General features: G+C 36.3%; 2 protein-coding genes and 1 pseudogene across 2 annotated transcripts; all 3 read left to right on the plus strand.

The window, feature by feature from the left end:
- The first annotated feature begins 12,346 nt into the window (after window positions 1-12,346).
- On the plus strand, window positions 12,347-13,294 carry LOC101682030 (olfactory receptor 6C2). Its single transcript, XM_004781547.1, has one exon. It carries the CDS (start codon window positions 12,347-12,349, stop codon window positions 13,292-13,294), a length of 948 nt encoding a protein of 315 aa, XP_004781604.1.
- Window positions 13,295-42,430: 29,136 nt separating this feature from the next.
- LOC101681728 lies at window positions 42,431-44,056 on the plus strand (annotated as a pseudogene).
- Window positions 44,057-63,972: 19,916 nt separating this feature from the next.
- On the plus strand, window positions 63,973-64,938 carry LOC101677880 (olfactory receptor 6C70). The gene has a single exon (XM_004781539.2). The coding sequence runs from the start codon at window positions 64,000-64,002 to the stop codon at window positions 64,936-64,938; it is 939 nt and encodes a 312-aa protein (XP_004781596.1). The 5' UTR covers window positions 63,973-63,999.
- The last annotated feature ends 7,151 nt before the right edge of the window (window positions 64,939-72,089 follow it).

Genomic DNA, 72,089 nt, shown 5'->3' on the forward strand with positions numbered 1-72,089 from the left:
GCTCACTCTCTCTGACAAAAAAAAAAAAAAAAAAAAAAAAAAAAGTGAAAACATATGATAATTGATTCTCTCTGCTTGACTTATTTCACTCAGCATAATCTCTTCCAGTCCAGTCTATGTTGCTACAAAAGTTGGGTACTCATCCAAACCAGGAAGAAATCGACAACCTGAATAGACTGATATCTAGTAATGACATTGAAGCAGTGATCAAAAACCTCCCAAAATACAAGAGCACAGGACCTGATGGATTCCTTAATTCTACCAAACTTTCAAAGAAGAAATAACACCTATTCTCCTGAAGCTGTTTCAAAAATTTGAAGCAGAAGGAAAACTTCCAGACCCTTTCTATGAAGCCAGCATTACCCTGATCCCCAAACCAGGCAAAGACCCTACCAAAAAGGAGAATTTCAGACCAAATCACTGATGAATCTGGATGCTAAGATTCTCAACAAGATCCTAGCAAACAGGATCCAACAGCACATTAAAAAGATTATCCACCATGACCAGGTTGGATTCATCCCTGGGCTAGAAGTATTGTTCAACATTCGCAAATCAATCAATGTGATAGAACAAATTAATATGAGAAGAGAGAAGAACCATATGGTCCTCTCAATTGATGCAGAAAAAGCATTTGACAAAATCCAGCTTCTGTTCCTGATTAAAATGCTTCAAAGTATAGGGATAGAGGGAACATTCCTGAACATCATCAAATCTATCTATGAAAGACCCACATCAAATATCATCCTCAATGGGAAAAAGCTTGCAACTTTCCCATTGAGATCAGGAACAAGACAAGGATGCCCACTTTCACCACTCTTGTTCAACATAGTATTAGAAGTCCTGGCAACAGCAATCAGACAACAAAGAGAAAGAAAAGTTATCCAAATTGGCAATGAAGAAGTCAAACTCTCTCTCTTTGCAGATGACATGATTCTTTATATGGAAAACCCACAGACTCCACCCCTAAACTACTAGAACTCATACAGCAATTCAGCAACATGGCAGGATACAAAGTCAATGTGCAGAAATCAGTGGCTTTCTTATACACTAACAATGAAAATACAGAAAGGGAAATTAGAGAATTGATTCCATTTACTATAGCACCAAGAACCATAAGATACCTGGGAATCAACCTAACCAAAGAGGTAAAGGATCTGTACTTGAGGAACTACAGAACACTCATGAAAGAAATCAAAGAAGACACAAAAAGATGGAAGACCATTCCATGTTCTTGGATCAGAAGAATTAACATTGTTAAAATGTCTATACTGCCTAGAGCAATCTATACTTTTAATGCCATTCCGATCAAAATTCCACTGGTATTCTTCAAAGAGCTGGAGCAAATAATCCTAAAATTTGTGTGGAATCAGAAGAGACCCAGAATCGCTAAGGAATGTTGAAAAACAAAAATAAAGCTGGGGGCATCATGTTACCTGATTTCAAACTATATTACAAAGCTGTGATCACCAAGACAGCATGGTACTGGCATAAAAACAGACACATAGACAAGTGGAACAGAGTAGAGAGCCCAGATATGGACGCTCAACTCTATAGTCAATTAATCTTTGACAAAACAGGAAAAAATATACAGTGGAAAAAAGACAGTCTCTTCAATAAATGGTGTTGGGAAAACTGGGCAGCTATATGTAGAAGAATGAAACTTGACCATTCTCTGACACTGCACACAAAGATAAACTCAAAATAGATAAAAGACCGCAATGTGAGACAGGAATCCATCAGAATCCTAGAGAACATAGGCAGTAATCTCTTCGATATCAGCCATAGCAACTTCTTTCAAGATATGTTTCCAAAGGCAAAGGAAACAAAAGCGAAAGTATTCATTATTTTTGCACCACACCCAGTGCTCCATGCAATCTGTGCCCTCTATAATACCCACCACCTGGGACCCTGACCTCCCACCCCCGTCCCTTCAACACCCTCAGATTGTTTTTCAGAGTCCATAGTCTCTCAATGTTCACCTCCCCTTCCAATTTCCCCCAACTCCCCTCTCCTCTCTAACTCCCCATGTCCTCCATGCTATTTGTTATGCTCCACAAATAAGTGAAACCATATGATAATTGACTCTCTCTGCTTGACCTATTTCACTCAGCATAATCTCTTTGTTTTTATTTTGTCATTATGCTTAAGCATTAGTTGGTGGAATATTTTTTATTTGTTTTGTGCTTTTTCACACCCATATGATTTACTTCACAGCCAAATGATTTCTTCTGTTAATGGAAAACTATTCAATAAAAACTGAAAATTCAAAGGGCATTATATTACTGAACTTAACTGCTATTATCCTTTATCTTACTTTGTTCTTCCTTCAGGATTCTGAAAAACATACCATTTCTCCATTCAGTACCATACCATTTGTCATAAGCATGTTATGCATGTGAATTTAAGAAGACACTGATGCTTTTTCACCCGGGGAAGGATAAGAAAGTCAACTAATAGATAGGTTAAGAATGTGGCATCTAATTATGCTGGAAATTTAGCTTTCTCTATGAATAAAGTCAAGAAAAATTTGAATTAAATAAATACGTATTCCATTTCTGACAGTGCTGGACTAAGTGCTTTATTATCAACATGTATACTCTGAATTAAAAGAAAGATAGAAAAAATGTATTTTAAAGTATGGTTAAATAATTGGAACACTATCAGTATTGTTCCTCACATTAAAATTGTCATCATTTGGGGCACCTGGGTGGCTCAGTGGGTTAAGCCTCTGCCTTCAGCTTAGGTCACGATCCCAGGGTCCTGGGATCGAGCCCCACATCGGGCTCTCTGCTCAGCGGGGAACCTGCTTCCCCCTCTCTCTCTGCCTGCCTCTCTGCCTACTTGTGATCTCTGTCTGTCAAATAAATAAATAAAATATTAAAAAAAAAAAGACTGTCATCATCTAAGGCTAGTTTTCCATTGGGACATCTGCTGAGACTCCAATTCAACAATAAGAAAACGTGCAACTCAATTAAACAATGGACAAAGATGTGAACAGACACTTCACCAAAAGTGATACACAGATGGCATATAAGCACACCAAAAAATATTCAATATCATATGTCACTAAGGAATTAGAAATTAAAACAACAATGGGGTGCTGCTTAAAGCCTCCTAAAAAGGTTAAAATCCAAATACTGACAATACCAAATGCTTGTAAGGATGAGTATCAACAGAAAATCTCATTTATTGCTGGTACAAATGCAAAATGATGTTGTCCCTTTGGGAAAAAAGCTTGGCAATTTCTTAAAACAGAACTTATTCTTTCCCATACAGTCCAGCAATTGTACTTCTTAATATTTACCTAAATGACTGAAAACTTACATTCACACAAAACTCTACACAGTTTATAGCAGCTTTATTCATAATTGCCAAAAAAATGAAGGCAACTAAGATATCTCTCAGTAGGTGAATTATAAAGCATGGTACAGTAGACAGTGGAATATTTATCACCACTAAAAAAGAAATGCGTTATCATGGAGAAACCTTAAACACATATTATTAAGTGAAAGAGGACAATCTGAAAAGGCTACATACTGTTGGATTCCAACTCTCTAACATTCTGGAAATGGCAAACTATGGATATAGCAAAAAGATCAGAGGTTACCAGGAGCTAGGAGAGATAGAAAGGAAGCAATGAATTGGTTAAGCATAGTGGATTTTTATGCCAGAGAAATTATTCTGTATGATACTGTAGTACTACATACATGACATTATACATTTGTCACAACTCATAGAATGTACAACATAAATATGAACTCTGGAGTCTGCTGTTTAATAAAGGTAATAATCTATATTCCCCCAACTAAGCATATATAATCTTGAACAGCTTTTTTTTCAAAGCATTATATTTCCTTACAAGGGATGCATCTAAGATATAAGGATAGATAACAAGTAAAAGTATGGAAGATATACATAATACAAACAATGAAAAAAAGAAAGCTTGTATGCATATGTTAATAATAAGGGCATGTATCCTACAAGATCAAATTTAAAAAACACTAGAGGACAAATATTTCATAATGACAAAATTTCCACAGTTAATGTAATTGTAAATTCATATGTCTTTAATGACATAGACTCAAAATATACACAGCAAAATAATTAGAACGTTCAAGAGAAATAGACAAATTCACAATATTTTAACAAACTACTCTCAGTAACTGATAAAGATAGTAGACAATAGTAAATGTGTAAAAAATATATAACATATATAACCCTCAGGATAAATCCTGAACAGAATTGTATTAAAAAAGAAAAAACTATTGAAAAATCACTATACATTTGGAAATTATGAAATAGCATCTAAGTATGACTGTGGTCAAAGAATAAATCACAACAAATATTAGAAGGAACATTTTATGTCATACAAAGATATGAAGTAACTATCTTGTGGGGTAAATATAAAGTGGTGATTAGCAGCATATTTAGATCCAAATGCATTAGAAAATAAATGACAAAAACTTGAAATCAATGATCTAAGCATTAATTCAAAGAAGTTTAAAAAGGGCATGACATTATACCTAACTAAACTGGAAAGAAGAAAGTAATAAATATTAAAGGAGTTATTATCAAAATAGAAAAAAGCAAATAGAAAATGAGCAATTTTTTTTTTAAAAACCTGGAATGCCAAAAGAGGACTATCTAAATGGACTAATGAGATCATTAAATCTCTCCCAAGGGTAACCAAAAAATAAAGAATAAATAAGAGAGGAAGTCAACCATTATATTAGGAAATATAGTGCACATAACTACAAAAAAATGCAGTCATAAAACCAAAATAATTACAATTCTGCCAATAAACTCGTAAATAGTGTTGAAATTTCTACAAAAAAATACAACTTATCACAACTGGTTCAAAAAAATTATATTAAAAAAAATGAGAATAGCATAATCTTGATACAATAGTTGATGATGATATTATAAGGCGTCCTCAATGGCTGAACTGAAAATCAAATCCACAGAAAAAGGAGCTCCTGCATGCAGTGCATTCTGGTCAGCCTTCTCAGACAAAGGGCAGGATGAAGAGTACAAACAAAAACTAGAAGTGTCCTTGAATTCATCTATTAGGAATAAAGAGGAATGTGATCGGAGATGGACAAACAGGAGGTTTCTAAGATACAGGTTATGTTCTGTTCCTTAACCTAGCTTGTGGATACCTAGAGGTATCCACAATAGACAAATTCACAATATTTTAACAAACTACTCTCAGTAACTGATAAAGATAGTAGACAATAGTAAATGTGTAAAAAATATATAACATATATAACCCTCAGAATAAATTCTGAACAGAATTGTATTAAAAAAGAAAAAACTATTGAAAAATCACTATACATTTGGAAATTATGAAATAGCATCTAAGTATGACTGTAGTCAAAGAATAAATCACAACAAATATTAGAAGGAACATTTTATGTCACACAAAGATATGAAGTAACAATTTTGTGGGGTAAATATAAAGTGGTGATTAGCACAGTAATGATACACTGTCTTGTATGCATGGTAGAATATTTTTAAAAAATAAACCTTATTTAAAAATTGTTCAACAGTACAACTCTATGGTATTGTAAATCTCATTGATGAATCCCCGGAAAAATTATTATAATATACTCATAATATGATTATATGCTTGCAAAATCTAAGAGAATCATCTGTGGGAAAAAATATGACTTGCTATAAGATATATTTATTAAGATCAAGGCCTTTCTAGATGCAGAAATATTAATTAGATATATTACATATATAATGTCTTACATACATTAGTAAAAAAAAAAGATAAGATAAAGGGATGAAAAGAAAATTTAAAAATATCTAGGATTAAACTTTTTTGAAGTTGCACAATATTACATGCATAATATGATTCATTCTTACTATTTACAATCCAACATGTAAAATCATAGTTCTATAAATCTTAAATTTACTGTTTATCCTCTTTCTATTCCCCACACCAAAAATTTAAATACTTATTGGCATGGTAAGAACCTATTCCAGGGTACCTGGGTGGCTAAGTGTCTGCCTTTCGCTCTGGTCATGGTCCCAGGGTCTTGGGATTGAACTCTGAGTCTGGCACCCACCTCAGTGGGGAGTCTCCTTCTCCCTCTGGCCCTTCCCCACACTCATGTGCAGGTTCACATGTGCTCTCTCTCTCTCCCACATAAATAAATAAAATCTTAAAAAAAGAACCTACTCATATAATATATTGTCTCCCATAATAAAAATCCTAATAACAAATAAAACTTTATTGTGTGAAAAATTATTAAGAAGAAGGACTTAAATAACAAATATCTGCCTTAATTAAAATATAAAATGAAAACTAGGGAAAGAATCAGAGAGGGAGACAAACCATGAAAGACTCTGGACTCTGAGAAACAAACTGAGGGTTTCAGAGGGAAAGGTGTTAGGGGGATGGAGTACCCAGGTGATGGGTATTAAGGAGGGCATGTGTTGTGATAAGCACAGGGTGTTATATGCAACTATTGAATCATTGAACACTACATCAGAAACTAATGGTGTACTATATGGTGTACTATGGAGCATAATTAAGAAAAAGAAAAAAGAAAAAAAAGGAAGAGAAAAAAGAAAATTAGGGAAAGAAAGGCATAGAAGTAATGCTGGTATAATAAAAAAGTAATAATAAAGAGAGATTAGCATAATTTATTTAAGCATTTTGCAAAAAGGGCATTTTCTTCTTCCTTTAATGTAGCAGCTTTCTTTCTTAATCATGACAAATGTATTCATCATGAGCCCTAATCTACCATCATCAAACTATAACTCCTAAAGTAACTAATATGTAACCATACAAGGTTTTTCCAGATTTCTAAAAGTCATCTCCAAACTACTGTAATTTCTATTACCCTTTTATAATGGATCACAAGCAGCATTCTTAACCAGTCCTTCAAACCTTAGTTTATGTCTTAAAATATTTTCAGATAGGTCTCTTTTAATACATATTGCAAATTCTTGGGGGCAGATATTTCACAGCAGAAATTATTAGAGCCATGGTTTTTATGTGAGTGAAATGTTTTTGAGTCATCCATGTAACCATTGTCTTATCAAGCATCCTCTGTAGGCAGAATAAAAAATATGTCAGCCATATTCATTTTTCCCCTGTTTTTCAAATGTAGGTAAATACTCCTGTGATTAAAAAAAAAATTCAGTCTGCAATATCATTGTACATATTAATTTTTTCAATACACATTTTCATATTAAATATTTACAAACAAAAAATGATTTGGGAGATTATGGAAGGCAAAATATTTTGATTATTAAAGTCTCTTATACCATATCTTTAGAAAGTGTAAAAGAGAATTTAATCAGGCTTGCACATTTTTCTCATTAATGTGATGGGCACCTGGCCTCTCTGTCCCATGCTGTTGTTCTATCTTACTGTCTCAAAGGACAACATCCCTGCTGCTGTCTATTTTAGTTGTTTGCCAAAGTTCATTAAGCAAAAGATTCCTTAGTGACATTAGACCCCAGGTCACTAAGGATCCATTACTTTATTCATACACGTGATCCCAGTGCACCCCAGAAGATAGAGCAGAGGAATATAAATACTATTATTTTTAGAGGAGAAAAGCCAAATCCTGGCTCAGAACAATCAGAGCTATTCCAAAACCCAGATAAAATGTGTTTGTTCTCCTCCCCTACATGAAGTTTTCTTCCCTTCATGACAGAGACCAAAGAAAATGCTTCCAAGGTTTAAAATAAGAGTCTCTAATGAGAGTGAAAATAGGAAACTTAAAGAACTCAAGTTCCTTCAGAAAATAGCTGAAGAGTGACTGTGACTTGATGCAATTGGACTTGAGGCACATCTCTTTCCCCAAAACACAGAGAAACAGTAAAAGGCTGCCAGCTAAAAGCACGAATAATTACCTAAAGAGTAAGTACTGTAGGTAGACATGAGAATTATTTTCTCTTTTAAGAGATAATAAAGAGTAATATTTGTTGGCATTTTCCTCTGTAATACAGTTACTTAAGCTTGTTTCAACTTTTAATGTGGAAAATTGTAGTAGGCATGTTGTGAACTATTCAGTATCCCTTCATAAATAGCCAGAGCTATACTTTGCATCCATAAGTAATCATTCACACAGTGTAGTTTCAAAAACATACAGAAATATTCTGGGATTTGTACCCAGAAAGCATATTACATTGCTTAAAATGCTAACATTTTCTTTTTTTTAATTTTTTATTTTTTATAAACATATATTTTTATCCCCAGGGGTACAGGTCTGTGAATCACCAGGTTTACACACTTCACAGCACTCACCAAAGCACACACCCTCCCAATGTCCATAATCACACCCCCTACATTTTCTAATTTGTAAATATTCTTTTATGATGAAAAATTTAAACAGAACTAATTCAATCCTTCCTAAACATCTATTACTTAAACAGAAATGTTCTCTTAAAATCTAATTCTTCAATAAAAATAATTTGAATAATTTGATGAGTGAAGAGAGAGAGGCCATTTTTATTGTTCATGGAGCTCTGTTCAGGATAGCAAGGTGAGAAGTGTATTTCCACCAGGACAACTTCTGCTTGCTGTATATCCAGAGGGAAGTATGAAAAAGGAGATGAGAGCAGGATGTCAACTTTTAGTTACTTTGTAGTTAGTTCTACTTATTGCTGTTTTGGAGCCCTGAAGTTTTAAAAGCGAATCAGTTCTTAGATAAACCAAATCAAAAGACAAGGCAAAGAATAGGCCATAGTAAATTATTAGTACACTATTTCACTTCCATGAAAAAAAATTAATAAATTGAACTTTCTAATATAAGCAAAAATAGAATTTCCCAAAGAAAGAAGATTGAGAGGAAATGAAAAATCTCAGAAAGTTTGAAAACAAAGAGCTCTGTTTTTCTTTCCTGTATAAGCCACTGATTGGTATGAGAGGCTCACAAAGATATCACTCTTCAGCAGTCGAAGAGTCATCAAAGAAACAGTTTCGTTGATTTGAAAAACCTTGAGAGTTTAAGGATGATGGAAATGCATGTGACGGGCTGTTCTTACATAAGGTTGGCTAGTAGCTTTTTTTTTTAAGATTTTATTTATTTATTTGAGAGACTACATGATTGGGTCAGGGGGCAGGGGTGGGATTGGCAGGAGAGAATCAGACTGCCTACCGGCAAGGAGCTCAACTGAGAGCTCAGTCCCAGGACCCTAGCACCATGACCTGAGTCAAAGACAAACACATAACTGACTGGGCCCCCCAGGTGCTCTTAATGTTGGCAGCTAGTTGTGCTAGTGTCTTCACTTTAGTTGTATCAGGTCCACATTATTTCCTTTACCAGAGTTTTTAATTAGAGTCCCTTCAGGAGTGTCCATTTTCCTGTGATAGTTCCTTTAAAATGAAGCTTGCCTTGCCTTGTATACCTCATAAGCCTTTAGAAGGCACATGTCCATAGGAAGAGAGAATTAATATTGCCACACTCAGAGGGCTCTTTCATTTGCAGGTATTATTTTAAAACCAATCTAGTGAAAAATTATTCATATAGCAAACTAATTGATGTCTCCTGGGAAGATACCATGTCCTTTAGTAATGGAGCAATAGCAGAAACCCTAGAGACTGTGTTTTCATATAAGACATATTCTCATAGTTACCATTATAAACAATTAATGCTAATTGAGGACTCGGAGTGGTTACAGCTCCACAAACAGAAATAGAGTCCTTTCCTGTTGTTGAATAATATACATAATGGTCACACATAATATCAACAGAAAGAGACTCATGATATAAGAAAAGGCAGCCAGTTAATATTTTACTTATCTTTCATGTGTATCTCCAATTATAATGTAAATATATAAATAAGGTGACTGTACATTTTATAACAGCACTGATTGGAACGGAGGTGAGGATATGAGTGATGAGGCTGGGCAACAAACTTCCTTAATTGTCTGGGTGGAGTCAGACATTAACATCATATGAAATTCTTGATCACCATAAAGAAAAATAAGAATGCTGAGCCACCTGACCAAACTAGGCATTAAAGAAGATATCTTAGTCTAAGTATATAGATGACTCTTTTTTTTTTCCTCCAGTTCACAATTATATAACAAAACATAATCTCTATTTTGGAAAAGTGTACAGAAACAGAGAGGAGACATATAAGCATATGGAGGTATACCAAGTGATTTATTCCAAGGAAGAGTAAACAACAGGTGTTTAGAAATAACATGGTATCCTAATCTCACATAGTCTGGGAGGGTGAATGAAAATTTCCTTAGAAAACTGATACCTAAGGAGAATTCTGACGGACCAATGAGTAGCCCTGGTAAAGAAGACAGCCCTTGAGAAAAAAAAGAAGGGGAAAAAAAAGACAGCCATTCAAGAGAAGAGGGGAGGAGAGGAGAGGAGAGGAGAGGAGAGGAGAGGAGAGGAAGGAAAGGGAAGGGAAGAAGAGAGAGACTTTGAAAAACATGAAGAATACAAGCAGTCAATGTTTGTGGAATTTAAGTTAGCATAAAGAAAGGTAAGGAATATGTAAGTGATAAAATAAGAAAATAAGGAAGGTCCTGTCCATGAAGACCCTTGCAGGCTACACACTAGAGACTAATCTTCATCAATAAATAGTTAACACTAGAAGAGAATAAGGCTTGCAGAAGGACCATGATTTCACTTTGAATTCATGGTATATGAAGAGTCTGTGGAACAGACAACTAGAAATGTGCACTTAGCAATTGTTTTATTTGGAAAAGTTCTGGCCTCTGGAATTCATATGAATGAGAATAAAATCAGTTGCATGAAGTGAAATCCTCTTGGAGAGCATGCAGTCTTATAAGAAGAAGAACAAAGAGCAAACAAGAAAAGATGGGTCTCAAGAAAAAACATTGGGTAACAGAAATACTTCATAGGTGAATAGAGAATGAGGAGACTGTAGGTCAGTAAAAAAGATATATATAGGGTGTCTGGCTCAGTTGACTGGACAATTGCCTTTGGCTCAGTTCATGATCCCAGGGTTCTGGGGTCAAATCCCACATCGAGCTCCCCCTGCTCTACGAGACTTGTTTCTCCCTCTCCCTCTGCCTGCTACTCCCCTCGCTTGTGTTCTCTTTCTTTCTGTCAAATAAATAAAATCTTTAAAAAGAGAGAGAAAGTCAGGAAGAAAGTCAGGATGAAGGCATGGAATCAATTTGAAGGATGACAGAATCTTAATTTAAAAAAATATTGTGGGGATGTCAGGCAAAGAAACTACAAAAAAATATGCCAATGACTTCAATAGTAATAAAATTCCTGCGGATTTTAGAGCAGTGGGAGGTTGGACATGAAAGTTTGCAGAGCCTTAAGACCTAAACAAAGTAGGGGTAAGATGAGAAGGTGGAGATGATAGTATCTTTTTGAAGAAATTAAAAACACCAATTAAAAATGCATAGCCTGCGGGGAGACTGAGTAGCTCAGTTGGTTAAATGCTCCAATCTTGATTTCAACTCAGGTTATGATCTCAGGTTAGTGAGACGGAGCCCCAAGTTGGGCTCTGCACTGGTCATGAAACTTGCTTAAGATTCTCTCCCTCCCTCTCCTGACCCTCCTGCCTCTCTCTCTAAAAATAAAAAAAAAATAATTAAAAAATAAAAAGGTGCATAGCCTCTGGAAGACTGTATTTATTGGTATTAAACATAGATTACATTTCAGGGCTTTTGAGAGATATGGAGCCACAGGCAACTAAAAAATAACATGTATGCGTAGTGAAGGTATTCCTTTTCTGATATGATAGATAAAAGAGTTGTATATCAAACCATCTTTGAGTTAAGATAAGGAATACAAGCAGTTAAGAATAAAGAAATAAGGGAAAATCTCAGGGTCCAATGTTGTGTTTTGTTGTCACTGTTGTTTGTTTTCCAGCAGAAATGCATCTTATACTTAAAACAATCCTTGATAATAACAACTGAAGAGAAGTCATGGTCTTTGTTATCTGGATATAATATATATCCAAGATTTGTCTTGGATAAACAACAAAGTACACATTACAACAACTTAAGTACACATTAAGTAAAATCACCTTTTTTTTGCTCTAACTTATTTGTAAATCCAATCCATGTGATGAATTACAAACAGTGAGCATGTACAGCTGCAAATTTTGAGGGGCAAAGAATGATCTGAGAAAATGTTGCATTGTTTTACAGAAACATGAACTCTGAAGGAATAAGCTTTACTACTCAGATGTGGAATATTCAGGAAGGCTAACTGGAATAGTGGTAATATTGATTATAAGTGAAATGAGAAAATAAATGTAGACTTGGTTTGCTGGGCTTTTATACTCAGTCTTTTGCTACAGAATTCAAATATTGATCTCCTTATAAAAATCTCTTTTATTTTCACATGCCAATGGATGGATGTCAAAAGTCAGTGATGAGAAACTACACAGCAATAACAACTTTTATCCTGCTGGGACTGACAGATGACCCACAACTGCAAATCCTGCTTTTTATCTTTCTATTGCTCACCTATATCTTGAGTGTAACAGGGAACCTTACAATTATAACCCTCACATTGGTAGACTCTCATCTTAAAACGCCTATGTACTTTTTTCTCAGAAATTTCTCTTTCTTAGAAGTCTCATTTACCACTGTCTGTATTCCTAGATTCCTATATAGTATATCAACTGGGGACAATACTATTACCTACAATGCTTGTGCAAGTCAAATATTTTTTATTTTTCTCTTTGGAGCAACAGAATTTTTTCTCCTGGCAGCCATGTCCTATGATCACTATGTTGCTATCTGTAAACCCCTTCATTACATGACCATCATGAACAATAGGGTGTGCACCTTATTAATCCTCTGTTGCTGGGTATCTGGCTTGATGATCGTTCTCCCACCCCTGAGCTTGGGCCTCCAGCTTGAATTCTGTGACTCCAATGCCATTGACCATTTTGGCTGTGATGCAGGTCCCCTCCTGAAGATCTCATGTTCAGATACGTGGCTACTAGAACAAATGGTTATCTTTGTGGCTGTATTTGCACTCATTATCACCTTAGTGTGTGTATTTCTGTCCTACACATACATCGTCAGGACAATTCTGAGATTCCCCTCTTTCCAACAAAGAAAAAAGGCCTTTTCTACCTGCTCATCACACATGATTGTAGTTTCCATCACCTATGGCAGCTGCATCTTCATCTATATCAAGCCGTCAGCAAAAGAAGAGGTAGCCACAAATAAAGGTGTTTCGGTGCTCACCACTTCTGTTGCACCCCTGTTGAACCCTTTCATTTACACCTTGAGGAATAAGCAAGTGCAACAAGCTTTTAATGATTTCATAAAGAAGATAACATTTCTCTCAAAGATCCTGAAGTTTTGACGAATCAGTGTAAAATCAAAGAAGAAAGTCCTCTAAGTATTTAACTACAGCTTCTGATTTGTTTCATTGCTTTGTGCCTATAATGTAGTCATATTAACCCTTTTAAAGACATTTAAAAATACGTCCTAATCTCACCTTAATCAAACTCCTTTTACTTTCAAACCAAACTCATGCATAGTGGCTTTCCTCACTGTAAAACTTTAAAATATATTTCCAAGTAATTAAACATATATCCACTTCTGACTTAGTCTTTTCTTCAATGTTCTAGGGAAGGAAGGAAAGTAATAATATTTAAAACTATATAAATTCTACAGAAGACACACAATATAGTAACAAACTAGTTTCTTCCCCTAATCAATGTCATCAAATTAATAACATAATCTAAGACCCAAATACAATATAGAAAACAGCAACAGCAAAGATGCCTCAAAAGAAACCAAATAAGTATTCTAGGCTAATTAAAATAATGAAAACAAGTGAAAACAAAGATATCAAAGGGAATTTAGAAATAATCAGAACTGAAGAGATGGAAACAGCTTCATGAACACTGATAAGACTTCTAATTATTTACTTATCTTTATGAGAGAACTTCACTTAAAAGGCATATCTTTAATTTAAAACAAATGTAAACAGGGGCGCCTGGCTGGCTCAGTGGGTTAAGCGTCCAAATCTTGGTTTTAGCTCAGGTCATCATCTCATGGTGGTGAGATCAAGCCCCATCATGAGCTTAGTGTTCAGGGGGGATTCTGCTTGTTGATTCTCTCCCTCTGCCCCGCCCCCCACTCACACATGCTCTTCTCTGTCTCTCCCTCACTCTATCTCAAATAAATAAATATTTAAAACATAAATAAATAAAAAATAAAATGCAAACATTATGTCACTCACTATAGGTTACAAAATTAGAATAAATGCATAAGCACAAATTAAAACACCAAATTTTAAATGATGATGAAATAAGACCATTATTCACATCAACACAAAGCTAAGTGAATGATTTAAGAAGATATCAAGGATATCTAAGCAGTAGAAATAGGAAAAAAATAAGGAAATACAAGACAGATAAATTTTAAATTTTAAAAGTGAGGTTAGGGAAAGCATATAATTTGATGAGCACTGGGTGTTATGCAACTGATAAATTAGAAAGGATGAATACCCAACTTTTTTATAAACATGGACAGGATTGGAAGAGATTATGCTGAGTGAAATAAGCAGACTCAAGCAGATAGTCAATTATCATATGGTTTCACTTATTTGTGGAGCATAAGAAATAACATGGAGGACATAGGGAGATGGAGAGAAGGGAGTTGGGGGAAATTGGAGGGGGAGACAAACCATGAAAGACTATGGACGCTGAAAAACAATCAGGGTTTTGGAGGGGTAGGGGGTGGGAGTTTGGGTGAACCTGGTGGCAGGTATTATGGAGGGCACATATTGCATGGAACACTGAGTGTGTGTACATAAACAATGAATTCTGGAACACTGAAAAGAAATTTAAAAAATAAATAAAAATTTTAAAAAATTATCGAACACTACATCTGAAACTAATGATGTAGTATAACTTGGCTAATTAAATTTAAATTGAAAATTTAAAAATAATAATAAATAAAATAAAGGAAAATAAAACTATTAACTAACAAATTAATTAATTCAAAGTGGGCTTTGAGGGGCTCCTGCATAGCTCAGTCAGGTAAGTGGCCAACTCTTGATTTCTGTTCAGGTCATGATCTCAGGGTTGTGAGATAGAGTTCCACTTGGGACTCCTCATGGAGCAGGAAAACTGCTTGAGATTCTCTCCTTCTCCCTCTCCCACCTCCTCTACCCCTTCCCCTGCTTACCCTCTTTCTCTCTCTCTCTCTCTAAAATAAATAATCTTTAAAAAAAAACAATAAAAATAAAAGGGGGCCTGAAATAACACCTAAACACTCTTTTTCTTTTAAGATTTTATTTATTTATGAGACATAGAGATAGGATGAGGAGGGAGAAGCAGACTTCACTACTGAGCAGGGAGCGCAACAAAGAGTTCAATCCCAGGAGCCCAAGATCATGACCTGAGACAAAGGCAGATGCTTAACCAACTGAGGCACCCAGTGCCCCTCTTTTAAATTACTTCTAAAGGGTATTATGCTAAGCAAAGTAAGTCCATCAGAGAAAGACAATTATCATATGATCTCTCTGATATGAGGAAGTTGAGAGGCAGGACAGGGTTCATGGGGGAAGGGAGGGAAAAATGAAACAAGATGGGACTGGGAAGAGAGACAAACCATTAGAAACTCTTAATCTCAGAAAACAAACTGAGGGCTGCTGGAGGGTTTGGGAGGGCTAGGGTGTCTGAGTGATGGACACCGGGGAGGGTATGTGCTATAGTGAGTGCTGTGAATTGTGTAAGACTGATGATTCACAGACCTGTACCCCTGAAACAAATAATACATTATATGTTAATTTAAAAATTAAATTAAATTACTTCTACCAGCAGTCACCTGGGTGGCTCAGTCGGTTCAGCATCTGCGTTCAGCTTAGGTCATAACCCCAGGGTCCTGGGATGGAACCCCGCATAGGGTTCCTTGCTCCATGGGGGCCTGCTTCTCCCTCTCCCTCTGCCTGCCAATCTCCCTGCTGTGCTCTGTCTTTCTCTCAGTCAAATAAATAAATAAATACATTCTTTAAAAAAAAAAATTAAATAAATAAATAATTTTTGCTGACATAATGTTTAAAATAACTACTTGTTTTGAACTCCAGTGATATGTCAAACTCTTTTCAAACATCATCAAGGCCCTTACCAGTCCTGGAAATACATTTAAGCTGTATCAAAATGTAGACAGAAAAAGATTGGGTACAGTCACCAATACATCATAGGTAGTTAATAGAGGAGCCTATATTCTAATATCAAGTCATCTTCAGTCCACTACAACATATGACCTTTCAAGCAGTAGTATAGTTTTCTGGGGAAGGGATGAGAAAAGACAATGAAAGTATGTAAGCTGACATAGTACATGGGATCTCTCTCTGCAATCATACACTCAGTTTATTGATGTGTCTGCTTTTCTCTGTTGATTAAATTCCATTGCTGACATCAGAGAAAAAAATTAAGTTGTCTAAACACTTCAAAAATTATGTAATAGGCTTTAAATACTATGCTATTCATGGAAAAAAATCATAGTGGTTTTTGAAATCCCATGTTACTGTTAGTTATTCTAATCTTTTCTTTCCAGTAGAAAATCCATTGTGGTAAGGAAGTCTGTGAGGGTAAGATTATATCAAGATTATTTTTTATTTTTTTTTATAAGATTTTATTTATTTATTTGACAGAGAGCGAGATCACAAGTAGCCAGAGAGGCAGGCAGAGAGTGAGAGAGGAGGAAGCAGGCTCCCTGCCGAGCAGAGAGCCCGATGTGGGGCTCGATCCCAGAACCCTGGGATCATGACCTGAGCCGAAGGCAGAGGCTTTAACCCACTGAGCCACTCAGGCGCCCCATATCAAGATTATTTTTAATCATCTCTTGTTTGCATATGAAGCAAAGTCACTTTCAAATATTGATTTTTTTCCACACTTATTAATCTGTAACATGATATAACTATATTGAGATCTTGTTGTTTTGAATGTAATTGTCTTCAGGGAGCCTGTGTGGCTCAGTCAGTGGGACTTTCAACTCTTGATTTCAGTTCGGGTCATGATCTTGGGGTAGTAAGATCAAACCACACAAAAGCTCTGTGCTCACACAGAGTCTGCTTCAGATTCTGTGTCATTCCTTCTTCCTCTGCTCCTCCCCTAACTTGTCTTATTACAGGCACGAGTACACTTGCATGTTCCCTCTCTCTGAAATAAGTTAAATCTTTAAAAAAAAAAAAAAGGTAATTGCCTTAAGAGCTATGGTAACTGTAAAATTTCATTTTACTTCTCCTCTTCCTAGGAAATTTACTTATAACATAATCTTTTCCTCTTCTAGTTAAACATTTTATTGAAAATAAATGTATTGGGGGACGCCTGGGTGGCTCAGTCAGTTAAGTGTCTGCCTTCAGCTCAGTCCCAGGGTTCTGGGATCGAGTCCCACATTAGGCTCCTTGAACAGCAGAAAGCCTGCTTCTCTCTCTGCCTCTGCTCCCCTCTGTGCTTTCTATCTCTCTGTCTCCTTCTCTCTGACAAACAAATACATAAAAAAGTAAAAATCTTTTTAAAAAAGAAAATAAATGTATTAAGAAAATCTCTTTATAATATCTGAACAATGATTTTGATATGGAGCTAGATTTAAAATCTAAAGCTTACCACAACTTTTCTAGAATTATTTTACCTACAAATATTGTATTTAATTCATGCAGGCAATACCATTCTTGCTAATTCACTCTCTTACCCATGACCTTTATGAAATGTTCTTATACTTCCATCGCTGTCTCTCTGCTAGTTTCAATTCTGGCTGCTCTGTGTCTTGTTTGTCAGAGATGAATGGGAAATCAGTCAGTTTAGATGCTAACATTGGATTTTTCTCAGCTTTTTGCTTAACAGCCTATCACCCCCATGTTGCTGGAAGAAGAGCTAGCACAGTGACTGGAATAAGCCCTCTCGGTTGTTGTTGTTGTGGGTTTGTTTGTTTGTTTGTTTTCTTTTTGACAGAGAGTGAGAGAGCACAAGCAGGCAGAGTAGCAGGCAGAAGGAAAGGGAGAAGCAGGCTCCCATCTGAGCAGGGAGCCCAGTGAGGGACACGATCTCAGGACTGTGGGATCATGACCTGAGTGGAAGACAGTCACTTAACCAACTAAGTCATCCAGGTGCCTGGAGCCCTCTCAGTATTTGATTCCCTGTGATTCCTGTGAATTAAAAAGCATGACCACTAAGTATATCAGCTATGCAAGTTAGTTAGTTAGTTAACACATTCTATCATGTCATCTTAACTTACAATCTCCTCTGCTAACAAGACAAGGGTTTTCATAAAGTAGATTTGCTATCACAAAGTTAAAGTTCTAAAGGCTATTGGGTCTTCCAATCCAATTTTTGTTTTGTTTTATTTTTAAGATTCCAAGATTCATTGTTTATGCAGCACAGGCAGCGCTCTAATCCAGTTTTTATATTCCTCTCCAGAACTACATTTTTTATTGAGGTAACATATAATATAAAAGGCACCACTTTAACCATTTCACTGTGTGCAATTCAGTGGCTAGTCATACACTCACACAGTTGTACAATCATCACCATTATCTACTTTCATAGCATTGTCATCACCTCAGCAAGAAACTCCATATCTATCAAGCAGTGATTCCCTGCTTCCTTCAGGCCCTGGCAACCATTGATACGTTTCTGTTTCTAGGATTTACTGATTCTAGATATTTACCATTTGGGACTAGCTTCTTTCACTTAGTATAATATATTCAAGGTTTACAAATGTGGTTGAATCTATGAATACTTCATTCTTTTCTATGGATAAATGACATTCCATTGCACAGATATACCACTTTTGTTTATCCATTAATTACCTGATGGACATTTAGGTTGTTTCCCCTTGGGCACTATTATGAACAATGTTGATATGAACATTCATGTGTAAATTTTTGTTTGATTCATGGCATATTTACATGTGCTTTTTAATATTTAGAAGAGCCAGTGATGGTATTAGAGGGGCATAAAAAATTGGAGGGATGATTATATACATTTTTTGAGCCTGCAGTATCATTTTAGCACTAAAAATATAAATGAATCACATTTTATTTGAAATGCAGTCTTTGCCTAATAACTGGAAATCTTTTTTTACCTTAATAAACATATAATGTATTTTAATCCCCAGGGGTACAGGTCTGTGAATCGCCAGGTTTACACACTTCACAGCACTCATCATAGTACATACCATCCCCAATGTCTATATCCCCACACCCTCTCCTGTCCCCTCTTCCCCCAGCAACCCTCAGTCTGCTTTTTGAGACTGAGTCTTTTATGGTTTGTCTCCCTCCCCATCCCATCTTCTTTAATTTTTTTCTTTTCCTACCCCCCAAACCCTCCCACATTGCATCTCAACTTCCTCATATCTGGGAGATAATATGATAGTTGTCTTTCTCTGATTGACTAATTTCACTAAGGGTAATACCCTCGAGTTCCATCCACGTCGTCACAAATGGCAAGATTTCATTTCTTTTGAAGGCTGCATAGTTTTCCATTATGTACATATACCACATCTTCTTAATTTTTTTATTTTTTATCAAGAAGATGTGGTATATATACACAATGGAATACTATGCAGCCATCAAAAGAAATGAAATCTTGCCATTTGTGACAACATGGATGGAACTAGAGCGTACCACATCTTCTTTATCCATTCATCTATTGATGGACATCTAGGTTCTTTCCATAGTTTGGCTATTGTAGACATTGCTGCTATAAACATTTGAGTGCACCTGCCCCTTCGGAGCACAACGTTTGTATCCATAGGATGTATACCCAGTAGTGCAATTGCTGGGTCATAATGTAGCTCTATTTTCAGTTTTTTGGGGAACTTCCACACTGTTTTCCAGAGTGGTTGCACCAGCTTGCATTCCCACCAACAGTGTAGGAGGGTTCCCCTCTCTCCACATCCTCGTCAACATCTGTCATTTCTTGACTTGTTGATGTTAGCCATTCTGACTGGTGTGAGGTGGTATCTCAATTGTGGTTTTGATTTGTATTTCCCTGATGCCGAGTGATGTGGAGCACTTTTTAATGTGTCTGTTAGCCATCTGGATGTCTTCTTTGCAGAAATGTCGGTTCATGTCCTCTGCCCATTTCTTGATTGGATTATTTGTTCTTCGGGTGTTGAGTTTCCTAAGCTCTTTATAGATTTTGGATACTAGCCTTTTTTTAAAAATTTATTTTTTATTTATTTTCAGAATAACAGTATTCATTATTTTTGCACCACACCCAGTTCTCCATGCAATCCGTGCCCTCTATAATACCCACCACCTGGTACCCCGACCTCCCACCCCTGCCCCTTCAAAACCCTCAAATTGTTTTTCAGAGTCCATAGTCTCTCATGGTTCACCTCCCCTTCCAATTTCCCACAACTCCCTTCTCCTCTCTAACTCCCCATGTCCTCAATGCTATTTGTTATGCTCCACAAATAAGTGCCCTTCAACAGACGAATGGATAAGGAAGATGTGGTCCATATACACTATGGAGTATTATGCCTCCATCAGAAAGGATGAATACCCAACTTTTGTAGCAACATGGATACTAGCCCTTTATCTGATATGTCGTTTGCAAATATCTTCTCCCATTTTGTTAGCCGTCTTTTGCTTTTGCTGTTTCCTTTGCTGTGCAAAAGCTTTTGACCTTGATGAAGTCCCAATAGTTCATTTTAGTCCTTGCTTCCCTTGCCTTTGGCAATGTTCTTAAGAAGTAGTTGCTGCAGCTGAAGTCTAAGAGGTTGCTGCCTCTGTTCTACTTAAGGGTTTTAATGGATTCCTTTCTCACACTGAAGTCCTTTATCCATTTTTAGTCTATTCATGTGTGGTGTAAGGAAATGGTCCAATTTCAATTTGCTGCATGTGGTTGTCCAATTTTTCCCACACCATTTCTGGAAGAGGCTGTCTTTTTTCCATTGGACATTCCTTCCTGCTTTGTCAAAGATTAGTTGACCATAGAGTTGAGGGTCTATTTCTGGGCTCTCTATTCTGTTCCACTGATCTATGTGTCTGTTTTTGTGCCAGTACCATACTGTCTTGATGAGGACAGCTTTGTAATAGAGCTTGAAGTCTGGAATTGGGATGCCACAAACTTTGGCTTTCTTTTTCAATATTCCTTCAGCTATTCGAGGTCTTTTCTGGTTCCATATAAATTTTAGAATTATTTGTTCCATTTCCGTGAAAAAAAATGGATGGGATTTTGATAGGGATTGCATTAAATGTGTAGATTGCTTTAGGTAGCATAGACATTTTCACAATATTTACTCTTACAATCCAGGAACAGGGAACATTTTTCCATTTCTTTGTGTCTTCCTCAATTTCTTTCATGAGGATTTTATCATTTTCTAAGTATAGTTTTAGATTCTTTGCCTCTTTGCTTAGGTTTGTTCCTAGGTATCTTATAGTTTCGGGTGCAATTGTAAATGGGACTGACTCCTTAATTTCTCTTTCTTCTGTCTTGTTGTTAGTGTAAAGAAATGCAACTGATTTCTGTGCATTGATTTTATATCCTGACACTTTACTGAATTCCTGTACCAGTTCTAGCAGTTTTGGAGTGGAGTCTTTTGGGTTTTCCACATATAGTATCATATCATATGCAAAGAGTGAGAGTTTGAATTCTTCTTTGCCGATTTGGATGCCTTTAATTTCTTTTTCTTGTCTGATTGCTGAAGCTAGGACTTCTAGTACTATGTTGAACAGCAGTGGTGATCATGGACATCCTTGCCATGTTCCTGACCTTAGCAGAAAAGATTTCAGTTTTTCTCCATTGAGAATGATATTTGTGGTGGGTTTTTCAAAGATGGCTTTGATTATATTGAGGTATATGCCCTCTACCCCTACACTTTGAAGAGTTTTGATCAGGAAGGGATGCTGTACTTTGTCAAATGCATTTTAAGCATGTATTGAGAGTATCATATGGTTCTTATTCTTTCTTTTATTAATGTGTTGTATCACATCAATTGATTTGCAGATGTTGAACCAACCTTGCAGCCCAGGAATAAATCCCACTTGGTCGTGGTGAGTAATCCTTTTAATGTACTGTTGGATCCTATTGGCTAGTATTTTGGTAAGAATTTTTGCATCTGTGTTCATCAAGGATATTGGTCTATAATTCTCTTTTTTGATGGGATTCTTGTCTGGTTATGGCCTCATAAAATGAGTTTGGAAGTTTTCCTTCCATTTCTATTTTTTGGAACAGTTTCAGTAGAATAGGAATTAATTCTTCTTTAAATGTTTGGTAGAATATCCCTGGGAAGCCGTCAGGCCCTGGGCTTTTGTTTGTTTGGAGATTTTTGATGACTGTTTTAATCCCTTTACTGGAGTCTGTTCAGGTTTTCTATTTCTTCCTGTTTCAGTTGTGGATGTTTATATGTCTCTAGAAACGTATCCATTTCTTCCAGATTGTCGAATTTGTTGGCGTAGTGTTGCTCATAGTATGCTCTTATAATTCTTTGTATTTCTTTGGTGTTGGTTGTGATCTCTCCTCTTTCATTCATGATTTTATTTATTTGGGTCCTTTCTCTTTTCTTTTTGATACGTCTGGCCAGGGGTCTATCAATCTTACGAATTCTTTCAAAGAGCCAGCTCCGACTTTCATTGATTTGTTCTGTTATTCTTTTAGTTTCTATTTCATTGACTTCTGCTCTGATCTTCATGATTCCTCTCCTCCTGCTGGGTTTAGGCTTTCTTTGTTGTTCTTTCTCCAGCTCCGTTAGGTGTAGGGTTAGGTTGTGTACCTGAGACCTTTCTTGTTTCTTGAGAAAGGCTTGTACTGCTATATATTTTCCTCTCAGGACTACCTTTGTTGTGTCCCACAGATTCTGAACGGTTGTATTTTCATTATCATTTGTTTCTATGAATTTTTTCAATTCTTCTTTAATTTCCTGGTTGACCCATTCATTTTTTAGAAGGATGCTCTTTAGTTTACATGTATTTGGGTTCTTTCCAAATTTCCTCTTGTAATTGAGTTCTAGCTTCAGAGCATTGTGGTCTGAAAAAATGTGGGGAATGATCCTAATCTTTTGATACCGGTTGAGACCTGATTTATGACCCAGGATGTGGTCTGTTCTGGAAAATGTGCACTAAAGAAGAATGTATATTCTGTTGTGCTGGGATGGAATGTTCTGAATATATCTGTGATGTCTATCTGGTCCAGTGTGTCATTTAAGGCCTTTATTTCCTTGTTGATCTTTTGCTTGGATGATCTGTCCATTTCAGTGAGGGGAGTGTTAAAGTCCCCTACTATTATTGTATTATTGTCAATGTATTTCTTTCATTTTGTTATTAATTGGCTTATATAGTTGGCTACTCCCATGTTAGGAGCATAGATATTTAAAATTGTTAGGTATTCTTGTTGGACAGACCCTTTGAGTATGATACAGTGTCCTTCCTCATCGCTTATTATAGTCTTTGGATTAAAATCTAATTGATCTGATATATGGATTGCCACCCCAGCTTTCTTCTGATGTCCATTAGCATGGTACATTGTTTTCCACCACCTCACTTTAAATCTTCGGGTCTAAAATGAGTTTCTTGTAGGTAGCATATTGATGGGTTTTGTTTTTTTATCCATTCTGTTGCCCTGTGTCTTTTGATTGGGACATTTAGCCCATTAACATTCAGGGTAACTATTGAGAGATATGAATTTAGTGCCATTGTATTGCTTGTAAGGTGTCTGTTACCGTATATTGTCTCTGTTTCTTTTTGATCTACTTCTTTTAGGGTCTCTCTTTGCTTAGAGGACCCATTTCTATATTTACTTTAGAGCTGGTTTGGTATTTGCAAATTCTTTCAGTTTTTGTTTGTCTTGGAAGCTTTTTATCTCTCCATCTATTTTCAATAATAGCCTAGCTGGATATAGTATTCTTGGCTGCATGCTTTTCTCATTTAGTGCCCTGAATATATCATGCCAGTTCTTTCTGGCCTGCCAGGTCTCTGTGGATAGGTCTGCTGCCAATCTAATGTTTTTACCCTTGTATATTACAGACTTTTTTTTTTTCCCGGGCTGCTTTCAGGATTTTCTCTTTGTCGCTAAGACTTGTAAATTGTACTATCAGGTGACGAGGTATGGACCTATTCTTATTGGTTTTGAGGGGTGTTCTTAGCATCTCCTGAATTTTGATGTTTGTTCCCTTTGCCATATTAGGGAAATTCTCTACAATAATTCTCTCCAATATACCTTCTGCTCCCCTCTCTCTTTCTTCTTCTTCTAGAATCCCAAGTATCCTAATGCTGTGTCATCTTATGGTGTCACTTTTCTCTCGAATTCTCTCCTCGCGGTCCAGTAGTTGTTTGTCTCTCTTTTACTCAGTTTCTTTATTCTCTGTCATTTGGTCTTCTATGTCACTAATTCTTTCTTCTGCCTCATTTATCCTAGCAGTAAGAGCTTCCACTTTTTATTGCACCTCATTAATAGCTTTTTTGATTTCAACTTGGTTAGATTTTACTTATTTTCTTTCTCCAGAAAGGGCTTTTATCTCTCCAGAGAGGGTTTCTCTAATATCTTCTATGCCTTTTTCGAGCCTGACTAGAACCTTGAGAATCGTCATTCTGAACTCTAGACCTGTCATATTACCAGTGTCTGTATTGATTAGGTCCCTAGCCTTTGGTACTGCCTCTTTTTTTTTTTTTAAGATTTTATTTATTTTTCAGAGACAGAGGGAGAGAGAGCGAGCGAGCACAGGCAGACAGAGAGGCAGGCAGAGGCAGAGGGAGAAGCAGGCTCCCTGCCGAGCAAGGAGCCTGATGTGGGACTTGATCCCAGGACCCTGGGATCATGACCTGAGCCGAAGGCAGCTGCTTAACCAACTGAGCCACCCACGCATCCCGGTACTGCCTCTTGTTCCTTTTTTTTTGTGGTGAGTTTTTCTGCCTTGTCATTTTGTCCAGATAAGATTTGCTTTCTCCTCCTCTGGAATTTGGCTGTTCTCCTTGGTGAGTGAAGTTGGCTCTTGGCTGGATTTCTTGTTGATCTTCTGGGAGAGGGACCTGTTGTAGCGATTTTCAAGTGTCTTTGCCCCAGGCGGAATTGCACCACCCTTGCCAGGGCCTGGGCTAAGTAATCCACTTGGGTTTGCTTTGGGGAACTTTTGTTCCCTGAGCGCTTTCCATGGAGTTCCAAAGAACGGGAATGAAGATGGCGGCCTCCCAATCTCTGGCCCAGAAGAGCAGAGAGCTCAGGGTCCTGCTCCTCAGTGCGCCCTCAGAGAAAAGCACCCAACCGCCTCCGTCTTCCTGGCCTCTGGTCGAGCTTGGAGGAAAGAGCTCAATCGCTTGCACTTGGAGAGAAGTGCCCAGTCGCTTCTCTCTCCCTGGGCTCTGACCACGCTCTGAGCTCACCCAGCCTGCCACCGGTTCAAGGTAACCCCGAGCTCAGAGCTCACTCCTCGGCTTTGTTGCTATAGCCAGCTTCCCCGCTCTAATATCTGCAAGCTCTGTGACACTCAGACACCCTTGGCCCTTCTGTGACCCCATTGACCTGGGGTTATGCTGACCCCACGTGGGCTTCCCCCTGGTTCAGCCTCTGCAGCAATGTCCCTCTGTAGAACAGACTTTTAAAAGTCATGATTTTGTGCTCCATTGCTCCGCCACTTGCGGGAGCCAGCCCCTCCCCCCGTGGTCTATCTTCCCGTCACTTTGGATTCACTTCTCTGCAGGTCCTACATTTCATAAAGTGATCAATTTCCTGTTTCTAGAATTGTTGCTCTTCTTCTCTTCAATTTCCCGTTGGATTTGTAAGTATTCACAATGGTTAGATAAGCTGTCTAGCTGATCTCCTGCTACCTGCTGTCATCTCAGCCTGCTACTTCGCCATCTTGACTGCTCCCCTCATAACTGGAAATCTTAAAAAGGAATTTCATAATTACGGTATTGTTGCTACATGCCATTATCATCATTATGTGCTCTTAAAATTACCCAAGAATCCCAAAAGGAATAAATTAATAAGGGTGAGTTTCACATTAATAAGAGAATATGATAAATGAAAACATCAATCAATGTAAGATCATACTGTCAATGAATGGAAAACAAAGCATCATTTCCTAAAGTTATGAAAACGTTAGAGCACAAAATAAAGTCATTCCATATGTTGTCCAATACCTAAGCTTAATAAATAGCAACTACTAGGTTTCAATGAACTAATAATATTCTAACATTTGTGTATTAATATGAAATTCTAGAAACCAATTAATGAATCCATTATTAAGGTATTTAATAGCTTTCAGTTATTTGTAATTACTCTCAAATGAGGAAATGATTTGGTTGTTTTAGGACAGTCCATATTCTGTAATGACACCCTTATAAATCAAATCCATAAAGAATCAAATTGAGAATAGTTGTTTCAGTCCAAGCCTGTTTTTGTAACTTTTTTCTAATTTAAATTTAAATCCATGCTCCAAAAAGAGTACAAAGTACTACATATGCCCTTTTTCAGTCACAGTTGTATACATCTTGTGTGTTTTTCTCATCATTCTCTCTACATATATACATACATGCACTTAACATTCTATATATACAAATACTAGTACTATAAACATAAATGTGTATGCACACATGTATATATATACTTTCTAAACCATTGATGATAAGTTGGACATTGTGTCTCTTTATCTATCTCAGGTTATATTTCCTAATTAGATCATTCTGTTTTCTAACCAAAATGTAATGATCAAAATTGGAAAATCTAATCCATAGTCCATATTAAAATTTTATAATTTTTTTCAAGTGATATCTTTTATATCTTTCTATATATTTCTATTACCTCTAGATTCAGCCTAATGTAGGATTTTACATTGCATTTAGTTGTTATTTCTGCTTAGCTCTTACCTGATTTTTCTTCAAAGTTAAACTGAGATTTGGGTTTTGTTTTTTATTGTTGTTATTGGTGGTTATGGTAGTGGGGATTTTTTGCAGGAATAAAACAGAAATGATGATAGATCCTTCCTAATCACATTTGAAGAGCCATATAATGCTGATTTTTCCACTGGTTTTGGTAACTGATCACTTGGATAAGGTAGTCTCTTTCAAATCTCTGTAGACTGTGAAGTTACTATTTTCTTCATATAATAATAAGTAATTTATTAAAAGATACATTTTTTAAAGATTTTATTTACTTATTTGTCAGAGAGAGCGAGAGCGAGCACAGGCAGACAGAGTGGAAGGCAGAGTCAGAGGGAGAAGCAGGCTCCCTGCAGAGCAAGGAGCCCAATGTGGGAATCAATCCCAGGACACCGGGATCATGACCTGAGCCAAAGGCAGCTGCTTAACCAACTGAGCCACCCAGGCATCCCTATTAAAAGATATTTTGAGGCTGTGTAAATATCTTGTTCCTCATGAAACTTTCATCCACTAGTTTTAGCATTCATTGATTTTTTGCTACCTTAATTATTACTTCTATATGGCTAATTAAGTCTATTTTACTATAAAGATGGTCTTTCTTTTCTCCCAGGTATATTATTCATTTACTATAAAGCAATATGAACTCAAGGATTGCAACTGCCCCTCAGAATAATGTATTACTTAAAATATAACCCCCGGGAAATTTTACTAGTTACCAAGCACATTTAGATACAGCCTTAAGAAAAACAGATACTGCAATAAGCCTCTGGGAGAGAGGACTATATACGGCCTTGAAGCTGAGCAGCTGAGGATGCCCGGCTCAACCAGGGTGGAACACCGCCTGCTTCATTTTTCCATTATCTCCCCTTTCCCCCCACCCCGGAGAGCACCTGTGGCTAGTTATCTTAAAAGATAAGTTCTTTTAATGTGCTTGTTCAACTATAAACTTTATACTACTTGTACAGACATATTTTGCCCTCCTTCTTGTTTAGCTACAAGGCATATAACTAACGTTTGACCTTTATTGGCTCTTCTGTGGGCTATTGTTTCTAACTAATAAAAGCAAGACTGAGGAGTTGCTCAGGGCAGCAGTCTTTTCGACTGTTATCCCCTGCTCCCATTCTCTTGCAACGGACATTTTTGTGCCTAATTCTTCTCCTGTTCGCTGACTGGAAGCAGCAAAGGATACTCATTTAACTCAATAAGTTTAATTTATTAATATTATAATTTATCTGATATCCAAATTTCACAAATATGGTGAATGGGAACTTCTTTTAATTGGATTCTAAACTTTTAATATATATGTCTTCTTCATTTTTTGAGGAGTTCTTTACACCAAGGTGATTTTAGCTTTCTCATACTTTCCTTGATCATCCCAAAATAAAACTGTCATTCTCCATGGATCCAAGGTTCCCTTTAGTTAGTGATATTTAAAAATCAATGTGGACATTAGTTGTGTTGGTTAGTGTGTTACTGCTTATTATCCCTCAGAAGACTCCTTGTGGGTGCGTGTGTTATGCATTCATACTGATACCTCCAATTCTGATACACACTATACAGGTTACTTAAGAAAAAACTTCTCGTAACTTGTTTCCCCTACAGTGAGAAGCCTTGGTATCCTTTCCTTCAATGCCACAGATGAATAAGCCTAGAATACACAAAGAAATTACAAAACTAATAATCCATAACACTATAAAAAGTAAACCAGACTATGGATTCTGAAAAACAATCTGAGGGGATTGAAGTGGTGGGGGTGTGGGAGGTTGGGGTACCAGGTGGTGAGTATTATAGAGGGCACAGATTGCATGGAGCACTGGGTGTGGTGAAAAAATAATGCATACTGTTTTTCTGAAAATAAATAAATTGAAAAAAAAAAGTAAACCAGATATCCAGAACTCAATTTTTTCTTAACCTTTAATTAAAATTTATGATTGCTGAACAAATTTTAAATATCTAATTTGATGAGTTTTGACAAACATAAGCCATATTCCTTTTTTTTAAAGATTTTATTTATTTCTTTGACAGAGAGAGAGAGATCACAACTAAGCAGAGCAGCCGACAGAGAGAGAGGGGGAGGAAGACTCCCTGCTAAGCAGAGAGCCCAATATGGCGCTCGATCCCAGGATGCCGAGATCATGACCCGGGCCGAAGGCAGAGGTCCAACCCACTGAGCCAACCAGGCGCCCCAAGTCATATTCTTATTAACTGTCAAGATCAATCAATTATCAATTATGGTTTCTACTTTGAGTTATAGATTAGTTTTGGTGTGATTTCATTAAAATTAATCAATATTTTCAAGACTATTGACTAGAGAAGTGTATGGTAAATATAGGTATAGACAAGATTAAATACCACTGACACATATGGAAGATAGTCTTGAGCTAACAACTTAATGACCTCTCTGGTATAAACCAACAGGCATAATGGCATAACATTAGGAGAATTATAGAGTTGTGGCATCTATGTGTTTTAAGAACTGACACTTAGGGCGCCTGGGTGGCTCAGTGGGTTAAGCCGCTGCCTTCGGCTCAGGTCATGATCTCAGGGTCCCGGGATGAAGTCCCACATCGGGCTCTCTGCTCAACGGGGAGCCTGCTTCCTCCTCTCTCTCTCCGCCTGCCTCTCTGCCTACTTGTAATCACTATCTGTCAAATAAAAAATAAATAAAATCTTAAAAAAAAAAAAGAACTGACACTTAGAGTAACCCTAGTTTTAGAGAAAATAAAACATAACTCTATCTTTCAAGAAGTCATTTGTTGGAGGGGATGTTGAGAAAGGGGAAGCCTCTTCCACTGTTGGTGGGAATGCAAGTTGGTGCAGCCTCTTTGGAGAACAGTGTGGAGATTCCTCAAGAAATTAAAAATAAAACTTCTCTATGACCCTGCCATTGCACTCCTGGGTATTTACCCCAAAGATACAGATGTAGTGAAAAGAAGGGCCATCTATACACCAATGTTTATAGCAGCAATAGCCAATGTTTATAGCAGCAATAGCCACGGTTGCCAAACTGTGGAAAGAACCAAGATGCTCTTCAACAGACGAATGGATAAGGAATATGTGGTCCATATACACTGTGGAGTACTATGCCTCCATCAGAAATAACGAATACCCAACTTTTGTAACAACATGAATGGGACCGGAAGAGATTATGCTGAGTGAAATCAGTCAAGCAGAGAGAGTCAATTATCATATGGTTTCACTTATTTGTGGAGCATAACAAATAGCATGGAGGACATGGGGTGTTAGAGAGGAGAAGGGAGTTGGGGGAAATTGGAAGGGGAGGTGAACCATGAGAGACTATGGACTCTGAAAAACAATCTGAGGGTTTTGAATGGTGTAGCAGGGGGTGGGTATTATAGAGGACACAGATTGCATGGAGCACTGGGTGTGGTGCAAAAGTAATGAATACTGTTATGCTGAAAATAAAAAATAAATTAATTTTTTCTTAAAAATGATGTAATAACAAAAGAAAAAAAAAAAGAAGTCATTTGAATTAGGAAAAGCTGATATTTGATATCATTTACCATAGAAAACTGGTACAGAAGTAAATGCTAATAAACCTATATTCCAGGAATTAAATTCATAATAAATTCCCATTTATTCAATAGATTCATTGACATGTTGAAGAGATTAAGCTTGTGGTTTCGATTTTAATTTCCCTGATGGTATTGCATGGAGCACTTGGTGTGATGCGTAAACAATGAATCTTGGAACACTGAAAAAATAAATTTAAATATTAAAAAAGGAGATCAACCTTGTTTTATATTATTGAATATGATTGTGTGAGAAATAAACTAAAATGTACTAAGTCATATTTCATTTTCTACTGCAATTTTAAAAATTTACCCACCATATGATCCCAAAACCAGACAAGGATACCAACAAAAAAGAGAACACACACAAAAAAAAGAACTACAGACCAATATCCTTGATGAACACAGATGTGAAAATTCTCACCAAAATACTAGCCAATGGGATTCAACAGTACATTAAAAGGATTATTCACCACGACCAAGTGGGATTTATTCTAGGGCTGGAAGTTTGGTTCAACATCCACAAATCAACCAATGTGATACAACAAATTAATAAAAGAAAGAACAAGAACCATATGATACTCTCAATAGATGCTTAAAAAGCATTTGACAAAGTACAGCATCCCTTCCTGATCAAAACTCTTCAAAGTGTAGGGATAGAGGGCACATACCTCAATATTATCAAAGCCATCTATGAAAAACCCACCACATATATCATTCTCAATGGAGAAAAATTGAAAGCTTTTCTGCTAGGGTCAGGAACACAGCAGGGATGTCCATTATCACCACTGCTATTCAACATAGTACTAGAAGTCCTAGCCTCAGCAATCAGACAACAAAAGGAAATTAAAGGCATCCAAATCAGCAAAAAAGAAGTCAAACTATCACTCCTCGCAGATGATATGATACTGTATGTGGAAAACCCAAAAGACTCCACTCCAAAACTGCTAGAACTGGTACAGGAATTCAGTAAAGTGTCAGGATATATAATCAATGCACAGAAATCAGTTGTATTTCTCTACACTAACAACAAGACAGAAGAAAGAGAAATTAAGGAGTCAATCCCATTTACAATTGCACCCAAAACTATAAGATACCTAGGAATAAACCTTACCAAAGAGGCTCAGAAAATGATAAAATACTCATGAAAGAAATTGAGGAAGACACAAAGAAATGGAAAAATGTTCCATGCTCCTGGATTGGAAGAATAAATATTGTGAAAATGTCTATACTACCTAAAGCCATCTACACATTTAATGCAATTTCTACCAAAATGCCATCCATTTTTTTCAAAGAAATGAAACAAATAATCCTAAAATTTAAAATCTGGAGACAATCTATCAGGGAGAGATCTGTTTCAGCCAAAGTTCAAAAATCAGTCAAGCAGAGAAAGACAATTATCATATGGTTTCACTAACTTGTGGGATAATAAGGAATAGTACAGAGAACCATATGTAAAGGGAGGGAAAACTCAATGGGAAAAAATAAGAGAGGAAGACAAGCCATGAGAGACTCTGGATTCCTGCAAAAAACTGAGGGTTACAGAAGGGTGAGGGAAGGGGAGCAGAGGGGATATTGGGATGTGGGTATTAAGGGGAACACATGTGGTGATGACCACTGGCTGTTATATGCAAACAATGAGTCATTGAACACTGCATCAAAAACTAAAGATGTACTCTATGGTGGCTAATTGAATATAATAAAAACAAAGAATGTAGAAAAAAATATATATGGAACCAGAAAAGATCTCAAATAACCAAAGGAATATTGAAAAAGGAAGCCAAAGTTGGTGGCATCACAATTCCGGACTTCAAGATCTATTGCAAAGCTCTTATAATCAAGACAGCATGGTACTGGCACAAAAACAGACAAATAGATCAGTGGAACAGAATAGAGAGCCCAGAAATAGACCCTCAACTCTATGGCCAACTAATCTTCAACAAAGCAGGAAAGAATGTCCAATGGAAAAAAGACAGCCTCTTCAACAAATGGTGTTGGGACAATTGGACAGCCACATGCAGAAAAATGAAATTGGACCATTTCCTTATACCACACATGAAAATAGACTCAAAATGGATAAAGGACCTCAATGTGAGAAAGGAATCCATCAAAATCCTTAAGGAGAACACAGGCAGCAACCTCTTCGACCTCAGCCGCAGCAACATCTTCCTAGGAACATTGCCAAAGGCAAGGGAAGCAAGGGCAAAAATGGACTATTGGGATTTCATCAAGATCAAAAGCTTTTGCACAGCAAAGGAAACAGTTAACAAAATCAAAAGACAACTGACAGAATGGGAGAAGATATTTGCAAACGACATATCAGATAAAGGACTAGTGTCCAGAATCTATAAAGAACTTAGCAAACTCAACACCCAAAGAACAAATAATCCAATCAAGAAATGGGCAGAGAACACGAACAGACATTTCTGCAAAGAAGACATCCAGATGGCCAACAGACACATGAAAAAGTGCTCCATATCACTCGGCATCAGGGAAATACAAATCAAAACCACAATGAGATATCACCTCACACCAGTCAGAATGGCTAAAATCAGCAAGTCAGGAAATGACAGATGCTGGTGAGGATGTGGAGAAAGGGGGACCCTCCTACATGTTGGTGGGAATGCAAGCTGCTGCAGCCACTCTGGAAAACAGCATAGAGGTTCCTCAAAATGTTGAAAATAGAACTTCCCTATGACCCAGCAATTGCACTATTGGGTATTTACCCTAAAGATACAAACGTAGTGATCCAAAGGGGCACGTGCACCCAAATGTTTATGGCAGCAATGTTTACAATAGCCAAACTATAGAAAGAACCTAGATATCCATCAACAGATGGATGGATCAAGAAGATGTGGTATATATACACAATGGAATACTATGCAGCCATCAAAAGAAATAAAATCTTGCCATTTGCGACAACATGGATGGAACTAGAGTGTATCATGCTTAGCGAAATAAGTCAAGCGGAGAAAGACAACTATCATATGATCTCCCTGATATGAGGAAGTGGTGATGCAACATGGGGGCTTAAGTGGGTAGGAGAAGAATAAATGAAACAAGATGGGATTGGGAGGGAGACAAACCATAAGTGACTCTTAATCTCACAAAACTAACTGAGGATTCCTGGGGGGAAGGAGGTTGGGAGAAGGGGCGTGGGGTTATGGACATTGGTGGGGTTATGGACATAATGAAACTTATATAGTTTTATTAACATATGTGCTTTGGTGAGTGCTGTGAAGTGTGTAAACCTGGCGATTCACAGACCTGTACCCCTGGGGATAAAAATATGTTTATAAAAAATAAAAATAAATAAATAAAAAAATAAAATAAAATTGAAGTTATGAGTAAGCTATCAATATGAAGATACACTGAAAATCTCTAATATATTCAGAAACTAAATAGCATACATCTGGAAAGTCTTTCTGTAAAAATGGAACTCAAAATGGAAATTAGAAAATATTTTGTATTCTATTATATGAAAATATTACATCCCAAAGCCTGTATGATAGAGATAAACATGTGCTTGGAAAGAAATATATAGTTTACGTATTTGCATTTTAAAAGGAAGAAACACTAAAATCAGTGATCTAAATATCCATTTTAAGGAATAAGAAAAAGTAGAAATTAAACCAAAAAAATGTGCAAGAGTGTATAACAGCAAAAAATAAATATATGGAAATGATTTTTTAGTAAAGGAAATCACTGATACCAAGGGTTGAGAAGAATTCTTATTCTGATGTTTTGGGTTTGAATGTTCAAGATTTGAGTATTAAGTATGATTGCTTTATAAGGCTTTTTTTGGTCCCTGTTTACCTTTAACCTAGTTGCTCTATCCATTTGTGAAAATAGAGTATTGAAGTCTCTAATTATTATTGTTTAACTGTCTATTCCTCTCTTCATTTGTCAGTTTTTGCTTTATGTATATTGGAGCTCTGTTGTTAGGTTCATATACATCTTACATTTATCTTTTTCACTTTCACTTTCAACTGATTTATGTTTTTGAATCTATTATGTATCTTCTGTATACAGTATATAGTGGTTCTTTTTATTATTATTACTCCAGACTGAAATCCTCTGCCTTTTTAATTGGATAGTTGGATCCATTCACATATAATGTTATTATTGATATAGTTGGATATACCTTTACCACTATCCTTTTTGCTCTTTATATGTATAATGTATCTTTCCTATTCCATCCTTCTTTCAATGCTTCCTTTTGCATTAAGTGAATATTTCCTGTTTTAACATTTTAATTCTTTCAATGATGCTTTAACTATATTTTCACTATAATTATCTTATATAGTTTTATTCTCTTTCATTTTGAAGTTTATTATGTTGAATGATGCACAACTATGTATATGGTTTAAAAATCACTGAACTCTGACCATATGATTCCACTCATTCATATGTGGAATTTAAGAAACAAAAATGATGAATATAGGGGAAGGGAAGAAAAAATAAAATAGGTTAAAAATAGAGAGGGAGACAAACCATAAGAGACTCTTAACTGTAGAGAACGAACTGAGGGCTGCTGGATAGGAGGTTGATGGCGGGGATGGGGTAACTGGGTGATGGGCATTAAGTTGGGTACTTGATGTAATGAGCACTCGGTGTTATTTGCTACTGATGAAGCACTGAATTCTACCCTGAAATAAATAATACAGTGTATGTTAACTAAGTTGAATTTAAATAAAACCAAAAAATGAATAAATTAAAAAGCTGAAGATGTAAGGACAAAAAACCCCCACCGAACTGCATAGAACTGCATACTTCTCTAGGCAATTATGCAAAGTCAAAAGGCCAATCTCAACAGTCATATACACTATTGACTTGCTTATATAATACCAAAATTACAAAATTACAGAATTTTACAAATTACAGAATTTTTTAATTGTAATTTTCTTAATTGTAATTGTAAATTAAAGAATTATAAAATTACAAAATTAATGAATACCAGTGATAGAAGACCTAAGGGAATGGAGGCTTGAGTGACCAAAAAAGAGCAAAATGAGGGAGACTGTGATAATGAAACTTTCCTGCACTTAGGTTGCATAGTTGCCAATGTCCTGGTTGTGAGATTGTGTCTCATAAGATGTGACCATTGCAAGAAACTGGGTAAAGCATGCATGAGTTCTGTCTCTGTTACTTATTACAAGTGCATATGTTCTATAGTTATATCAAATAAGACTTTTAATTAAAAAAAGAAAAAATCTATCATATCAAAATCAAGGTGAAGAAAATATATATGCTTGAATGATCATAGAAACACCATTTATAATAGCATGAAACTGAAAACTATACTAAGGCAGAAAAACTGTATAGTATGGGTAAATAAAATATAGTTAATTTATATAGAATAATATTATAAAGCAATAAGAATGAATGGTCTACTGGGTGTTATTATGCTGAAAATAAAAAAAATAAATTAAAAAAAAGAATGAATGGTCTACAATCACATGCAATAATACGGGAAGAACTCACTATCTCATACTGACTGAAAAGAGTCAGACATAAAATGTTTCATGTTTCACGTTGAGGTCTTTTATCCATTTTGAGTTTATCTTTGTATACGGTGTAAGAGAATTATCGAGTTTCATTCTTCTACATATAGCTGCCCAGTTTTCCCAGCATCATTTATTGAAGAGACTGTCTTTTTTGCACTCTATATTTTTTCCTGTTTTGTCAAAGATTATTTGCCCATAGAGTTGAGGGTCCATATCTGGGCTCTCTACTCTGTTCTACTGGTCTATGTGTCTGTTTTTATGCCAGTACCATGCTGTCTTGGTGATCACAGCTTTGTAGTAAAGCTTGAAATCATGTAGCATGATGCCCGCAATTTTCTTTTTGTTTTTCAACATTTCCTTAGCGATCTGAGGTCTCTTCTGATTCCATACAAATTATTGGATTATTTGTTCCAGCTCTTTGAAGCCTAGAGGAGAACATAGGCAGTAATCTCTTCGATAGCAGCCACAGCAACTTCTTTCAAGATATATCTCCAAAGGCAAAGGAAACAAAAGCAAAAATGAACTTTTGGGACTTCATCAAAATCAAAAGCTTCTGCACAGCAAAGGAAACAGTCAAGAAAACAAAGAGGTAACCCACGGAATGAAGGAAGGTATTTGCAAATGACAGTACAGACAAAGGGTTGATATCTGGATCTATAAAGAACTCCTCAAACTCAACACACACAAAACAGACAATCATATTTAAAAAATGGGCAGAAGATATGGACAGACACTTCTCCCATGAAGGCATACAAATGGCTATCAGACACATGAAAAAATGTTCATCATCACTAGCCCTCAGGGAGATTCAAATTAAAACCACATTGAGATATCACCTTACACCAGTTAGAGTGGCCACAATTAGCAAGACAGGAAACAACATGTGTTGGAGGAGATGTGGAGAAAGGGGAACCCTCTTCCACTGTTGGTGGGAATGCAAGTTGGTGCAGCCTCTTTGGAGAACAGTGTGGAGATTCCTCAGGAAATTAAAAATAGAACTTCCCTATGACCCTGCCATTGCACTCCTGGGTATTTACCCCAAAGATACAGATGTCGTGAAAAGAAGGGCCATATGTACCCCAATGTTCATAGCAGCAATGGCCATGGTCGCCAAACTGTGGAAAGAACCAAGATGCCCTTCAACAGATGAATGGATAAGGAAGATGTGGTCCATATACACTATGGAGTATTATGCCTCCCTCAGAAAGGATGAATACCCAACTTTTGTAGTAACATGGACAGGACTGGAAGAGATGATGCTGAGTGAAATAAGTCAAGCAGAGAGAGCCAATTTTCATATGGTTTCACTTATTTGTGGAGCATGACAAATAGCATGGAGGACATGGGGAGTTAGAGAGGAGAAGGGAATTGGGGGAAATTGGAAGGGGAGGTGAATCATGAGAGACTATGGACTCTGAAAAACAATCTGGGGGGTTTGAAGTGGCGGGGGGTGGGAGGTTGGGGTACCAGGTGGTGGGTATTATAGAGGGCACAGATTGCATGGAGCACTGGGTGTGGTTCAAAAATAATGAATACTGTTATGCAGAAAATAAATAAAAAATAAATTTTAAAAAATGTTTCCTTAGCGATCTGAGGTCTCTTCTGATTCCATACAAATTATTGGATTATTTGTTCCAGCTCTTTGAAGCCTAGAGTGACATGACTTCACTAATATAAATACAAAACATGAAAAATCTATATTATTACAAATCAGGGCTGTGATTTTCCTGGCAGTGGATATGAAAGAGTGAGCGGTTGGTTGTGTAATAATAATCTGACTAAGTAAGCCTTAGGGAAATATTCCAGGTGATGGTACTGTTCTGTTCTGCTGTTGCTAGGTATCTGTATAAGTTCAGTTAATGAAAATTCATTGTAATGTGCAGTTAAAACATGTGCATTTTTATGTATGGATGTTCCTTCATAAAATCTTCTAAATTTTTAATGTAAAAAATTAAAACAAAAATTAAAAATTAAATTCTTACATCCAATTGCCTTAGAAAAGAAGCCAGGCATTTGCTTTGTTTTAATATAATTGTTGTGTTGTTTTGTTTCTTTATATATTTAATGCTACAGTTATGTTTCTGTGTCTCTAGGGAGATGGTCCCACTGCTGTATGTATTTTTGTGTGTGTCAGAATTCATTAAAAGATTCATTACCAGGGACACCTGGGTGGCTCAGTGGTTAAAGCCTCTGCCTTTGGCTCAGGTCATGATCCCAGGGTCCTGGGATCGAGCCCCGCATCAGGCTCTCTGCTCAGCAGGGAGCGTGCCTTCTCCTCTCTCTCTCTGGATAAGTAAAAATCTTAAAAAAAAAAAAAAAAAAGATTCATTACCAGCTTTTATACAGTAATCACAAAGGACCCTCTTGCTTTTTTTATTTCACTTGATTCTTATGCACCCATAGCATATTCACCAAATATAATAGAAGTCATTGATACTTTAAAAATTACAGTGTACCCTATCCCCATGTCTAGAAAAGATCAGGCCATCAACTCTTCCATAATCCATTTTCAGTATTCATTTGCCTCAGTGTCAGTGTTTACTTTTCCTTAAACTATTAAATGCAAAGAAGTTATTTCCCAGCTTTGCAATGGGAAACAATATCTAGTGATTGTATCTGAATAAAACATTTTTAAGAACTCTGCATTGTCAGGGCTTTCATGAATGTGGGTTTCTGAAAACACATAATCACTATATTTGTACATCTCTACTAAAAATGATGGGAATTGACTCTCTCTGCTTGACTTATACTCAGTATAATCTCTTCTAGTCCCGTCCATTTTGCTACAAAAGTTGGGTATTCATCCTTTCTGATAGAGGCATAATACTCCATAGTGTATATGGACCACATTTTCCTTATCCATTCATCCGTTGAAGGACATCTGTGTTCAATTATCGTATGGTTTCACTTATTTGTGGAACATAACAAATAACATGGAGGACAAGGGGAGATGGAGAGGAGAAGGGAGCTGAGAGAAATTGGAAGGGGAGGTGAACCATGAGAGACTATGGACTCTGAAAAACAACCTGAGGGTTTGAAGGGGCAGGAGGTGGGAGGTTGGGGGAACCAGGTGGTGGGTATCAGGGAGGGCATGTATTTCATGGAGCACTGGGTGTGGTACAAAAACAATGAATACTGTTACTCTGAAAAGAAATTTTATAAAACGATGGGAATTAAAGAGGGCATGTGATATGATGAGCACTGAGTGCTATATTCAACTAATAAATCATTGAACATTATATCAAAAACTAATGATGTATTATACCTTGGCTAATTGAATTTAAATTTTAAAAATAGAATAAAACCTTCCATTTTGACTTTTACTTGCACAAGGGACCTAAAGACATTTTTGGTGAAATTGCCAACAGAAGCTATGAATTACTATCAGAAAACTAAGTATGACACTTCAAATTTTTAAGTTTGAAATTTTTTAGGAAGAAAAAACAATGATGAAATAACTCAAGGTTAGAGTAGCACCCAATTTGGGATATATTTTGTGTTTGTCCTTTAATCTTTGTGTAGAAATAATTTGGAAATTTCATGAAGTGAATTCACAGTACTTTAAAACTATTTTTCAATGGTATTTGACCTATAAATAAGCTACATTCATGAGTAAAGTTGGCTTTACATTTTAGTAAATATAAGATTACCAAAATTAGCTTTCTTCCCACCTCCTTATCCTCAAACAATTTATATTGTAAAAAGAAGAAAAAAAATCAAAACCCATTAACTCAAGTCTTTATTTAAAGGTTTCAACATAAGGACAACTCAAGATCACTATTATCAACTTAATAAGAAGGTTGAAGATTTCCAGGGAAGATTTTTGGAAGGTTTAACAAAGGTCAACATTTCACAGATAAGTTTTTGCCACTCAGGTTCTCAGTAAGTATGGGTAAACTGGTGTAGTGTTAATCATGGAACAGAATGCAGGGATTGTAAGCCAGAAGCTATGGGTTAGCAGCATATTGGTCAGACAATTTGGACTGAGCAAAGAAATGGGGAGGAACACTTGGGAATAAAGTCTTGCAAGGGTGAGTGGAAATTCTTCAGTCCTTCAGTATATATATAGCTGATAGCAATAAGAGGTCAACTATCTGAACTTTTACCAAAAGAAAATGAAAGATTGAAATTACACACAGCAAATGATTCATCAGACAGTAAAACTTTGAGGGTCAGATTTTCCTGTATTTCCTCCTACTAATCACTGTGAGTCCTTGGATGTTGAGGAGAGTCAGGATATTGCCAAAGAGATGATGAATGGAATGGAGAGACAATGCTATTCTACAGCACAAATTGGCCTTTTGATTATTCTTTAAGTGTCTCAGCAATAAATTTGAGAGTATAATTATACTGACATACAGTCTTATCCTTAAATCAAGTACAAAACCCCTTTTCGATTATGCTTATAAATCCTAAGGCTATAATGAGTTATTGTCTTCAGAAAGGAAAATCTACAGCTCTAGCATCACTGATCAAAGAGTGGAAACATCTGAGTAGCTTCTAACACAAATGAGTTAGTAATAGCTGAGGAAAAGCTGTGTACCGAATACTAACCTACTCATGAATGGCAGAATCTCTGACATCTGGCATTCTTCCTCCTCTAATAAAACACTAAGCAGTCAAAGAAGGCCATTAGCAAAAATAAAGCAGGACATAAACTTGTTATTTTTATTCTTTGTGTGAGTTAGTATGACAAAATGAGGTCCATACAAACAAATATAAAGGAAGATTAAACAACGTGATGCCCAGTGAAGTTCCCTGTCTCGGGCCAAACAAGCCGAGGGGGAAAAGATTACAGAAAGGGAATGACGGGGCACCTGGGTTACTCAGTAGGTTAAAGCCTTTGCCTTTGGCTCTGGTCATGATCCCAGGGTCCTGGGATTGAGCCCTTCATCGGGCTTTCTGCTTGGCAGGGAGCCTACTTCCTCCTCTCTCTCTGTCTGCCTGCCTCTCCGCTTACTTGTGAGCTCTTTCTCTCTATGTCAAATAAGTAAATAAAATATTAAAAAAAAAGAAAGAAAGAAAGAAAGGGAAGGACTTAAAATACAAGGGGCAAATTCGGTCTAATTCAAAATTCTGTTAGACTTACATTATCTCACAGGTCAAACTAATCCCTATTGCCTTTGAGACAAGATTTTACCAGAAAACAATGCAGAATAAGAAGGATTAGTAAATGGGCTTGTAGAGTATTCATGAAAGATGAATTGGCAGTGTTTCTCACTCAGAATAGGAAAAAAAATAAAAGATGGATGGATACAGAGTTTGGTAGATAAGCACACTAGACAGCAGAAGAGCTAAAGACAACAGACCCACAAGTCAAATTATTTAAAAAGCAAAGTCTTGTTTTGGGACATTCACAATTATCATTCCACTCATTTTTTAACAACAGCATGTAATTAATAATACTATTACCTTCCTGCATTGGATCATATTAAATTTCTTAAATGTAATGGTTATAAAATATGGCTACGTTTTTAAGAGCATGGGTAAAATGGTATAGAAAACATGCTATAGATAGTATGGGTGGAGAAGGATAGGAAAATGGAATAATCAGGAAATAGAAAAGTGATTATTGGAAACATGATGGCATTTTTATATACACTGTGATTAATTACGTTCATCTTTATGATTAATCTTCTTTGTATTATAAATATATCTTCTTAGAATTTCACTTTACCTATATGAGGAAAGGAAGATAGGACAACTAAATTAGTAATCTTAGAGATGCTTAAAATTTAAATAACCAAAATACACACATGAAAAAGAGAAAATGTAGTCATAAATCTCTGGCTATTACAACGAATCTTATTGTTATTAATCAAGCAGTGAATGAGAGGTTGAGATGCTGGCATGGTTGAGTGGAGACTGTCAGGAGTAAACTGGATAGAATTAAAAAAGTAATGCAGGGGTGCCTGGGTGGCTCAGTGGTTTAAAGCCTCTGCCTTTGGTTCAGGTAATGATCCCAGGGTCCTGGGATTGGGCCTTGCATCAGGCCCTCTGCTCAGCAGGAAGCCTGCTTCCCTTCTTCTCTCTGCCTGCTTCTCTGCTTACTTGTGATCTCTGTCTGTCAAATAAATAAATAAAATCTTTCAAAATAAAAAAAAAAAGTAATGCAAAAATAACGTGCCTGTGATCGTCAACTTGACTTGCTTCAGCAACACTAAAACCAAAATCACAGAAAATTCCAACTTGAGAAAAGCTATCTGAAAGCATGTAATTTCTGTGATGATAGCCTGTACCCAACACTTCTTCCTGGATGAGGATCAAAATGATCAAATGTTCAAAGATTCCTATGATATGTTGTGAAGAACCAATACTTGTAAAGAAGTTTCAAGATCCAAGAGAAAGGACCCAAAGCCAAGGGATGACTTTTCACTTAAAGAATTTCTGTTGTAGCCCTTTAAACAAGTAAATAGAAAGATGTCTGCAAGTCTAATAATGGTCAGAGAAGGAAAATTCTAGATAAACTGATGATCTAAATAATGAAAACATCACTACTATCTCAGTATTTGCATTTCAAATGTTAAAAGAAAAAGTTGTGGATTGAAGAATGACACTTATATTTGCTATCAAGTTTAAATTCTAATAGAATGGAGGAGGGTAGAGTTTGGGTTAAATAGGTGATGGGGATTAAGAAGAATGCTCGTTGTGAGGAGCACTGGGTGTTACATGTAAGTGCTGAATCTTTAATTTGTACACCCAAAACTAATACTACACTGTATGTTAACTAACTGAAGTGTAAATGAAAACTTTAAAAAAAAAACAAAAAATAAATAAATTCTAATAGTATTCACAGAACTATGAAGATCACACTGGGGTAGGGCAAGTGTCTCCAAGTGTGAAAACTGCTATGGAGAAATTAAGAAGAGTACTGAAGGTTACTCATTCCAGTGGATAAAAGTGGGGACCTAAGCCAGAAATATTCTTCTATTTTCAGCCCAAGTGTACCCCTCAGGTTAGTCAATCACATCTCCTAAGATCAAGTAAAATAATGGAAGTTGAAGACAAGGAAAAAAGTTGCTTTAGAGTTTTCATTTAATTGACCCAACTCTTCTTAGAAAGAAAAAAACAAAACGAAGAAGTGGGGAAGAATGCTGTGCTAAATATGCAGTTCAATAACAAGAGTTATTAGACAAATCTCTCCTTGTAACAGAAGCAAAGAAAGGACCAAAATTATACTGATTGTGTAGGTGATTAAGTAAAAAAAAAAAAATATATATATATATATATATATATATATATATATATATATATATATGATGGTAATGTATTTTTTTCTTGATATTTCTTGTTCTTAGAAGTCTCACTCATAAGCATTTGTGTTCCCAGATTCCTTTATAGCATATCAGCTGGTGATAACAGATAATGCTATTACTTACAGTGATTGTGCTACTCAGATATTTTTTTTAAGATTTTATTTATTTATTTGACAGATAGAGATCACAAGTAGGTAGAGAGGCAAGCAGAGAGAGAGAGAGGAGGAAGCAGGCTCCCTGCCGAGCAGAGAGCCCAATGCGGGACTCGATCCCAGAACCCTGAGATCATGACCTGAGCCGAAGGCAGCAGCTTAACCCACTGAGCCACCCAGGCGCCCCGCTACTCAGATATTTTTTGTCATACGTTTTGGAGTGACACATTTCTGTCTCCTGATTGCCATGTCACATGATCACTTTGGAACTGTGTGTAAACCCCTGCATTTTGTGACCATGATGAACGAACAGGCCTGTATTATCCTTGTCTTTGACTGCTGCCTGACTTATTTACTAATCACGTTTGCTCCACTTGGTGTGTGGACTTTCAGGTAGAATTTTGTGATTCCACTGCGATTGGTCATTTTGGCTGTGATGCATCTCCTCTCCTGAAAACTTCATGTTAAGATACATGGTTCATAGAGGAAACAATCATTACCTATGCTTCACTAGCATTAATCATGACCCTCATTTGTGTGGTGCTACTTTGTATTTACATCATCAAGACTATCTTGAGATTTCCTTCTGCTCAACAGAGTGGGGAAAAAGCCTTTTCCACCTGCTCCTCCTACATAATTGTGATTTCTATCACAATGGCAGCTGCATCTTCATCTGTATCAAGTTTTCAGCAAAGGAGCAAGTGGCCATTAATAGAGGAGTATCAGTACTCATTAATTCTTCAACCCCTGTGTTAATCCTTTTACTTATATCCCAAGAAACAAGCAAGTGAAGCAAGCTTTTGAGAATTCAATCAAAAGAATGAAATTTCTACCAAAATAAAAGAATGAAGACACTCAGGAATAATATTTTCCCCTGACTAGTCTAGTCGATTATACTGCATCCGGAATTTGTCAACATGGGCTTCTTTCAAAAAATTTTAATGTTCATCACAAAATCTACGCTGATACCATTACTTTACCTTTTACTGAGTGAAAAATAATAAACATGTGCCTTTCCTAATTAAAGTAACAGGATTTTTTTCAAGAACAACCATGCCTAAACTCAACTCTTTCCTAACCCTTTCATAATATAGCCAAATAGAGAACTATTTTGCATGATTAAAGATTTAAATAGGGACTTCTGGGTAAGTGATGGATAAATATGATCATTTGTTAACTAATAATGATATAAAGGAAAAAAAAAACAGAAAAAAATGAAAACCAAAAGAATACTTCATCATCACCAACAAAATACAAAGATGAATTTTAAAATGAATAAAATCAATTCCAGCTTCAAAGCAAAGGATCAGAAAGCTGGAAAATTTCACACTGTAGAAACATGAAAAAATTACTAGACACTGACAAGATTGATTGGCTTCACTGTAACATAAAAGAGATGGTTTCTTCTCAAAAAATCATATTAAAAAAATAACAAATTGCACCAGAATACCAGAAATCCATATGGTTTATCAAAAGAACTGTAATTTTCAAAAAGCAAAATAGATGATGAAAATCAAGTTTTTCTTAAAAATTCACATCATGACCCTTACTAAGTTCAGTAAAGGAATGATATAAATACAAGGTGAATTCGTGGAAAAACATGAAAAAAGACTTGAAGAATAAATAATAGGAATAATTCAAGGCAGGAAAAAAGGCAGCACATGGTTATTGTGATCAAGAATATTCTTGAAGAGGGCACCCGGTGGGCTTAGTAGGTTAAGCATCTGCCTTTGGCTCAGGGCATGATCTCAGGGTCCTAGGATCAAGCCCTGCATCCACCTCCTTGCTCCATAGGGAGCCTGCTTCTCCTTCTCTCTCTGCCTGCTCCCATTGCTTGTTCTCTCTCTCTCTTTCTCTGTGCCAAATAAATAAGATCTTTAAAAATATATAGTATTGAAGATAATTTTTTTTGAAATGGAAAATAAAGATAGTAAGTGAGGGACTTATAGTCCTAATGTAGTCTCCAGTAACAATTCTCTCACAAAGATTCTGTAATACATCTATTTTTTTAAAAAGATTTATTTATTTATTTGAGAGAGAGAGAAAAAGAGAGAGAGCGCATGAGTGAGAGGGGCAGAGGGAAAGGGAGAGAAAAATTCCAAGGTGACTCTGCTGAGTGCAGAGCCCCACAAGGGGATGGATCCCAGGACCCTGAGATCATGAACTGAGACAAAACCAAGAGTCCAAGACTTAACCCACTGCACCATCCAGGAACCCCACCTCATTTCAAAACTCTCAATCTTCTCAGATAAATGATTCCATGGGACAGGAGAGATGGAGAAGATATATTTAAAGTGAAACTAGAAGAGTACCTGGGTGGCTCAGTCATTTAAACATCTGCCTTTGGCTCAAGTCATGCTCTCAGGGTTCTGAGAGGCTCGGGTTATGCTCTTGGGTGGGGATTGTGGGTTGGATCCCAAGTCAAGCTCCCTGCTTTCTCTCTCTCTCTCTCTCTCTCTCAAATAGATAAATAAACTCTTTAAAAAAAAATAAAAATAATGATACTTTTTTTAAAAAGGAGAAAGAAAATTTTAAAATAACTTTGAACTTTTGGGGGAAATTTTATTTTTTAACATAGAAGATGAACCTTGAGCCAAGTGATAGAGGTAATTATCAAAAAGATTTTTATTTGACTAAAGAGAACAATAAAATTATATATTTATCTTATTTAGCAGTGATGATATATTCTACATAGTAAATTCCTTTCAGACAGTCATAGAAAATACACAAGTCTTGTGAATCCTTTTTTTGGGAGAGGGTGGTAAATGTTATGGAAAATTAATTTTCTGGTCCCATTACGCATAGCCACTAAGTAAAGATTCAAATTCCTTTTGGTCCTCTTCCAAATATCTTGCTCAGTCTCCTCCCTATGAAATTTCCACAAAAGACAAAAAGGCTGTTACCTTCAAGCACAAGAGGCATGGAACTTGAGAAAATACAAATTATTCCCAAATATTTTATACATGAAATAAAACTAAAATTTCTGGTTCATTTAACTTTGAGTCTGAGTCTTGCCCTCTATCTTTTTTTTTCCTTTGGAGAAACTCCTATGTTTGGTTTTCCAAATGAACATTAGTAGCATTTGTCAATTTTAAAACAATTCTTGATAGTCTCAAACATGTTACATGCATTTGTAAGTTAGTTTAGGGAGCATTAACATACTAACACTACTGCACATTTTTATATATGAACAAGTGTCTTTCCAGTAGTTCAAGTCTCATTTGTATACTTGTATGCAAATTATCTTCCAATTTTTAAGTTTTATTTAATTTTTGTCAGAACATTTACCATGAGGCCTGCCCTCATTACAGATTGTTAAGTGTATAATACAATGTTGTTAACTAGAGGCACAGTATGGTACAGCACATCTTTAGAACTTATTCAGTATCCTGTATTATTGAAACTTTAAACCCACTGATTGGCTACTCCTCATTTTCTCCTCCTCCCTGCCCCTGGTAATTATCATTCTATCCTCTGCTTCTGTGAGTTTGACAACTTTAGATTCCATAAGTGAAATCATAACAGTGTTTGCCTTTCTGTGACTGACTTATTTCACTTACAATAATGTTCAGATTCATCCATGTTGCCACGAATGGGGGAAGTCACTTCTTTTTTTAAAGCTAAATAATATTTCATAATGTGTATGTACATTTTATCTATCCACCTATCTGTGGAAATTTATCTTATTTTCTTATATTGACTATTGTGGATAATGTTGCAATGGCTGTGGGAGTGCAGGTAACTCTTCAAGACTCTGATTCTGATTCTTTTGGATACGTACCCAGAAGTGGAACTGATGGATCAAATGGTAGTTCTATCTTTAATTTTTTGAGGAACCCAGATAGCATTTTCCATAGCGGATAAACCATTTTTGCATTGCTCTCAAGAGTGTACAAGTGTTCTCTTTTTTCTGTATCTTGACCTTCACTTGCCTTTTGTGGATTTTCTAGTAATAGCCATCCTGATAGTTGTCAAGGGATATCTTATTATGGCTTTGATTTGCACTTCCCTGATGATTAGTGACGTTGAGTGATTTTTTTTCATATACCTGGTGGCCACTTGTACATTTTCTTTAGAAGAATATTTATTCGAGACCTTAGCGCATTTTTTTTATACAGGGTTTTAAGTTTGAGCTATTGAGTTGTAAGAGTCCCTGACATATTTTGGAGATTAACCCTTTATCAGATACACAGTTTGCAAGTATGTTCTCCCATTCTATAGCAGATCTTTTAATTCTGTTTGTTTCCTTTGCTTGCTCAAACTTTTTAGTTTGTTGCAGTACCACTTGTCTATTTTTGCTTTTATTGCTTGTGTTTTTGTTGTCATATCCATGAAATCATCATAAAAATCAATGTCATGAAGATTTTTGCATATGTTTTCTTCCATGAGCTTTACAGTTTCAGATCCTGTGCTTAAGTCTTTAATCCACTTCAAGTAGATTTTAGTGTACAATAAACGATAAAGGTCCAATTTCATTCTTTTGTATGTGGATACCCAGTTTTACCAGTAACATTTGGAGAAATCATTCTTTCTCCATTGTATATTCTTGGCACCTTGTTGAAAATGTGTTGGCCATATATGTATGGATTTATTTCTGGGCTCTCTGTTCTGTTTCATTGGCTTATATGGCTGTCTTTATACTGTTACCATACTCTTTTGATTGCTGGATACTTGTAATATATTTTGAAATCATAAGTGTGAGGCTTCCAGCTTTGTTCTTTCTCAAGATAGATTTAGCTATTAATTAATGTTATGGTTCCATATGAATTTTAGACTAGGTTTTTTTCTATTTATGTTTGAAAGAAGGCCAATAAGATTCTGATAGGGATTCCAATGAATCTGTAGATCCCTCTGAATAGTATGAACAATTCAACATTATTAAGTCTTCTAATCAATGAACGAAAGATGTATTTCCATTTGTTTGCACTTTCTTTAATTTTCTTCTCCAATGTTATATAGTTTTTAGTAAATTAGTCTTTCACTTGTAATTATTGTATATTTCCTCTGGGTCCCACCAACAGAAAGTATGAATATGAATGAAATACATATATATTTGAGGAATCATTATTTTTAAGTTGATAATTATGACTAGCAAAATGTCTTCCAAGAATAAGCTAGAACTGATCTCTTTCAGGAAATTTTCCACTACTCTGATCTTCATTTCATATTTCCTCTCATGCTCATGTCTTATATGAATATTACATCTAAGTGAAGTTATTTAAAATATTTAATATTGATTTAAATTTCTGGAGATAATTTAATTCTTTCAGTTTTTTATAAGAGATTTTATTTCATACGTCTTTTTTCATATGGATTACATGCAAGTGTTATAAAACTTAAAATACAATTATGAACAGTGGGAATTAAGTCCCTTCCTCACCATTTTCCACTACTATTCATTCTGCCATGGAGTCATTCATTATCATATGTCCTTTTATGTGTCCCTCCAGAGATGTTTGATACACACAAAAATGTGATCATCACCCATCCAGACTCTTCTATTCTGAGAGAAACAATCATTTAAGAAAAATAAACCACTGAAGGAGTAGAGTTCAAGATGGTGGTGGAGTAGGAGACCTTAGTTTCTTCTGGTTCAAGATAGCCATCAAATCATCCTGAACACCTGTGAACTCAACTGGAGATCTAGGAAAAGAATAGCTGCAACTCAACAAAAAGCAAACACTTTCTTCAAAATAGGAGGTGCCGAGATGGGAATCCAAGGTAATATACAGGAAGATAGACCACAGGAGGAGGGAGGCAAAGAAGGGAGGTGGAGGAACCCTCTGTAAGCAGGCTACTGGGAAATGATATATAATGATATAACAGCAGATTGCAGAATCAGAACTTTTAGAAATCTGCTCCAGTGAGGTACCTCCAGGCAGGTACATCCCTGCATGAAAGGGGTGGAATCCTAGGTGGAACAGTGTGGTCTCAGGATCCTTAGAGCCACAGGAAGACCAGGGGTGCCTGAGTGCAGCAGAGTTCCCACACACTGGAGTGGGGAAGCCAGATGCAAACAGTGAGCCCAGGAATGGGCTTTCAGCTCAGGGTTGCCATAAACCACTGTTGTGAATGAGATCTCTAAGATGGAGAAGTTTCAAAGAAAAAAATACAAAGGTGTTTTAAGATGACAGTCCATGAATGTCAGAATGACAATGGTCAGATTTCCAGTAATACTCAGCACATAGGTGAGAAATAGGAAGATAAAAAGGAAAACTTGCAGCTGGGGGTCCTCTGTAAGTCCCAACAAGATGAATGTTGTTATTGCTGTGTGATTTCTCATGGCTACTTTTAATGTTTTAGGCAATCTACATGTAAGAAGTCGAAGAGAAAGTATCTAAACAGAAAAAAGAAAACAATAAGGGAAATTCGAAGAAACAGAAAACAATAAAGCAAGGAGAAGTTCAAAGGAATCAAGAGCAGATTCTTAGAAGGGATAAATAACAATTGATAAAACTGTTGTGGGACTAAGCTGGAAAAAAGAAAAGAAAATATTTGTCAGGAATAAGAGCAATAACATTATTAGAGATTATACAGATATTAAGAAGATACAAATGGAGAGGGACAAGATGGCGGGGGAGTAGGAGGAGGCGCCTTTTCAGCCGGTACCCCAAAGTGAGCTGATTACCTACCAAAGAACTCCGATCACCCATGAAATCAGCCTGAGATCAGAATTATACATGTCTGGATCTCTACAGAGGCAGAAGATGCCAGAGGGCAGGTAAAGCAGAAGGGGAAAGGTGGACTGATACTGGAAGATAAACAAAAGGGGGAGGGAGCCACCAGAGGTGACGGTTGGAAGGTAATACCCCAATACGAGCAAGAGTGCCCTGCGTCTGGGGACCAGCATTAACTTGGAGACTGGTTGAAAGCACTCCAAAAGAGCAAAGGATCACAGGGGGAAATTGTGGGAATCGGGGCGGCTAGGGACAGGGGCTTAAGTCCCCCATCTCAGGACAGCCTCCCCAGCACTGAGGCAGATAGAGTGCGGCTGAGAAACCAGCTCTTGGTCCCTAAGCAGCCAGCGTGCTGGAGAATGCACGTGGGTTCTAGCTCCTGTGAAGGGATGGGAGCCACGCCGGTGGGCAGAGCGCGTGAGCCCTACCACAAAGCTTGAGATATGCACGCACGTCCCTCATGCTCCTCTGAGTTACAAAGGCCCGGCCAGCGCTCTTTGACCCACGCCATTGTTTCAAAGACTAAGCCGCGCGCCCCAAACTCTCCCCTGACATAGGTGCGCAAAAGCCCAGCCTGGTGCTTACGGACCAGCGCCCCATTTTCAGTGACAGAGACGCGCGCTGCCTCTGAAAGAGGTGCCCACAAGCCGGGCATTCCCAGCCCTGGGCCAGCAGCAAAATCTCAGTGTGCGATTGCTGCTTGGAACCTCTCTGATGGTCGGGAGCTCCCAGACAGCTGCCACTGCCTCGGCTTTGGGTACAAGCAAAGATCCTGCGCCCCCAGGGTCTGCAACTTGGAACCTGCTCTGCCAGTGGCCAAGGGGGAACTTATTTAGGCTCTGCACCGAGACTGAGGCTTCTCTCTGAGAGGGAGATCAGGGTGAGGTTTGTTTTCCTCTAAAACTACAAAAACCATCAAAGGCGGTCAAGGTGAGAGAAAAAAAAGTGAACAAGCATAAACACTGCCAGAGAACAAAAGCCTGAAAAATAAACATTTTCCTCAGAGCCCACCACCTTGAGGGGGTGGGAGGACTTAACTCAGAAAACATCATTGACTGAAATCCCACGTGGCAGGCCCCTCCTCCAGAAAACAAACCAAGAAAGAAAGAAAAAAAAAAGAGAGAGAAAAAAAAAAAAAGGACTGCAAAAGAACAACCACTACGTCATAGGAAAACTTGTATTGTTCACTCGTTCCCACTATTCCGGTGCATCTTTTTTTTTTTTTTTTTTTACACATAGGTAATTTTTTCAACCTATTTACCATCACAGCGAGTTGTGCAGTACATCAAATTCCATAATACCTTTCTAACCTGAACTTTTTGATACATACACCTATGTTTTTCTTTTGCATTTTTATTTTTTAATTCCTTTTTTTAAAAATTTAGTTTAGTTTAGTCTAGTTTATTCCTTTTTATTTTTATCCTCTACTATTCATATAGAGTTAAACTTCAAAGTAATCCCCTTTCCCCAATCAATACTACCCCTATAGGTAAACCAATTTTTAATCCCCTGTATCTTAGGAAAGTTGAGTCCTTTAACAAAGATATCAAGATACATCCAGGAAGAATCAAAACAACCTTCCTTGCACACACTGAGTATTTATAAGAACTCTCCCATCTCCTTCCACCAGTGTTTCTGTGTTTTTGTGTTTGTCCTGATAGCATATAAATCTTACACTTGGGGTTCTTTTTGACGAGGTTCTTCCTTTATTTGCATATATATTTTCTTTTCTCTTGTCATATACGTGTATCAGTCTTTTTGTCTCTTTTTGTTTGTCTACTTCATAAATCTTACCTTGGGACCCATCTGGGCTGAAACTTCTCTTTCATCTTCCCTTTCTTTCCTGTCTCTCTCTCTCTTTTTTTTTTTTTCTTTTTCATTTCTTTTGTCTCTGGTTTCGGTGGGTAATCCTGATTGCTCAGAAGTGTTCCAGGGTGCACCTTGACTGCAACACAGTAGATACATACAGCTACATCTGTTCAGTCATCTCCCACCAAAATGACTAGGAGGAGGAATGCCCAACAGAAGAAAAATACAGAGGATGGGCCTTCTGCAACAGAGCTAATGGCTATCAACATAGACAATATGTCGGAAAGAGAATTCAGGCTACAATTATCCAGGCAATAGCTAGGTTGGAGAAAGCCATGGATGGCCAAATGGAATTAATTAGGGCTGAACTGAAAGCGACCAGACAGGATGTTCACAACGTTAGGGTGGAGCTTAAAGCTACCAGGGAGGAGGCTCACAATGCTCTCAATGAGTTCCAATCTAATCTAAACTCTCTCAAAGCTAGGGTAACTGAGACAGAAGATAGAATTAGTGATCTGGAAGACAAACAGATAGAGAGAAAGGATCTGGAGGAAGCCTGGAACAAACAGCTTAGAAGCCACGAAAACAGAATCAGGGAAATAAATGATGCCATGAAGCATTCCAATGTCAGAATTATTAGAATCCCTGAAGGGGAGGAGAACGAAAGAAGTCTAGAAGATATAGTGGAACAAGTCTTTCATGAAAATTTTCCCAATCTCGTGAATGGAACCAGCGTTCATGTACTAGAGGCTGAACAGTCTCCATCCAAGATTATACATTACAAAAAACATCACGACACCTGATAGTAAAATTGAGGAATTATAATAGTAGGTATAATCTCTTGAAACCGCCAGGGTAAAGAGGCTCCTTACTTACAGAGGAAAGCCCAACAGAATAACATCAGACCTGTCCACAGAGACCTGGCAAGCCAGAAGAGGCTGGCAAGATATATTCAGAGCACTAAATGAGAAGAACGTACAGCCAAGAATACTTTATCCAGCAAGACTGACATTCAAAATGAATGGAGAGATAAAGAGTTTTCAAGACCGGCAAGGCTTAAAAGACTATGCAACGACCAAGCCGACACTGCAGGAAATATTAAGGGGGCTTCCATAAAAGAGGAAAAATCCCAAGAATAGCATTGAACAGAAATATAGAGACAGTATACAGAAAGAAAGACTTCAAAGGCAACTCAATGTCAATAAAAACGTAGCTATCAATAATCACTCTCAATGTGAATGGCATAAATGCACCCATAAAATGGCACAGGGTTGCAGATTGGATAAAACGACAGGACGCATCCATATATTGTCTACAAGAGACCCATTTTGAACCTAAAGATACACACAGACTGAAAGTGAAGGGATGGAGAAACATCCTTCATGTCAATGGGTCTCAAAAGAAGGCTGGGGTAGCAATTCTCATATCACATACATTGACTTCAAACTAAAGACTGTAGTCAGAGATACAGAAGGACACTACATAATCCTAAAAGGGACTATCCACCAAGATGATCTAACAATTGTAGATATCTATGCCCACAATATGGGAGCAGCCAATTACTTAAGAAAACTGTTAATCAAGATAAAGAGTCATATTGATATGAATACACTAATTGTAGGAGATCTTAACAGCCTCACCCAGATTTAGACAGATCATCGAAGCAGAAAACCAATAAATAAACAAGAGCATTGAATGACACATTGAACCAGATGGACCTCATAGATATATACAGAATATTCCACCCTGAAACAACAGAATACTCATTCTTCTCAAGTGCACATGGAACCTTCTCCAGAATAGACCACATACTGGGTCACAAATCAGGACTCAAATTATACCAAACGACTGAGATTATTCCCTGCATATTCTCAGATCACAATGATTTGAAACTGGAGCTCAATCACAAGGAAAAGTTCAGAAGGAACTCAAACACCTAGAAGCTAAAGACCACCTTGCTTAAGAATGCTTGGATCAACCAGGAGATCAAAGAAGAACTGAAACAATTCATGGAAACCAATGAGAATGAAGACATTTCGGGCCAAAAGCTATGGGATACAGCAAAGGCGGTCCTAAGGGGAAAATACATAGCCATCCAAGCCTCCCTCAAAAAAATTGAAAAATCCAGAACAAAGCAGCTGTCTCTACACCTTAAAGAACTGGAGAATCAACAATAAATCAAACCAACTCCACACATAAGAAGGGAAATCATCAAGATTAGAGCTGAGATCAATGAGATAGAATCCAGAGATACAGTAGAACGTATCAATGAAACTAGAAGCTGGTCTTTTGAAAGAATCAATAAGATCGATAAACCATTGGCCACACTAATCCAAAAGAAAAGAGTGAAAGTAGAATTTCATAAAATTATGAATGAAAAGGGAGAGATCACAACTAACACCAAGGAAGTAGAAACAATCATCAGAAGTTATTAACAATGGTTATATGCCAATAAGCTTAGCAACCTAGATGAAATGGATGCATTCCTGGAAAAATATAAACTACCAAAATTGAACCAGGAAGAAATCAACAACCTGAATAGACCGATATCTAATAACGAGATTCAAGCAGTGATCAAAAACCTCCCAAAAAACAAGAGCCCTGGACCTGACAGACTCCCTGGGGAATTCTACCAAACTTTCAAAGAAGAAATAACACCTATTCTCCTGAAGCTGTTTCAAAAAATTGAAGCAGAAAGAAAACTTCCATACTTTTTCTATGAAGCCAGCATTAGCCTGATCCCCAAACCAGGCAAAGACCCTACCAAAAAGGAGAATTTTAGACCAATTTCACTGATGAATATGGATGCTAAGATTCTCAACAAGATCCTAGCCAACAGGATCGAACAGCACATAAAAAGATTATTCACCATAATCAGGTGGGATTCATCCCTGGGCTACAAGGATAGTTCAAAATTCGCAAATCTATCAATGTGATACAACAAATTAATATGAGAAGAGAGAAGAAACACATGGTCCTCTGAATTGATGCAGAAAAAGCATTTGACAAAATCCAGCATCCGTTCCTGATTAAAACGCTTCAAAGTATAGGAATAGAGGGAACATTCCTGAACCTCATCAAATCTATCTATGAAAGACCCTCAGCAAATATCATCCTCAATGGGAAAAAGCTTGCAGCCTTCCCGTTGAGATCAGGAACAAGACAATAATGCCCACTTTCACCACTCTTGTTCAACATAGAAGTCCTAGCAACAGCAATCAGACAACAAAGAGAAATAAAAGGTATCCGAATTGGTAATGAAGAAGTCAAACTCTCTCTCTTTGCACATGACATGATTCTTTATATGGAAAGCCCAAAAGACTCCACCCCCAAACTACTAGAACTCATACAGCAATTCAGCAACGTGGCAGGATACAAAGTCAATGTATAGAAATCAGTGGCTTTCTTATACACTAACAATGAAAATACAGAAAGGAAAATTAGAGAATCGATTCCATTTACTATAGCACCAAGAACCACAAGATACCTGGGAATAAACCTAACCAAAGAGGTAAAGGATCTGTACTCGAGGAGCTACAGAACACTCATGAAAGAAATTGAAGAAGACACAAATAGATGGAAGACCATTCCATGCATTGGATCAGAAGAATAAACATTGTTAAAATGTCTATACTGCCTAGAGCAATCTATACTTTTAATGCCATTCTGATCAAAATTCCACTGGTATTCTTCAAAGAGCTGATGCAAATAATCCTAAAATTTTTATGGAATCAGAAGAGACCCCAAATTGCTAAGGAAATGTTGAAAAACAAAAATAAAGCTGGGGGCATCACGTTACCTGATTTCAAACTTTATTACAAAGCTGTGATCACCAAGATAGCATGATACTGGCATAAAAACAGACACATAGACAAGTGGAACAGAGTAGAGAGTCCAGCTATGGACCCTCAACTCTATGGTCAATTAATCTTCGACAAAACAGGAAAAATATACAGTGGAAAAAAGACAGTCTCTTTAATAAATGGTGCTAGGAAAACCGGACATATATATGTAGAAGAATGAAACCCGACGATTCTCTTACAACGTACACAAAGATAAACTCAAAATGGATAAAAGACCTCAACATGAGACAGGAATCCATCAGAATCCTAGAGGAGAACATAGGCAGTAACCTCTTCGATACCAGCCATAGCAACTTCTTTCAAGATATGTCTCCAAAGGCAAAGGAAACAAAAGCGAAAATAAACTTTTGGGACTTCATCAAAATCAAAAGCTTCTGCACAACAAAGGAAACAGTCAACAAAACAAAGAGGAAACCCACGGAATGGGAGAAGATATTTGCAAATGACAGTACAGACAAAAGGTTGATATCCAGGATCTATAATGAACTCCTCTAACTCAACACACATGAAACAGGCAATCCTATAAAAAAATGGGCAGAAGATATGAACAGACATTTCTCCAATGAAGACATACAAATGGCTATCAGACACATGAAAAAATGTTCATCATCACTAGCCCTCAGGGAGATTCAAATTAAAACCACATTGAGATATCACCTTACACCAGTTAGAATGGCCAAAATTAACAAAACAGGAAACAATATGTGTTGGAGAAGATGTGGAGAAAGGGGAACCCTCTTCCACTGTTGGTGGGAATGCAAGTTGGTGCAGCCTCTTTGGAGAACAGTGTGGAGATTCCTCAAGAAATTAAAAATAGAGCTTCCCTATGACCCTGCAATTGCACAGCTGGGTATTTACCCCAAGGATGCAGATGTAGTGAAAAGAAGGGCCATCTGTACCCCAATGTTTATAATAACAATGGTCACGGTTGCCAAACTATGGAAAGAACCAAGATGCCCTTCAATGGACAAATGGATAAGGAAGATGTGGTCCATATACACTACAGAGTATTATGCCTCCATCAGAAAGCATGAATACCCAACTTTTTTAGAAACATTGATGGTACTGGAAGAGATGATGCTGAGTGAAATCATTCAAGCAGAGAGAGTCAATTATCATATGGTTTCACTTATTTGTGGAGCATAACAAATATCATGGAGGATAAGGGGTGCTAGAGAGGAGAAGGGAGTTGGGGTAAATTGGAAGGGGAGGTGAATAACGAGAGACTATGGACTCTGAAAAACAGTCAGAGGGGTTTGAAGTGGCGGGGGTGTGGTAGTTTGGGGTACCAGGTGGTGGGTATTATAGAGGGCACAGATTGCATGGAGTGCTGGTTGTGGTGAAAAAATAATGAATACTGTTTTTCTGAAAATAAGTAAATTGAAAAAATTTTTAATTTTTTTTTATAAAGAAGGAAATTAAAAATAGAGCTTTCCTATGATCCTGCAATTACACTACTGGGTATTTACCCCAAAGATACAGATGTAGTGAAAAGAAGGACCATATGTACCCCAATGTTTAGAGCAGAAATGGCCATGATCGCCAAACTGTGGAAAAAACCAAGATGCCCTGCAACAGACAAATGGATAAGGAAGATGTCGTCCATATACACTATGGAGTATTATGACTTCATCAGAAATGATGAATACCCAACTTTTGTAGCAACATGGATGGGACTCAAGAGATTATGCTGAGTGAAATAAGTCAAGCAGAGAGAGTCAATTATCATATGGTTTCACTTATTCGTGGAGCATAACAAATAACACAGAGGACATGGGGAGATGGAGAGAAGAAGGGAGTTGAGGGAAATTGGAAGGGGAGATGAACCATGAGAGACTATGGACTCTGAAAAACAATCTGAGGGTTTTGAAGGGGCAGGGGTGGGAGGTGGGGTATCCAGGTGGTGGGTATTATGGAGGGCTCGTATTGCATGGAGCACTGGGTGTGGTGCATAAACAATGAATTCTGTTACACTGAAAATAAATAAATAAATAAAAAGTACTGTACAGGGAAAAAAAAAAGAAGATACAAATGAAATATTTTGAAAACATCTGCAGAGTGAGTTTGGCAAATTAAATGAAATGAACTAATTCTCTGAAAGATACAATTGACCAAAGCTAATTAAAGATGAAATATCTAACCCATACAGCCCTGTATCTGTTAAAGTGAACAAATACATAGTTAAGTCATCCTATAAAGAGAACTTCAGGCTCAAATGGCTTGGTTGTAGATTCCTACTGAACATCCAAAGCAAACAAAAACACCAATTCTATATAATTCCTTTTATAAAACTGATTGTTGAAAGCAAAAATTATAAAATTATCTGGTGGAGCTTCTGATGTATATAAATATAATATAAATTATCACCTCCATAAAAAAGGGACAAGTGAAGGGTCCTATAAAGTAATACATTTTTTACCTTCTACATCAACATATTTATTAATTTGAACAATGCTAACATGTATACAAAATGAAATTAGAATCACTCCATCAATATCATCAATAATAACAAACAGAGTTAGATTTATTTGTCATCCTTTTACTCTTTAGAATATATCTCATGGACAGCCAGTAATCAGAGCATAATATTTTAAAGAATTACAACTTATTCTGATGGATTCCTGTCTCATGTTGAGGTCTTTTATCCATTTTGAGTTTATCTTAGTGTACAATGTAAGAGAATGGTCGAGTTTCATTCTTCTACATATAGCTGTCCAATTTTCCCTGCATCATTTATTGAAGAGACTGTCTTCTTTCCACTGTATATTTTTTCCTGTTTTGTCAAAGATTATTTGACCACAGAGTTGAGAGTCCATATCTGGGCTCTCTACTCTGTTTCACTGGTCTATGTGTTTGTTTTTATGCCAGTACCATGCTGTCTTGGTGATCACAGCTTTGTAGTAAAGCTTGAAATCAGGTAACATGGTGCTGCCAGTTTTCTTTTTGTTTTTCAACATTTCCTTAGCGATTCGGGGTCTTTTCTCATTCCATACAAATTTTAGGATTATTTGCTCCAGATCTTTGAAAAATACCGGTGGAATTTTTATCAGAGTGGTATGAAAAGTACAGATTGCTCTAGGCAAAATAGACTTTTTAACAATGTTTATTTTTCTGTTCCAAGAGCATGGAATGGTCTTTCATCTTTTTGTGTCTTCTTCAATTTCTTTCATGTTAGACAGGAATTCATCAGAATCCTAGAGGTGAACATAGGCAGTAACCTCTTCAATATCAGCCACAGCAACTTCTTTCAAGATATGTCTCCAAAGGCAAAGGAAAAAAAAGCAAAAATGAACTTTTGGGACTTCATCAAGATCAAAACCTTCTGCACAGCAAAGGAAACAGTCAACAAAACAATGAGGAAACCCACAGAATGGGAGAAGATATTTGCAAATGACAGCACAGACAAAGACTGACATCCAGGATCTATAAAGAACTTCCCAAACTCAACACACACAAAACAGATAATCATATGAAAAAAAAATGGAAAATGGGCAGAAGATATGAACAGACACTTCTCCAATGAAGACATACAAATGGCTATCAGACACATGAAAAAATGTTCATCATCACTAGCCCTCAGGGAGATTCAAATTAAAACCACATTGAGATACCATCCTGCACCAGTTAGAATGGCCAAAATTAGCAAAACAGGAAACAACATGTGTTGGAGAGGATGTAGAGAAAGGGGAACCCTCTTCCACTGTTGGTGGAAATGCAAGTTGGTGCAGCCACTTTGGAAAACAGTGAGGAGATTCCTCAAGAAATTAAAAATAGAGCTTCCCTATGACCCTGAAATTGCACTATTGGGTATTTACCCCAAAGATACAGATGTAGTGAAAAGATTCTAATGTTCATAGCAGCAATGGCCATGGTCGCCAAACTGTGGAAAGAACCAAGATGCCCTTCAATGGATGAATGGATAAGGAAAATGTGGTCCATATACACTATGGAGTGTTATGCCTCCATCAGAAAGGATGAATACCCAACTTTTGTATCAGCATGGACAGGACTGGAAGAGGTGATGCTGAGTGAAATAAGTCAAGCAGAGAGAGTCAATTATCATATGGTTTCACTTATTTGTGGAGCATAACAAATAACATGGAGGATCTGGGGAGATAGAGGGGAGAAGGCAGTTGAGGGAAATTGGAAGTGGAGTTGAACCATGAGAGACTATGGACCTGAAAAACAATCTGAGGGTTTTGAAGGGGCGGGGGAGGGTGGGAGGTTGGGGGAACCAGGTGGTGAGTATTAGAGAGGGCACGGATTGCAAGGAGCACTTGGTGTGGTGCAAAAACAATGAATACTCTTATGCTGAAAAGAAATTATTATAAAAGAGTAAAAAAAAAAAAAGAATTGCACAGAAATTGTTTCTGTATCTTTGATTTTTACCCCTGTGGTTTGTTCAGTATGAAATGCTGTTACTTCATTTATTTCTATTTATCATCAATTGTAGTTTTTTTTTTTTCCTGTACTATGGCCCTTTAAACTTTAAAAAAATATATAAAATATGGTTGAAAAATCAAATTTTTATTTTAAAGGTATATTCAAAAAAGCTTCATGAGTTCATTTCATTTCTTGAAACGTTTTTGCATATATGATGTAAGAATATCAATTTTTCCATCATTATTTATTAATTTAAAAAATAAGCATTCATATGCTAGGTATCAGGCTTTAGATTATTGCTTATTTTCCAAATAAATAGCCTTCTCTTCTATCTACCTATATCTATCATCTATTTATCATCTAACTATCACCACTTTGGAATTAATGATCTAATTGCAATTCTGTTGCCATAATATCTAAACTTTTTCACGAGTGTAAGCACATAAACTGATTTCCCTAATTCTCAGTTTTTTCAACAGTCAAAAACATTCATAATTTCTTGTACTTTGTCTATTATGATGATCAAATCGAATAATGTATGTATGACAATCAGCACTGTACTTCATGCATAGCAAATATTCAATAAATGATAGGTGTTATAATGATTAGTAATATTTCAAAAAGATTGAACTTTGGTGTACATTCTCAAATAACTGAAGAAAATATTCTCAAATCATAATATTAAGCAGAAGTTCTATTTCTTTTCTTAATATTGAATACATCTTCTTATGAAAAAAATTATTAGTAGAAGTATATGGGTTAGGTAGCCATATGCTGTTTTACCAGTGATAGATTCATAAGTTTTGAAAAAAACTTGCAAAACCTCAAAAGGAATTATCTTGACATGTATTATTGGTACTTGGCACATATTATTATTTATGATCCAAAATATTCTGCTAGTTTAGAGCATGACTTGTCTTGCTGATTGTCTACATGATTGTCTTGAAATGAGCATTTTTTTAATGAAACAATTCTAACAGTTGTTTATCATCATGCTTGAAAGAATTAACTTATTTTTAATATAAGAATAAAGACAAGGCCAATTGATGTTTTGTAAGTTCTTTTGAATGTTTTTTCATCTTTTCTATTTCTCCTTAGAGACACCATCCCCTTAGATTTCTTGTGGAGATACATTCATTCCTTTTAGATAATTTGAAACTAATAAATATTTCTCAAGTTTCAATCTAATCATCTCAGCTATGATAATCTTCATGAATGTTTGTGAGGTAGGATTAGTTGGATACACATTTTATAAATTATATGGCATTAATGGGGCACCTGGGTGGCTCAGTCCTTAAGCATCTGTCTTTGGCTCAGTGCATGATTCCAGAGTCCTGGGATCCAGCCCCACATCTGACTCCCTGCTCAGCAGAGAACCTGCTTCTCCCTCTCGTGGTCCCCTGCGGCTTGTGTTCCCTCTGTCACTATGTCTCTCTTTCATAAATAAATAAAATCTTTAAAAAAATTATACAGCACTAAGAAGAGGAGTTTATGAAAAATCTTTACTATCCAAGGCATAGATACTACTATATATTTAGATATATTTGATAGTGCAGACAAATCACATTATTAAAATATTCACACTTTATCTCTTTGTATGAATGAAGTAACATGAGATTATTTTATATTAATCTTTCTGCATACAATATTAAATATTATTTTCTAGCGAGTATGTTTGTCTTTCATTATTGTTGATCCTTGCTCATGCAAACTACAGGAAAAAAATACCAACATAAACTGCTCATGGTAAGTAAAATAGTGGTGATATTTTAAAGTAGTGGGATTATTTTCTCTCAAAAATTTAAGAATAACTACAAATATCATGTAAGTTATATACAAATAGTGGCTATAAATATGATATTTTATTATTGTTCCTTGTATAAAGCATTAATTATTGCTCACAAATGCAAGAGCTTCAAGTTCAATTTATGCATTTCCACCTGCATTTCTAATACTTAAGTGGTTTAAATCAGACACTGCACTGCGAAATTGTGGAGGGAATGAGAATTATCCTAGTGCTCCCTAAATAAACAGAGTGCCTGACAACTCTACAAGTCAATCAAACATGACAAGATTGGAGGATACTTTTTCTTGGAGAACTGATATTACATGTTTTAATACATTTTTGAAAAAATAGAAAATAGAGCTCTTTGGAGGTGCTAATTCTTATTAACACTTTGAGCAATAAAAACATCATTGACAATTTTTGCGGTTTGTGAATTTGTATGTGAGGTACTAGGCTAAATCATATAAAAGGAAAAATATTATGTATTCAATAATAAAAGGAAGAACAACTTCACAACAGGCAAATATAATTGATTCACAAAATTAATAAGGGATGTAATTTAAATTTTTTTTATTTAAAGGAAAGAAAAAATACACTATATATTTTTTTCTCTCTCTGCCAATGCTTATGTTCATTTGGAAATACCTTATTTAATTAGCAAATTGATAACAATTCCTCAGGTTAATAGGAAATTGAAGTGCCTCACTAGAATATTTTAATTGAAAATATGACTCTAAAATATATAACCAATAAGTGTTCTGAATTTACATTGTTTTTACTTTGTTTTTATAAAATAATAAATTAGAAAAAATAGAGAAAGCATGTTCCATTGCATAATTTCTTTGGTAGCATATTAATAAGAATGACTGAATTTTTAATGAAAAATATAAATGACCTATAATAACAACTCATTAAAAGTACTTTATTTTATATGTTTGCAGAAATTCATACCTTCATGTATCAGATGCAGACATTTATAAAATTGTGGTCAGTTTGTATAAACTCTTTTGCAATTTTGTGTCTAAAATACATTTAGAATATTTTAAATGACTTTAAAATGTAATTATCTAAATGAATAAAACTATTTAAAGAATTGCTTATTTTTAAATAAATTATTTTCTACTTTTCAAACTATGCCATGACATATAGTTTATATGTAATGTGAAAATTGAATTGCCTTTTGAGAAAGGTAAATATGTCATTATATATTCTAAACATGTTTTTCCTTTGTAAAGGAAAAAAGTTTTTCACATTACTGAACTTATAGTTATAATAGTTTTAATTTATTATTTTGGATATTCTGGGGGATATTCTTTAAATACTCATATTCTTAAACAATAAAAGACCCATTGAAACTTCAGTCTTTTTTTTAAGATTTTATCTATTTATTTGTCGGAAAAAGAGAGAGTGAGAACAAGCAGGGGGAACTTCAGGCAGAGGAAGAAGAAGGCTCCCCATTGAGCAGGGAGCCCCATGCTGGGGACTGGATCCCAGGATTCCAGAATCATAACCTGAGCCAAAGGCAATGCTTAACTAACTGAGCAACCCAGACATCCCAAAACTTCATCTTAAGAGTGGTTTGCTTTCCCTCTTGCTCAGATCCATTACTGAATTTTTGTACATGTGGTTTTATCTGCTTTATATTGTTTCAGTTTTTTTCTATATTCAACTAGTATTTATTTTGTTGTGGTATCACACTTTGTTTTCTTTTGATGTTATCACACTCTTATATTCTTTTACTTTTGTCATATTCTGTCTTCATCAGTAATTCATAGAAAAGTTGCAAGAGGTATAATGGGGCTCTAAACAAATATCACTTTAATATGAAACCTAAAATTTCAGAATTTAACAGTAGGTCTTAATTCATTATACTGGCATTTTTATTTTGGTGAAATTAATAATTAAAATGAATGAATGATTTTTTAATCTGGAACCAAGATTTTATCTAGTTTATTTAAGAAATGAACAAATTGGAATGAGTTACAATTGAGCTGGAAGTTTGTAAGTAACAGTGAAAAATAAACTATTACAGATTTTGCAAGTCAAGTTTTAAAACTGAGTTGACTTCTATTGTGCTTTTTAAAAATAGTGTCTGTTGCATGGTCCCAGATCATATCTTCAACCTCATGGAATATCTTCTCATAAATGGGTATATATGTGAATATGGATCCTTTTATGTATCATTTCCTGGATATAAAGCTACTCATATAGTTTCTTATCATTGTACCTTTTATTTCTAGAATTTGTTTGAAATCACAAAAGAGAAATGAAGAACCATACAAAACAGATAGAGTTTATCCTTCTGGGACTGACAGATAACTCTCTGTTACAGATCATAATTTTCTTATTTCTATTTCTAAATTACATGCTGGGTATGATGGGAAACTTAACCATCATTGCCCTTACTCTACTGGATTCTCATCTCAAGACCCCAATGTATTTTTTCCTCCGTAACTTCTCTTTCCTGGAAATTTCCTTCACAAGTGTTTGCATCCCCAGGTTCCTAATCACCATTGTAACCAGAGAAAAGGCCATTTCCTATAATGGCTGTATATCTCAGTTGTTTTTTTACATATTCCTGGGGGTTACAGAATTTTTCCTTCTGGCAGCTATGTCCTATGACCGTTATGTTGCCATCTGCAAACCTTTGCATTATACATCCATCATGAGCAACAGAATTTGTCATCAGATTGTACTCAGTTCCTGGGCAACTGGATTTCTGGTCATTTTCCCTCCTCTGATTTTTGCTCTTAACCTGGATTTCTGTGCCTCAAATATCATTGATCATTTCATTTGTGACATTTCTCCTGTCCTGCAACTTTCTTGCTCAGACACACATTTACTAGAACTGATTGCTTTTTCCTTAGCTGTGATGATCATCATTGTCACGTTGTTATTAGTAATCCTTTCTTACTCTTACATCATCAAGACAATTCTAAAATTCCCTTCAGTTCAGCAAAGGAAAAAAGCCTTTTCTACCTGCTCTTCTCACATGATTGTTGTATCCATCAGTTATGGTAGTTGCATATTCATGTACATAAAGCCATCTGCAAATGATAGAGTTGCTTCAAGCAAAGGAGTAGCGGTGCTCAATACTTCAGTTGCCCCTATGTTGAATCCATTCATTTATACTCTGAGAAACCAGCAAGTTAAACAAGCCTTCAGAGATGTGTTTAGTAAGATATTTTCTGCTTCAGATAAATAATACTGCCTGTTGAAATAAGTAACATAAAAACATAAAAAGAACAGTGAATAAAAATATCTTGACCCTTCCAGTGTAAAAAGCGATCTTAAAAAAAAAAAGAATTGATCTTTAATATTTATTTGGATCACTTCAGCTTACTCGAACTTAGAAACTATTTTCAATCTATATATTCTAACTTTAATTTTCTGTTCTTCAAAGTGAAATATTTCTATGTAATAAATATGAAATTACAAGTTTTTTCTCTAGACATGTAGAATAAAATGAAAGGTTGAGATTGTATTATACAATACAGGTGCTTGTAGAAGTATGTTTGCTAAATACTTAAAATAAATGTACCATGTTTTATTAGAAGCCATGTTCCATAAATTTTTAGATAAATTGAGTTTTATCATTATTAAATACACCTTAGATGTTCCAAGAGACCTTACACTTTAAAAAGGGTAATGTGAAGAAATATTTTGTAATCTTGTTTTTTAAAATGTCAATTGTCAACATGGTAAAAAAAATAGTTTTTTTTTTAATAAATCATACATTTCATTTGTGTGATTTTTAGTATTAATGTTGGATAAATTTTTAAAATTTCAGTAGAAGATAAAATGTGATTTAATACACATGTAGTTGATTTCTCACACAATCTTTTTAAAAAACATAAATGTTTAATCTTGTAAACATGTCAACAGATCTATTGACTAAATGGGAGTATATGAGGAATTTTGTTAGTTTTTAATTCTGTACGTTTTCCATGGTAAATGATATCAAATATCAATTTTTCAATAATTCAAATGACTTCTTTAATATAGAATTATGTTTTATTTTCTCCAGAGCTAGGGTCACTCTAAGTGTCAGCTCTTAAGATACATAGATGCCACAACTCTATAATTCTCCTATTGTATATGCCAGCTGGTTTATAGCATAGCTATAATTAAGCTATTTGCTCAAGATTATCTTCCATATGTGTCAGTGGTATTTGTTCTTGTCTATGTCTACAGTTGCCATACATTTCTCTGGTCGATATTCTTGAAAATATCTGTTGATTAATTTTAATGAAATCATACCAAAGCTAATCCATAACTCAAAGTAGAAACCACAATTAATGATTGATCTTGACAATGGCTTATACTTGTCAAAACTCATCAAATTGGATACTTAAGATTTGTTCATTTCATGAGATGTAAATATTTTATTTAAAAAATTATGAAAAAATTGGGGGAGACAAGATGGCGGGGAAGTAGGAGGCGGCCTTTCAACCTGTACCCTAAAGTGAGCTGATTACCTACCAAAGAAATCTGATCACCCATGAAATCAGCCTGAGATCAGAATTATACACATCTGGATCTCTATGGGTACAGAAGATACCAGTGGGCAGGTAAAGTGGTGTGGGAAAGGCAGACTGATATCGGAAGATAAACAAAAGGGGAGGGAGCCACCAGAGGTGACCCATTGGAAATTAATACCCCAATATGAGAGTGCCCTGCGTCTGGGGACCAGCATTAACTTGGAGTCTGGTTGAAAGCACTCAAAAAGAGCAAAGGATGACGGGGGGAAATTGTGGGAATTGTGGTGGTTAGGGACAGGGGCTTAAGTCCCTGGACCCAGGACAGCCACCCCTGGCGCTGAGCCAGAGAGAGTGGAGCGGAGAAACCAGGTCTTGGTCCCTGAGCCGCCAGCACTCCTGAGAGCATGTGGGGTCCTATGAGGGGCTGGGAGCCTCGCCAACCAGCAGAAGCATAGCCTTTTTGCAGTTTCCACACCAGTGCTCTAGAACCCGGAAAGACCAGGCACTCCCAGCCTGGGCCAGCAGGAAAATCTCAGTGTGCAATCATTGCTTGGAACCGCTCTGGAGGTCAGGAGCTGCCCAGACATGTTGTGATTTTGGGTACAAGCAGGAGTTCTGCGTCCCCAGGGATCATGACTCCGAACATGCTCTGCCAATGGCTGAGGGGGAACTTATGTGTTCCGCAGCATCTAGAGGGGAACAGACTGAGGCTTTCTCTGAGAGGGAGGTCGGGGTGCAGTTTGCTTTCCTCTAAACCTCCAAAGACCATCAAAAGCTGTCAAGGCAAGAGAAAAAAAAAAAAAAAGAACAAACAAACATAAAAACCTCCAGAGAACAAAAGCCTGAAAAACCAGTTTCCTCAGAACCCACCACCTTGAGGGGGGCCAGGAGGACATAACTCAGGGAACATTGCCTGAAAACCCACGTGGCAGGCCCCTCCCCCAGAAAACCAACCAGGAAAGAAAAAGGAAAAAAAAAATGATGACAAGAGAACAACCACCACTACTTCATAGATACAATTTTTATTTTTAATTCGTTCCCACTATTCTGGTTATTTTATATATATATATATATATATATATATATATATATATATATATATAATTTTTTAACCCATTTAACATCACAGTGAGATGTCCAGTACATCATATTCCATAATAACCTTTTAACCTGAACTTTTTGATACATATACCCATGTTTTTCTTTTGCTTTTCTATTTTTTAATTTTTTTTAATCTTAGTTTAGTCTAGTTTATTCTCTTTTTTTTAACTTTTTATTTCTTTTCAGCGTAACAGTATTCATTGTTTTTGCAACACACCCAGTGCTCCATGCAATCCGGACCCTCCCTAATACCCACCACCTGGTTCCCCCAACCTCCCACCCCCCGCCCCTTCAAAACCCTCAGATTGTTTTTCAGAGTCCATAGTCTCTTATTGTTCACCTCCCCTTCCAATTTCCCCCAACTCACTTCTCCTCTCTAACTCCCCTTGTCCTCCATGCTATTTGTTATGCTCCACAAATAAGTGAAATCATATGAAAATTGACTCTCTCTGCTTGACTTATTTCACTCAACATAATCTCTTCCAGTCCCGTCCATGTTGCTACAAAAGCTGGGTATTCATCCTTTCTGATGGAGGCATAATACTCCATATTGTATATGGACCACATCTTCCTTATCCATTCATCTGTTGAAGGGCATCTTGGTTCTTTCCACAGTTTGGCGACCATGGCCATTGCTGCTATGAACATTGGGGTACATATGGCCCTTCTTTTCACTATGTTTGTATCTTTGGGGTAAATACCCAGTAGTTTAATTGCAGGGTCATAGGGAAGCTCTATTTTTAATTTCTTGAGGAATCTCCACACTGTTCTCCAAAGTGGCTGCACCAACTTGCATTCCCACCAACTATGGAAGAGGGTTCTCCTTTCTCCACATCCTCTCCAACACATGTTGTTTCCTGTCTTGCTAATTTTGGCCATTCAAACTGGTGTAAGGTGATATCTCAATGTGGTTTTAATTTGAATCTCCCTGAGGGCTAGTGATGATGAACATTTTTTCATGTGTCTGATAGCCATTTGTATGTCTTCATGGGAGAAGTGTCTGTTCATATCTTCTTTTTTTAATTTTTTTATTTATTTTGTCTGTTTTGTGTGTGTTGAGTTTGGGTTTTTTGGTTTTGATTTTATCTCTGTTACTTTCCTCCCCCCCCCCATTTCTTTTTATTGTGGGAAAAAGTGTATATCATAGAATTTACCATTTAAAATTTTTTAAGAATACATACAGCTCAGTGGTATTAAGTATATTTACATTGTTGTCCAGCCATCACCACTATACAGCTACACTACTTTTTCCATCTTCCCAAACTAAAACTCTATACCCATGACAGGTAGATTTTGAACAAGGATCTGGGTATACTAGATCTGTTGTTCCCTTTCCTCTTTTATATTGTCTTTTCTACAGCTAGATTTAAAACTGCCTGAAGTCATTCAATAAAAGATATATCCCTGGTTGGTGGGGTAGATTTGGATCTAGTCCTGTCTATCTGATAGATATGATTAACTCGAGAATTTCTTATTACAATGTTCAAAGCCATCTTTTCAATACTTCTATTTATAATAAAACTGGAATTTTAATATCCATTTACTTGCCTACTTTCTCTAACTGACTCAGAAATCAAGGAAGGAATAAGGGTGGAATTCCTTCACAATCCCAACAATGGCAAGGAACCCAAATGCTTCTGTGAATATTATGTGGCATTACACATGGCAATACACTTACATTGTGATGAGCACTAGGTGTTATATGCAACCAATGAATCACTCAACAGTACAAAAAATAATAATTAATTATTACAGATAATTAATTATATTTATATACACATATATCTATAAAATTGGTCTTTGCCTCAGAAATTCCTCTTCTGATAATTTATAGTAAAGAAATAGATGATATTAATATAAAATAATATATAATGTTATAATGGTTAAATATGGGAAGCTTTACCAAATAATGGCTTGTCCATAAAAAGAGTCTAATGCAGAAAAAAATTGTGATGTAAATCCATATTTTTATCAAAGAAAAGTATTTATAGTTACCATTCAGAAATAGATTGTATACTATTTTCAAGTATATTTGCAAATTTTTCCACTGAAAATACAGACAAAGCAATTTTGTTGTCTTTTGTTCATGTTTTGTTATCTCTGGGTTGAAGAGTAGCCAGAAATATCTTTTTATCAGAAAATTATTGTTTTGCCCTTACAATGCATCTAATAAAATTGTTGCACCTTATTGTCTCCAAGGACATAATTCCCACTGCTGCCTCTATTATATATTTTGCCAAAATGCAGTGCCTATTAGAATCATTAGTCATTTTCAAACTTCAGTCACAGAGGACCCTTTCTTTACCCATATAGAGAGCTCCTTAACATCCATAACAGTCCAAGGTAACAAAATACTCATGTAACTTCACTGTGTGAAAGTCTATCTTTGCCCAAGGAAATCAGAAATCATCTGTCAAAATCTAAAAATCATATTAGATTGCTCATCATTTAAAATAAACGACAAGGATTTTTTTTCAGGTTTTCTATATAAGAAATTTTTTCCTAGGTTTCAAGAGGAATAGAATCTTTAAGGAGACTTTGTTGGCAACTCAGAGAACACTATCTGCAGTAAAAAAAAAAAAAAAAAAAAAAAAGTCTGTGACTGTGTATATGTCTGTGAGTGGAGCATTTGTACACATATTTGACTCCACATACACTTCCAGTTTCATCATGAGAACCATCACAATTACACAGTCACCTAGAGCCATGACTACCTCCCATAAGAGTAAGTAATTCTTATTTGGTAATTTCAGTTTCTTTCTTCATTCAACATTCTAGTTCCTTGGTCTCTATAAAATATCAGACTGATCTATTCAAATATGATATGGCTATAAACTAACTTGGATACCTCTGAATAAGCAAGTGGTTATTTAAAATGTTATTTCCGGGCACCTGGGTGGCTCAGTGGGTTAAGCCGCTGCCTTCGGCTCAGGTCATGATCTCGGGGTCCTGGGATCAAGTCCTGCATCAGGCTCTCTGCTCAGCAGGAGCCTGCTTCCTCCTCTCTCTCTCTCTGCCTGCCTCTCTGCCTACTCGTGATCTCTCTCTGTCAAATAAATAAATAAAATCTTTAAAATAAATAAATAAATAAAATGTTATTTCCTTGTAGAAAAATTAAATTTTAAGGGATTTGATTCACTGGAGATATTTGATACACACATCATTGGAGGTGGGTCAATACCTGTTCACTCTTTTTTTTTAAATCAGGCTACACATGTCATTTATTTTTTAAATTTTATTTTATTTTTTCAGTGTTCCAAGATACATTGTTCATGCACTACCTGTTCACTCCATACATCTTTAGTATCTATACCAATACCAAACATATCATAGGTTCTCAATAAATATGTTTGGAATTAATTCATAGAAATAGGAGGAACAAACAGAAATGACCTGGCCCACAACATCACACTTACCAATCAATATATATTTATACCAAGATGCACCTGTGCCTTCATCAGAGTACCACATTATTAGCAATGTTGTTGTTAGCGAACAATGAGCTAATTATAAACACAAATACTCCTTGAACTGCACTAAACTGAAAATACACCTGAATTAGAGTAGTTTACCAAGACATTCACTTAATATCCCAGGATCACAAAAGATAAGTGTTGGTGATCAGAAAGAAAGGAGACTTTGGGAATCTGGGACTGACTGCCAAGAATCTGGGACAGAATGCCACAAGGAAGCACTGAGAGCTTTAAGGAATTTTCTCAGTTTGGTTCAGAGGGTTCAATTCCTATATGATCCTGTTTAAAAAGGTGTCTAGTTATCAGTTAATTATTTCTCCCCCTGACCATAGATTAGTGCTACTTTTCTGCAGATATGCCTACAATCCAAGGTAATTTCCTATCTATAGGACTCTGACATTGTTTTATGTTACTCTCTTGATAGAATTAACATTCTTCAATTAACCAGACTTTAGAAAAGCCCTTCTATGTTTCTTGTTGGGTCCAGACTGCTAGAAATTAGTGAAACCATTCATATAAAAAACTAATCAATTTTTCCAAAAGATATCCTTTTCTTTCTTGGACTGGAGGGGAAAAAAGGACACAGACTCTTCGTACAAAAGGAAATCACTGTCAATATAATTAATAACCTAATGATAGTTGAGAAAGAAATCTGACATACCTATTGCCTCATGTTCAAAATTATAGTGTCAATGAACTCAGTCCTTAGTATTTCTTTACAGAGCATTGAACAGGTTATCAGAGGCACCAAAATTCACAAGATTTATAAAAAATTCAGGAAAGGGGTGCCTGGCTTGCTCAGTCAGTTAAGTCTTCTACCCTTGATTTGGCTCAGGCCATGATCTCAGTGTTATGTGTTTTAGTCCCTCCTCAACTCTAGCTGAGCATGGAGCCTGCTTGAGATTGAGGGAGAGAGAACCTCTCCCTTTCCTTTTACCCCTCCCTCCATGCCCACACACATGCCTGATCTCTCATTCTCTCACTCTCTCTTTCTCTCAATAATGTTCAAAATAAAATTTGTCAACATTGACAAGTTGGTCATAAGAGCTATCATAAGAATATTCATACATCAAAAGCTAATGACATACTATGTGGTGACTAACATAACATAATAAAAAATAAAAATAATGGTAATAAAAATAGTCATAGACTACAGTGGAAATATTAAGAGGAAAAGCTACTTCTAACTTAAAGGATTATGCATAGATTCCTAGTGATATGTATACCTAAACCAAAACTTTGAAAGAGGGATAGGGAGGGAAGAGGGTACAAGTATAAAAATCACTAAAGACAAAAGGATC

This window comes from Mustela putorius, unplaced genomic scaffold, assembly GCF_011764305.1.
Source record: "Mustela putorius furo isolate JIRA1106 unplaced genomic scaffold, ASM1176430v1.1 tig00003988_pilon_pilon_pilon, whole genome shotgun sequence".
NCBI lineage: Eukaryota > Metazoa > Chordata > Mammalia > Carnivora > Mustelidae > Mustela > Mustela putorius.

Excerpts from the sequence above, each read along its gene's own strand:
- LOC101682030 (XM_004781547.1), top strand. The coding sequence starts at position 12,347 with ATGAGAAACTACACAGCAATAACAACTTTTATCCTGCTGGGACTGACA.
- LOC101677880 (XM_004781539.2), top strand. The coding sequence starts at position 64,000 with ATGAAGAACCATACAAAACAGATAGAGTTTATCCTTCTGGGACTGACA.